Genomic DNA, 72,089 nt, shown 5'->3' on the forward strand with positions numbered 1-72,089 from the left:
ACTTATTATATTCTAGGTGCTGATTTAAGCATTAAAAATTCTTTTTTTTTTAAGGTTTTATTTTTAAGTAATCCCCACACCCAATGCAAGGCTTGAACTCACAACCATGAGATCAAGAGTCTCATGCTCCACCAGCTGAACCAGCCAGGGGCCCCTGCACGGAGGATTCAATGGAGAAATCCTCTCACTCTTGAAACTTCCATTCTAGGGGATCCCTGGGTGGCGCAGCGGTTTGGCGCCTGCCTTTGGCCCAGGGCGCGATCCTGGAGACCTGGGATCGAATCCCACGTCGGGCTCCCGGTGCATGGAGCCTGCTTCTCCCTCTGCCTATGTCTCTGCCTCTCTCTCTCTCTCTGTGTGACTATCATAAATAAATAAAAATTTTTAAAAAAAGAAACTTCCATTCTAGTGGGGAAAGACAGACAGTAATAAAACAAATAAACATAAAAATAAAATATACCGTATAGTAATAAGAATTAAAAATATGTGCTATAGTAATTAAGTACTATCAGAAAAAAGAAAGCAAGAGAGGGAAAAAAGGAGGGGGAGTTGTAGCTTCTGTACCAGTTATCAAGGTCTAGACGATAATCAGCTGTGTCCATTGCTGTATTGTGCGCATCATGATCTGTTTTCCAATGCTACCCAACAAACTCCAGAGTTGCTAAGGCTTCCTCTCGTACCCCTGTAGGCTCTATACTCATTCTTGCTTTCATGTCCTTTTATCATTAATTAATTTATTTTTAATGTTTATTTATTTAATTTTTAGTAATCTCTATACCCCAACATGAGGCTCAAACTCACAACCCCTGAGATCAAGAGTCACATGCTCTTCCAACTGAACCAATCAGGTGCCTTGGCTTTCATGCCTTTTTATTTTTTTATTTTTTAAAAGATTTTATCTATTTATTCACGAGAGACAGGCAGAGGCAGAGACATAGGCAGAGGAAGAAGCAGGCTTCTCCATGCTGGACTCTGATGTGATGCGGGACTCCGATATCATGCCCTGAGCCAAAGGCAGACGCTCAACCACTGAACCACCCAGGTGTCCCACTTTCATGTCCTTTTAAAAGACTGATCTTCATGGCTTCCCCACGAAGGCTTCTTTGACAATTTAGCCTCCATTAACCTTTCTGTCTTCTGGGGACCTGAGGGGACTACCCCCCTCCAAAATAAAAAGTTCCAAAACAAAACACGACTTACCCATCTTTTTTGTTTTCTTTGTTATTAGTTGATTCTTGTTTCCTTTGTTGTTTTGTTGTGCACCCTTCCCCTTTCCCAATAGAATTTCAGGTTTTTGAGTTTGGTATATTTTTACACCAAAACTCAATGTGTGAGTATGTACGGAGCATGCAAGCAAAACTTCTTGATGGTACCTTCATTGGAAGAAATATAAAAGATAAAAAATATGAGATACCTGGGTGGCTCAGCAGTTGAGCGTTTGCCTTCAGCTCAGGGTGTGATCCTGGGGTCCTGGGATTGAGTCCTGCATCGGGCTCCCTGCATGGAGCCTGTTTCTTTCTCTGCCTATGTCTCTGCCTCTCTTTCTCTGTGTCTCTCATTAATATATAAATAAAATCTTAAAAAAAAAAAGATAAAAGATATGATGCTTGTCTTTGCAGAATTTAATACATATTTGGAGAGAGAAAATGCTCACCCTGAAGTGAGAAGCCCATGGAAAGACAGCCCCATATCAATCAAGTATTTCATGGTATGGTATGGCAAGTAGCTTCCAGATATTTTTGGCTTGTGACCACAATGAGAATATATATATATATATATATATATATATATATATATATATACACACACACACACACACACACAGCTTTATATAGAAAGCTTAATACAGATATATATATAAAGCTTTCAATTCTTCAGTCTCAGTTATGTAGAGGTGAGAGGCAGCTGGTGTGAATATTTGTCTGCAGGGTACATACATACATATTCTAATCTCTGAAATTTATTTCAGAGCGCATGGGTTGATCAGGGAAATTAAAGAAAGAGAAGCCAAATGTGGCATGACAGCAATGTGCTTATTCAAGAAAATAGTTATCTCAATTTTCATATATATACATATATATGTGTGTGTGTAAACCAAATTTTACAAAAATAATATATTTTTACAAAAAATACTTAATTTCTATACGGAATGAATTCTGATGTTTTCTCCTCTGTGTCAGTTTTCAAAAAAATGCTGGTGGAAACCCTTTGAACTGATCTCACAATCTGCTAAGAGAATATGATCCATAGTTTGGAAAACATTGGAATAGCCAGGTGGTGAGCACACAGAGGTATAAAGTAAAAGAATATTGAATAATATGAACCCAGAGATATCTGTCCTGGAAAAGATAATTTATATATCTTTTGAAAGGAGTGTCCTATTTAGATTATTGGGGTCCATGACAGCGTCGATGCTGAGTTGAGACAACAATATGAGCAAAGAAGGCACAGAGATTAGAGTAAGCAGTAGGTTCAGGGGTCGCTGAGAACAGAATTCTGATCTTTTATATGATTGCTTTTGTAGATTACGGAAACAATATAAAAGTCAAACTAAGGGCCTGAAAACAGATTTTGAGGCTACATATTTGAGAAAAATATTAATAACGATAATTGGGAATAGTTTAATAGGACAGCAGACCTATGGCATTTAAAAATTCATATCATTATTTGCATTACTATTTCCTTTTGTCAGAATTCTTTATAATCACAATTATTACTATTCCTCAAAGTAAACCTCTGGGCATAGGAGACGCTATTTCTAGAAGAAGAAACTGGTGTATAGAGATAATAGGCATTGCTCAAGTTATATTTACTTGAAGTGACTTCAGCAGATCAAGCTATTTCTAGCTCAAAGGACTTAGTTGACCCCCGGAGTTTAGAAGACCAGGTACAAATGTCAAGCAAAAACACAAACAGAACAAGAACATTCAACCAATGACCACTTATTCTGATCAGCCTTGAAGATTAGGTTGTCCCTTTTCAAGGGTATAAATTGTTTACCTATGATGATCTGGATTGTTGTTGTGTTTGCTGCCCAGTTTGGCAAAGACCTGATAGGGAGTGCATGATGAAGTTTGGGGGAAGGAAACCTTCAGTACCGAAATACTTTTTCTGAAATTTATTTCAGAGCGCATGGGTTGATCAGGGAAATTAAAGAAAGAGAAGCCAAATGTGGACGTACAGAGCATAGTGGCTTCCATGGTTTCCTAGAGCTCTTCATATTTCCTTCTGGAAGCATCTGAGGGGGGTGGCTTTGTGTTACCATCCACCTTTTGTACTTTAGACAAGTTTTCTTTCTCCCTTTCTCTCTCTGTCAGATGTGTGAAAAGGGAAAGAAAAAAGAGTTAGCATTCCAGGGAAATTCCACATGTTGTATGGAAGTAGGAAATGGAGATTCTTAACCTTATCTAAATTTTGTTTCTAATATCTTGATTTTAGTACTTTTCTTCAGAAATAAAATTTTAACCATTGCCTCTGCATCCAATTTGCTTAAGGCTAAAAATAGATGAGCAAGGTTAAGCATGGAAGCAGTGGCCCAGCTTCTCTTTCCTCCTTTTGATTGTTTTATTTTGAATGAGAAGGAGGTGGCTTACACAATGAACAAGAACAGCAACCGGCTGGATGACTGTGTGCTTTGAGCCAATTATGATATTTTTGTGGGAAAGCTTCCAATTCTTCAGTCTCAGTTATGTAGAGGTGGGAGGCAGCTGGTGTGAATATCTGTCTGCAGGGTACATACATACTCTGATCCAATATGGCATGACAGCACTGTGCTTATTCAAGAAAACAGTTATCTCAATTTTCTTGTATCCTAACACAAGACTTTATTTTCACCATTCAAAAAAGAAAGAAAGAAAGAAAGAAAGAGAGAGAAAGGTCAAAGCCAAGGTCACCAAAATATTGTGAGATCTCTCAGCCGCCTCTAGTGAAGGATCCCAGTAACAAAATTAAGGTAAGTCTGAATGGGTCACATTAACTCATTATCTTCAGCTCCTCCATTCTCTACCTGAAGTTTTCACTTAATCAACCACTGGCAAAATTCCCTCCAGTTTTCAGAATATTTTGACTTCACGGGCCCAGGTGGTGACCAAATCCTCCTGCAAATACCTTCAAAGCATTTGTCCATTCATTTATTCATGCACTGGTCATGCATTTATTAAATACTTACTGTGTACCACGCACCGTGCTAGACATCAAGGATGACGAAGACAGACACAGCTTCTGCCATCACAGGGCTGGCAGTCCAGTAGGGGCCCAGACAAAAGACAAGTAAACAGGCATTTTCAATACCTTGTGTGCAAGCTGTGTTGGTCGGGAAGTTATAGGGAGAACCTGGCAGCAAATCTAACGTTGGGCTGTCGTTGGGAGATATCCTAGAGAATTGATGATTTAGTTGAGACTTCAAGGTTCAGAAAGATGTAGCCAGAAGAAAAGTGCATTAGACATTCTCCATTCAACAGATTTTTATTGACCCCTTTACTGTGGATCAGGCTTTCTGCTAGACTTTGCAGAGTTAGGTAGAAAGACAGACTCACTCCCTGCTCCTCTAAGTGCTTAGAGGAAGTCAGAGTGGGGGAAAAATAGATGTGATAATATAGGCACAAAATATCTAATGTAACCATCAATGTATACTAGGGAATTAAAAGGTTCATCATTTTCCTGTGGGAAAGTCCAACTGGCAATTGCTTCTGGGTATCCAGTGCTCCTCCCAGTAGCTCTGAGCTCTGCTGTGGACTCTGCTCCCAATCAGAACCCCTCCAGAAGTTGAGCATGGGGAGGGTTCTCTTCCCTGGACTTCCCTGCCTGTCTCTCTATGCTTTACCACAGAGCCCCTGAGCCTTTACTGAAGAGCTGGGTTAATTAAAGAAGATTGCACTACAGGAGGGGAAAACTATAAATTGTCAGCTAAAATAGTTTTCCTCCATAGTTCATGGGAAAAAGAATCTCATTTATATACTCAGTAAATATAAGCTAGCTGTTGTTCCCTGAGGTGCCCACGACTGATAAAATCTATTACCTCTGGAGCTTTCATGTGAGTGAGAAGGAGACAGATAGGAATAAGTAAACATGTACATTGACAACTTAATGAGAGATGGATGAGAAAAATAAACAGTGATACTTGTGATAGCTCCTCCGGGAAGGTGTTTCTGTGACAACATTCTGAAGGAGGGGTGTGTTTGATCTGGGACCTGAGGTTTGGGAAGAAGCTGGTCTGTGAAAAGGCAGAATAAAGTTGCAGTAACGGGAGCCCATGGAAAACCCTCCCCAGGGGCTGTCTCCTGCCCTCACGCCACCACCTGTCTTCACAGGTGTCATGTTCTAACCTTAGGCTGCTCGCAACGCAGCCATCTCTCCTTCAGGACACTTCAGCCCTATCCGTGGCGGCTGTGGGTCCCCGTTCCCCACCCCCCCACCCCCCCCACCAGGCAAGGCCTGCTTCTTGGTCACAGGCAACGTTTAGTGTTAGCCCTGGCTGGTGGGTCCTTTCACCCCAGTGCTGTGCCGGCTTCGCATTCATGACCCTGCTGTGCATTCCCCTTGTCTGGGAACTCAATCTTATTTCTGTAGTCACTGAGCCTAAGGTTGTTCTTGCAGGGTAAAGTGTTTTGATGGATTATGAATCCGAAATCCTTTGTTTTCACTTCTTGTTCCAGACAGCCGCCTGTTTTTCCGGATCATATTGTTCTAAGCCTCAATTACACGGAGGTCAGGAGGCCACCCAATAACTACTTGAGATGCCACCGGATTGGCTTAGGCGCCACCGGACGAAGCCCGCTTCGCCGAGGCCCGGGAGCCCCGCGGACCCCGGGTGAGGGCGTCGGGATGACGTCACTCGAAAGCGGCCGGCTCAGCGCGGGCGTGACGTCACGCGGCCGGTCCGCTCCGCCGTGAGGTCACCTGGTGGGCGCGGCCAGGCCGAATCCCCAGTGTCGTCACGGGCGGGGGCGGGGCCAGAGCGTGTCAGCGGAGCCGAATCAAAACAAGCCGGAGACCCGCCTTTTCCCTCCGGCTCGGGAGCTCCTAGCTCGCGTCCCGAGCCCGCGGCGCTCGCGCGGCTGCGAGCCTCTGGTGGCCGCGCGCCGGCTCCAGGAAGCCGGGGAGGGCGCGGCGGCCGGGATGGCGCGGCGCGGGCCGCGCGGCTAGACGGGCTTCCGAGGAGCCGCCGGCCCGCGCCCTCCATTCTCTGCCCCCCGGCGCCGGCTCCGCGCGGGCCGGGAGCGGCCGTGCGGCGGGGAGCCGCCTTCCCTGACGCCGGGCACCTGGACGCTCGCGAGATGCCCAACCCCAAAAACAGCAAAGGCGGCCGCAAAAACAAGCGCGCCAACAGCAGCGGCGACGAGCAGGAAAATGGAGCCGGGGCCCTGGCAGCGGCGGGCGCGGCGGGCGCGGCGGCCGGGGGGGGCCTGGCGGCGGCGGCGGCCGGCTGCGGGGCGGCGGCGGCGGGCGCGCCGGGCACCGGGGGCGCGGCGGGCGCCGGAGGCGCGGGGACTGGCGCCGCCAACGCCGCGGCCGCCGCGGGGGCTGCAGCGGCGGGCGACGCCAGGAACGGTAAGACGGGGCTGGCGGGGCGAGCGCCAACTTCCTCCCCGACGGGGACGGCGGGGCGCGGGGCGCGGGGCGCGGGGCGCGGGCGGGCGGGCGCGGGCGGGGCGCGGACAATGCGAGAGTCAGGAAGTGCTCACCCCGCCTCTCCGCCCCGCGGCGGCTGCCCCTGCCCGGGGTCTGCGCGGCGCCCGGGGTGCGCGCCGCGGGGTGCAGAGCGCCTGGGACCCCGGGCGGCGCCCCTCGGGCCCTGCGGGTGCTGCGCGGGCCGAGTGCGTGCGCCCCGGGCCGTGGGGGCAGGGGGGCAGGGAGGGGGAGAGCTGCCCAAGTTGCGGAGATGACCCGGTCGGCAGCTCCGACACCCGCCCCGTCTGCCCCGCGGCCCGGTGCCCCCGTCCTTCCTCCCGGCGGCGGTCCCACAGGTGAGGAGGCCCCGAGACCTTCCTGCTCCGGGGCGTGTGCGTGCTTGTGCTTGTGCGCGCGCGCGCTCTTCGATTCTCCTGCTCGCTCGAGGAAGGAAGAGAATCTGAACTTGACTTCCGTTCTCAGGCCGGAGTTCAAAAAAAAAAAAAAAAAGATCATCCTCTATATGATTCTGTTTTACAGCTGTGGAAGGAAGCCTGCTGGTCGCAGGCAGAGCCTGGAAGCACCTTCCGAGGGGCGCTCAGGGCATAGGAAGGTGTGGCCGGACCGCCCTGGTCACTCCAGAGACGTGGCTTCCGCCACAGGGTGCCTGCAGGGCAGGGACTTCTTTCTTGCTAGGACAGTTCTTTGAATTCCTGTAGTCAGGCAGTTTTTCAGGGAAGGGAATAGAGGTGTATTTTAATGAAGGGGGGTTAGGATCTTTATATCTGGCTTTTACCTTGTAGCTTTTCAGCTTTTGAAGCCATTCTTTATGCAGATCAGTCACTTTTTAAACGGACCCCTGTGCTTCTTAGAACCCCACAGTGCTCTGGACATAGAAGGTTGAAGTGTAGCCTGCCAAGAACAGAGGCATAGGCCCCACTGACTGTGTCTCTGCAATATTGAAATAGGAACGTTTTTCTTTTTTCCAGGAACAGGCATCCTGGTTTTTTGTTTTTGTTTTTGTTTTTGGAATCCTGGTTTTGACTGTTTGGTAGTACAGTGTTTGGCCAGGCAGTCTTCTCCATGTTCTCTGGTTTTGCAAGCTCTCAACTTTGTTTTGGTCTTGATGTGGCAGAGGGGAAGGAAGACAAACTTGTGGCTCAGCCCCCTTAGAGCTCTGCCTTCTTGGCAAACTTGATTTCTCAGACTTGATTTCCTCGCCTTTAAAGTGGGAAAAAAAAAAAAAATCTGTATTTATTACATTGGTTCCCTCATAGGGTTATTGTGAGGCTCAGAGTGTCACTTTCCTGCCCAGTTCGAAGTTTGTTTTAAAGTCTTGTTACATTTCTACCATGCTTAGCAAAGTTCCTCAAGAGAAGTGATCTGTGAACGATAGCTGTTATTCACTCCTTCAAAAAATAGTAAGCACTTAGTGTTACCAGTACTATGCTAAGTATTAAAGGGTACAGTGGTAATCAAGGGAAGACATCCTGATCCTCATGGGGCTTGCATTCCAGTCCTGGTGGTCTGGTTTACCTTTTTATTTTTTGTTTGTACGGAATCTTCAAGTTGGCTATTTCCTTTTTTCTCCGAAAGATTAGACCACTTTAAGGCAGTGTGAGGAAATTTTTTATTAGGCTGGTGATACCTCTTCCTTTGTAAACTTCAAGCTGATTATGGCGTTCCTATTATTACTTTCCTCTGAAATGGCAAACTCAGGTATATTTAGCAGTTATGTATATACCTGTGTGAAGCTGTGTATTTCTTATTTGCAGCTTGTTTTATGAAATGAATGGGGAAAAAGGGAAGAAATGGGCCAAACATTGCCATAGTCAGGGTTAGAGAAGGCACAAACTTTGACCAGTGAGCTGTATTTTACGATGCCCCACTTGGCTCTGACATGATGAAGTCTCCGTGAATGATCCACCTTAATTTGAAGAACCTCTCACTGCAGTTGATGACTGAACATGGATGCTAAGGCATCTGCGTGCAAAATTGACAGCAAGGAAATTACAAATGCATCTTAGATTCTAGAAATATCTTTGTGTAGGAATATTACTGGAAATGCACTAGCTGGACAGTGAGGGAAGCAGGATTGAGCAGAGGGAGGAGTTGAACTGCCACACAGTTAGAACAGGGAGCTCTTTAGTGGGGAAGGTCCTGAGGAATTCTTTCACCTTGAAGCATGGAGGCGGGGCCTTTAAACTTGCTCTCCTTCGTTGACCATTTGGACATGGGCTGCCCCCAGAAAGAGGGTATGACTTGGGGAGTGGCATCTCTTAGCTGGAGAGCCCTCTGTGGAGAGGGGCTCAGCTGAAAGGTTTATTTATTCCCCTATATCTGTTTCTTCTCTTAGACCACTAGTGCCATTCACCTAAGACACAGTTTTTGGATAAATAGTTCTCACTACCCTTTATGGATCAGGCTGGGAGTTCACTACCAGCGTGACATTGTTTTGATGGGAAATACTTCTTTACAAATGGGTTTTTGGGACTCCCACCTGTTCCTATAAGCAAGATTTGTGCTTTTCTCTGTACTTAGACCAGTGAACACATTTTTTTTTATAACCCTAGGTTTATAGTACATTTTAAATAGTTTCTCTTTTTAGGTGTTTACTTGAATTCTTACTACATTTAAATTATCTATATTCATCAGAAAAAAAAGAGTGCTGTTTATTTTCAAATCAAGGAATATTTATTGCAGGTCTATGGTATGTCGAGTACGATTGTCATCTCGGAATATATTTTTTTTTTTTTTATTTAGAAGTTAATTTTGTCAGGTCTTTAAAAATATCTGCTACTTTTGGATCTTGTCTTTTGAAATTCACCTTTGTAATGAGGATTGGTAGAAAATATTGCCTCATCCATCAAAGATCTATTTTGTGTGTTTTTAAGAAGACTATCCTTTGCTCTGCGGATGGAGTTTTGTGCAGTCTTTACTCTTTATTTGTTAGAGGACCTGAGTTTAAATTCTAGGAACTAAACCTTCAATGTCAGCTTTCCTGTAAGTCCAAGAATATATATCATTCCGTAGAGAATTTTTTTTTAAAAGATTTATTTATTTATTCATTCAGAAAGAGCGAAGAGAGAGGCAGAGACAGGCAGAAGGAGAAGCAGGCTCCATGCAGGAAGCCTGATGTGGGACTCGATCCTGGGTCTCTAGGATCACACCCCGGCCTGCAGGCAGCGCTAAACCACTGCGCCACTGGGGCTGCCCATTCCATAGAGAATTGAAAACAGGATATAAAACTAGGAAGTCTCTTGCAGCTTAATCCTCCTATGAATTTACTCCAGGCTTAGCTGTGAACAATTTAAAAAACTTGAAGGCATCAAAAGGAAAACTTTAGGAAGAGAAAAATCTGTTCTGATCGATTTTGTTCACCAGCTCTTTGGCATTAAAAATATATATATATTTAATTAATTTATTTGAGAGAGAGCGAGCACGAGTTGGGGGGAGGAGCAGAGAAAGAGGAAGAAGCAGACTCCCCACTGAGCAGGGAGCCCAACTCCAGGACGCTGGGATCATGACCTGAGCCAGAGGCAGATGCTTAACCAACTGAGCCACCCAGGAGCCCTTCTCTTAGGCATTTTTAAGGGATTGATATAATTACAAATGTTGTTATTTCGTTATTTTACCAGTAATAAAATGACCACTGTGGGAAAAGAATTAAAAAAAAAATAAAGAAAATAGGCAAAGTTCTGTTTTACTTTCTAGTCTAACACATAAGCATACTGCATAGATCACCACTGTTAACATTTGATGCATACTCTTGTACACTTTTAATTTTTTCTCTTACAAATTTTTAAAAGTACATATATAGTTTTCAAAAAAAGAGTATAGTATATTTTATAATCTGCATTTTACATATGCAGTATTTTGTGGACATTTTAGCAGGGTGGTAAATACGCAGGTGCATCACCATTTTCATGACTGCATAACAGGCCGTCCTATGTCCACATCTTGGATACTTTGATCATTCTACTGTCTGATCTTTAGGTCCTTATTTAGACATCTGTAGGCATTATCCAGTTACTTATGATAAACTTTTACTTGTGGACCTTCTGTGTTAAAGGATATACATTTAAAAAAATTATTACTTAATACATGCTGACAGATGGTCCTGTAAAAAAGTTGTAGCAGTTTGACCCTGCTGTGGTCAGAGTGCCCTTTCCCCATAGCCTTACTAGTCTCTAGTTCTTGTTTTAAAGGTATGCTGGGAGAATTGCTGGTATACCTGAATGTCTCAGCAATAAGAGGGCCCCAGTGGGATTGGGAGCCTGGAGCAGATGCTACCACACTTAAGGGGACTGCATTTATTTCTTTCGGGGACTTCTGTGCTCTTTAGTGATTTGGTGGTTAACAAGGATTCAACAAGATACCTGATAATGGTGAATGGCATTTTGGTAGTTGGTAATAATGAAGATGAAAGCATAAGCTCTTCAAATTCTGTCTGCACCACTATTCTAATCTTAAGAAATAAGGTCTAAAAATTTTAAAGTTTTAGTCAACAGGCACGCAATCTGAAGAGGCGTGGGTACAAACCTAGGTGCCCTGGTTTACTAGCAAAGTGACTTTGGGGCAAGTTATGTAATCTTTCTCAGACTCCATTTTCTAAATACAACCCTTTAGTGAGTTTTTGAAAATGAAGAAAAACCGTACTAAAGATTTGGCTCAGGTCCTGGCACATATGGGCTCTATCAGTAATAGCTTTATAAGCTTTCTGATTTGTTCAACTTTATTCAATTACAAGACTTTTTCAACTATTCTGAATTGAGAATAGATACCAAGAAACAATAAGATGGTGGTGAAAGGTCTGTGAATATTAATATAGGAAAAGATGGATATCATACAGGTTTTTATTCAAGCACTGATTTGATTACAAATGATCTATTCTTCCTTTATCATCTCTGATTATAGTTTACCTGGAAAGATCAGATGATTTAGCAGAAAAGAAACAGAAAAGAAAAAAGTAGAATGTGAAAACGGTTACATCTTCCTTTCTTCATTTATTTATTCATCTCATATATTTATTCATCAGGCACTGTGTTAGGCTCTGGGATTACAGGGACAGAAGAATTGGGCCCAAGGGGCTTATGGTCTACTTGGGAGCCTGTATAGAAACAAGTACAAGTAGGTTATTACATGCAGTACACAAGTGCAGCTTAGAAATAAAGACCAGGGCTTCTGAGGTGGTAAAAAGTTGAATTAAAAGATTGGGATTATTATGGGGGGCCTGAGTGGCTCAGGTTAAGCCTCCGACTCTTCGACTTTTGGTTTTGGCTCAGGTCATGATCTTGTGGGTCATGAGCTCCATGTTGGACTCTGCGTTCAGCAGGGAGTCTACTGGAGATTCTCTCTCCCTCTCTGCCCCTCCCTTCCACCTCTCTCTATCTCTCTCAAATGAATAAGTACATCTTTTTTTTTTTTTTAAGATTTTTATTTATTTATTCATGAGAAACAGAGAGAGAGAGAGAGGAGGGCAGAGACACACAGGTAGAGAGAAGCAGGGAGCACACCCTGGGCTGAAGGCGGTGCTAAACTGCTGGGCCACCGGGGCTGCCCCATTCAAAAACAGAATGAGAAACCAAGAAAATTAATCGTTTTTATTATCATTGGATCAGTTTTAAAACAAACTCTGGTTGAGGTTGGCTCTCATTGTTTTGTACAAAGTAACTTTGTGTATGTGTGTGTATCTTAATTCTGTATATTTTATTTATTCTTTAAGATTTTATTTATGTATTCATCACAGACACACAGAGCGAGAGAGAGAGGCAGAGACACAGGCAGAGGGAGAAGCAGGCTCCATGCAGGGAGCCTGACGATCCCGGGTCTCTGGGATCACACCCTGGGCCGAAGGCGGTGCTAAACTGCTGGGCCACCGGGGCTGCCCCATTCTGTATTTTAGAAAGCTTCCAGTTCTCAGTGGTTGCTGAAATAGCTACTTGATTTATTTAATCAACAAGATGTTTCAGTTTGATTGTACTAGAGAGTTTTTATAAAACTGCAAAGAGTAATATTGCTTCTAATGCTTAATTATGTCCTAATTTATTAGAAGTACAAAAGGGGAACAAATTCTTTTTGCTAAATTATACTTAGGAGGATAATACTTGAAAACAATCTAAGAGTTAGAAACAAAGATTAAGAGGAAGTTTAAAATAAGGTAAGAGGAAGACTTAAAGAGGAAGTGTTATGTTAATCATAATTGCATTGACGGTAATTAATAAAAAAGCATGATTCTCATACACACTCACATAATGTATTTTGTAGGTTTAATTTGTCAGGAGGAAGAGATTTTCCTCTATCTTCTTATGTGTAAGAATTGGAGTCTGCAAATTAAGCTGACAAAAGACAGACTAACAAGAGAAAAGACTGATTTAATCACAGAAAAAGCGACTCAAAGTAGGGAGCTAGAATTTGTGGCTTCTATACCAACTTAAGAGAAGGGGAGGAGAGAGATCACTTATGGAGAGAACAGAGGACTTCTTAATAAGAGAAGTGGAGAAGAAAAAGGCACCTATGGGAAAAATATCTTTCTGGAAAAGAAATGTGCCGTTAGAGAATAGATGAGAGAGATGATGGTTAGTGACAGTGGCTGCTTAGGTTTGGTGTCAAGACTTCTGTCTGGTGATAAGAGTCAGTCTTCCCTGATTGCTCCCAGGAAGGAGACTTAAATCAGTTCCTTTGAGAGGCTCTGCTTTTAGTCAGATAAGGGTTTTTAGGAACTCTGATGCCTTCAGCTGAAACTAATTTTTAGGCTATAGTGGCACATTGATCTCTTCAAAATATTTTGCAGTTCAGATTACATTACCCCTGTAATAACAATTGCAGGTGGTCAGATAGCAAAAGACTGTCATAATTCAGGATTTCTATTTTTAATTTTGTTGGAAATTTATTAGAAATAGATGGTCTTAAAGCATATGCCTTTATAAAACCAATGAAAAGGATAAGTTTAGGCAAAAGTTAACAGGGTATCAAATTACACATATAACTAAGGAAGCTGTTTAAAAAAGTATGTTTTCCCTAGGAATAAGCATAAGTTTGATGATACTTCAGATCATGTCCTTTCAAGTTATAAATGCATCTCAGAAGAGTCTTTTGACACTAATGTTGAAACTCAATTACAAACTCTTTTAGGTTTCTAAATGAGCATTCCTGAATGTGGTTATTTCAGTATAATATTTAGTAGAACTATTATAATACAGCTTCTTATTAAAGTGACATATTATTTGTTATGTTTCAGTGCCTGACGAAGCTCAGTGTCTGGGCAGAAATGGAAACAGGGATGTACAGAATCAAGTTCTGGCTATTTTTGATTGGCAGCATGTGCAGTTTGTAATCTGAGAGGCTGAGCCGAGGATGGTTGGTGATGGTTGTTACTGAACACACACATTGCTGCCAGAAGCCATGGAGAGAGCCTGGTATTGAGAAATACGAAGTGTCCTTTTCTGGTAGAGGCAGAAATGTGTACATCTAACATACGGGGCAGCTCCAAAACTATTCCAAATGGTTTCCAGCTCCTCAGATCTGTTCTTATTGGGCAGTGCTTACGTGTTGCAGTACTGTTAGCTCTGTAATGAATGATATGGTTTCACTATATTAGGCATTTTATTTATTTATTCATGAGAGACGGGGAGAGAGAGAGAGAGACAGAGGCATAGGCAGAGAGAGAAGCAGGCTCCCTAGAGGGAGCCTGATGCAGGACTCAATTCCTGGACTCTGGGATCACGCCCTAAGCCAAAGGCAGATGCTTAACCACTGAGCCACCCAGGCATCCCTAGACATTTATTTTTATTTTTTATTTTATTTTATTTATTTATTTATTTTTGACATTTAGTTTTAGATGTGTAGATAATGTCTGGCTTCCAGAGCAAATTGGGTAAGGTTGCTGGGTGGTAAGTGTGTTGGGGCTGCAGAACCCATAGAATCCACAGAAAGGAGAAGCAGCTGCTTCTAGCAGTCAGAACCATGATGATACCACAAGTGCCCTTTGTTAAGTGCTTTCTAGGAGCCAGATACAAAACCCTGCAGTCGGCAGTCTGGACTTAAAGATGAGGTCCCTGAGTTACGTATGACCTCTTTCCTTTTTTGTAGAAAAGGCATGTTTGGTTACAGAAATGTGCCTGACCCTGAAGCCACAGTTTGATTCTGTGTGGCATTAGGTCCATCTTGACTGACACACATACATGTGCATAAATGAGTGAGTTTTTTTTTTTAAAAGATTTTATTTATTCATAGACAAAGAGAGAGGCAGAGAGACAGGCAGAGGGAGAAGCAGGCTCCATGCAGGGAGCCCGATGTGGGACTCGATTCCGGGTCCCCAGGATCATACCCCAGGCTGCAGGCGGCGCCAAACCGCTGCGCCACCAGGGCTGCCCAATGAGTGAATTTTTAAGTTGAGGACTTAAATGCAGTATATAAACATCAAGGAAGCAATGGGGCTGTTTAAATTACCTTTAAAAGGCCTTATGCTCACCATTTGGGTACTTGAAACCAAGATCAAGTTTGTGAAGCAAAACACTTGACGAAGGAAGCACTTCGCTCATACATTTTCCATTCATGTTGATCTGATTCCTTCTCATTATGATGGAAGGATTTCCTGGTCTTGGAATTGTGAAGGTTGTGAAACATTTGAACTGACGCTTCCTGTTCTTAATGGACCACTGTTTGTAACTAGGATGTGATTATCTTCTTTAGGGTAAAGTCCTAGGTGTGGGATCACTGGTCACAAGGCATATGGTTTTTAAGGCTTCAAGTCAAATTGCCAAACTGCCCCCTGGAAAGGGTTTAGCTGTTTGTGTGACCGCTGACCTCCATGGGGTATGCCTTTCTTCATAGTCCTCAGCATGTTTTTTTTTTTTTTTAATTTTTTTTTTAAGATTTATTTATTTTATTCAGAGAGAGAGAGAGAGAGACTGAGAGGCAGAGAGACAGGCAGAGGGAGAAGCAGGCTCCATGCAGGGAGCCCGATGTGGGACTCGATCCCGGGTCCCCAGGATCACACCCCAGCCTGCAGGCGGCGCCAAACCGCTGCGCCACCAGGGCTGCCCCTCAGCATGGGTTTTGAGGATCATTTTCATCTTCACCAATCAGATAGTTTGAAAAATTACAAGTCATTGTTATTTTTATTTGCATTTGTTGGATTGTCAGTGAGTGAGTACCTTTCTGTGTGTTGTTTTCCTGTTTGTGCTTTTTCGTCATTTTACAAATGGGTCATTTGTGTTCTTACTGATTGACACAAGGGTTTTGTATATTTAGGATACTTTTTTCATATACATTTCCCCTGGCTTATTTTTTTCATCTTTTGCCTTATTTCAGGTGTCCTTCCTGGTTAGAAATGTTACGGTTTTTGTATGATCAGAGAACATCCACATAGAGAGAGGACTTGAGAGAAAGGTAGGGAGTATGAGGAAAGTAGCCTGTGTGACGATGGTACCGGCAGGAAAAGGAGTGAGAGCATGGCGTAAGCTTAATGACTGAGCTCACTGGGATATCAGTGCACAGCAGTGCTCTTACATTAGGTTCTGTTTCCTTTTTGTATTTAATTTTCGAGGCTCTGTTTTCATAGAATGCGTTGCAGTTCCTGCTGGCTTCTCTGACCCTCCACTTCCCTGACCGCTATTGTCCATCCAGTTGGCAGCTGAGCTGCAGTGCTCAACACCTGTCACTTCTTGCACACTGCTAAAGTCCCTTGCACTTTCTATTCCAGCTACAGAGGACTTGGAAACTTGTAGGTAAAGGTCCATTAGTTACTTACCACCTCTTCTCAAGAATAAAGATGCAAACTGAGTCCTCTTAAGGCTAAAATTGCCCATAACTTCTTTGTGATAACACACTAAATGCCAAGCACAAGAAAGTTCTCATTTTTCTTGTTACAACTTGGATTGAAATTACATTTGTATGTTAGTAAAATGAAGGTATAGCACTCAACTGAACTAAAATTTATTCGCATCTCCATCATGCTGATCCAGTCAGCCCTTGTGCTTCTCAAATGTCTGTGATTTGGAAGAGGTTCCCAAACTCACTGCTTGTTCTAAAGAGTGTGAGATTTGACAGACATGGGTCATAACTTAAGATCTGGCATTTTGCAAGACCAATGAACTTTTCTCAGTCCAAATGCTCTTTTTTCCCCTTATTTTTAAAAAAGATTTCATTTATGTATTTATTTACTTATGTGAGAAAGAGTGTGTATTGGGGGTGGGGGCGGTGAGGGCAGGGGAAAGAGCAGAGGGAGAAGGACAAACAGACTCTGTCCTGAGCTTGGAGCTCCATGTGGGGCTCAATCTCAGGACCCTGAGATCATGACCTGAGCTGAAATCAAGAGTTAGACACTCAACTGATTGAGCCACTCAGGCGTCCCTCAGCCCAAATGTTCTAATCTGTAGAAAATAAAGATGATAATGATACATCGTTTGTGACCAATTCTTTGCAAACAAAATATAGAGCTATTTGAAAAAGCAGATTGTTGGGTCATGATTTGGGAGTTTTAGGGTTTACTAGGTGAATTGTTGGTCCTTAATTACTTGTATGGTAGTGTGGTTGCTTCCCGCTGTGTTGATTGCATACTCTAATTTTTCGAAGAACCCAGGGCAGGCCTTGGCTTTGCCTCCTTAAGTTCGCAGTGAATGTTATTCCAAAATCCTTATTGGGGAAGCCTTTAGTTTCTCTCCACATTCAGGTCTAGGAGCTCTGCTGTGCAGATTTTCCAGGAGAATCTGCAGTGCTTGCCTGCAGTTCTCAGGGCAAGTCCAGCTCCTTGAGGGAGCTCTTAGGAGTTTCTGCAAGGGCTTTCTGACCCTGCCATGAGGAATGACTGTGGTGAAGCATTGGGTAAGGTTCTTTCAGCAGAGTGAGGGTGGCTAACTTGGGGATTGTTCTGTTGTGATCTGTGAATCATCTTGTAACCAGGTTTCATCAGTAACAGCAACTTCCACTGTGATTTTAACCATTTTATTAACAGAGCCTTGCTTTTGGCTATTGTACTCATGATTTACATGTATTTGCCTGTATCTGTAATCTTGCCTCACTTAGTTTGTACCTTGATTCACTCAGGCCTTTCTACTTTTTGCTCTTTACCTGCCTCTAGGGTCCTATGGAGTAGGAGTTTGTGTTACTGTAAAAAACATTTGAAATGCTTATATGTGGCTTTCATTTGTTTCCTTAACTCCCTTTTAGATTTTGCATTTTAAATTACATTGAAGAATTTTGGATATACCAAACTATATTATAGATTTTATCAAAGTATCTTCTATAGGCATATGTTGCTTGGTTACATGTAAGTTTTAATGTATGCATAAATATATCAATATATCTATATAGAATGATTGTTTTTCTTGAGATTTGATTGATTAAAAACACTTTGTAAGCTTCATCCTTGAGATATTCAGATTTGAAATTTGACTTTGGACTAAATCAGTTTTCCTCATAACTTTTTTTTTTTTAAGATTTTATTTATTTATTCATGAGAGACACAGAGAGAGAGAGAGAAGCAGAGACACCGGCAGAGGGAGAAGCAGGCTCCACGCAGGGAGTCCGATGTGGGACTCTATCCCGGGACTCCAGGATCGTGCCCTGGGCCAAAGGCAGGCGCTAAACCGCCGAGCCACCCAGGGATCCCTCCTCATAACTTTTTAATGTTACAATTTTATTTATTTACTTATTTATTTAGTAAGTATTTTATTTATTCATTCATGAGAGAGAGGCAGAAACAGAGAGAGAGAGGCAGAAACAGGCAGAGGGGAAGGTAGGCTTCCTGGGGGGAGCCCAATGTTGGACTCGATCCTGGGACCCTGGGATGAGGCCCTGAGCCGGAGGCAGATGCTCAACCGCTGAGCCACCCAGGCATTCCTAATGTTCCAATTTAAAAAAATTAATTGGAACTGTTTTTCTCTTGACAGATTTGGAAATACTATTTAGAATTCATTTAACATATAACCATATACATTATATATATTTCAGTAGAATTATATTTACTGTGACATATTCTCCTATAGCAAAAAGAAATTTCTAGATATATTTGGTAACTTTATAAATGGCATACATTATTTTTTCCCTCTAGTGTAGAAATGAATAGTTTTGAGTCTTTGACAGTGGCCGTACTATAAAATTATATCTTTGTTCCACAGAAGTAGTTGAGAAAAGAACGAATGTCTGGCTAGAATGACATCACTGGCTTAATATCTCAGTGGCAGTCTATAACTGAGTTTCCTTAGCAGTAGAAAATCTTATGAAATATATATTGAAAACAGGTCATATAACAGCAGGTTGTGTTGAGTGTGAATATGTGGTAAACTGTTGGATCAGGAGACATGACTGATTCTTGAGTCTAGTTTTTATTCTTACTAAGGTGTGTATAAGACTTAGACATGCTCTCTTCTTTGACAAGTCTTTTCTTGTTGCAATAGATTCTGTAACTTGCTTGTTGGTTGCTGATGCAGCATTTCAGAAATAGACCAGTGCAGCCCCCAGGCAAAAGCTTTGTCTTTTCTCCTTGGATCTCAGCAGAGTGACTGCCAGGCTGGGAGGGATTGCTATGAAGCATTTTCCCAGCTTTATTTTGAAGGGAAGGCAAGGGAGCAGAAAGTATTTTTCAGGGAGCTGAACAGGGCAGAAAAGGCATATGGAAAACAAGAGTATAAGGTTTTAGTTTAGTTTGGGGGATGGATAGGGTAGGGAAATGAACTTAGTTACGGTGTATTACGATTTTATTGATTTAAATACACTAGTCTTAAATAGTCTGGAGAGTTGGTATATTGACCCAGTCTGTTGACTCAAACAGGGTTCAGGCAAGACAGGCTGAGCTTCTGTTTCTCAACATCTGCTTTTTTTGCTGTGTAGTTCACTAGTCTCCATACCAAAAGAATGGTATGTTTCTTTACATTCTTTTCAAGGAAAATTGCTTTATTCTCATTAATGACTATGTAAACCTTTGTTCATGACTTTTTTTTTTTTCCTGAGTTTAGCAGTTCTGTTAGCTAGAGTAGATTTATCACATCGTCTTTTTTTTTTTTTTTTTTTTTTAAGATGTAATTATCTTTGAGCACTTGTGTGTGGGGAGGGGCAGAGGAGAAGGGAGAGCGAATCCTTAAGTAGACTTCCTATGAAGTGTGAAGAGCCTGGCCTGGGGCTTGATTCCAGGATCCTGAGATCATGACCTCAGCTGAAATCAAGAGTCTGATGCTCAACTGACTGAGCCACTGTGGTGCCCCTCTCTGTGTTTTTAAGAAGTACAAAGATGGGGTCAGGAAATCTTTATATCATAATTGAGTTTAAGCAATTGCTTCCTTAACTTGGGTTTCCTTCTTTATACCTAGTTTTAAGGTAAGTCTGAGGAGTAATATGGGTATTGAACATTTTGAATAAGCTTTTGGGTAATCACATCACAGTAAGTAGTGCTACAATTTTGAATAAGACACCATTCCAGGGCAGCCCCAGTGACTCAGTGGTTTAGCACTGCCTTCAGCCCAGGGCGGGATCCTGGAGACCTGGGATGGAGTCCCATGTCGGGCCCCCTGCATGGAGCCTGCTTCTCCCTCTGCCTGTCTCTCTCTCTCTCTCTCTCTCTCTCTCTGTTTCTCTCATGAATAAATAAATAAAATCTTAAAAAAAAAAAAGAGACACCATTCCAAATTATAGAACCGCTTATTTTGATCTGGTTTCGCAAAGCTTGTTGGTCACTGCCTCTTTTTATAAGGTGACTTTATGCTCTTTATTGATCTGTGTGCAGATGGGTATGAGTGGAAGAAGGAATGCCTCTTACCAACTGAGTGACCTTGGGCAAATCACTAAAGGTTACTGGGGGTTCAGGAAATGTTTGTAGAATGTGAATGAAGACATTGTCTTATTTCTGTTCTGTGGAACTTCGGTATTTTATTTTTTTTAAGATTTTATTTATTCATGGGAAGCATAGAGAGAAAGGCAGAGAAAGAAGCAGGCTCCCTGTGGGGAGCCTGATGCGGGACTCAGTACCAGGACCCTAGGATCAAGACCTGAACCGAAGGCAGAGGTCAACCACTGAGCCACCCAGGTGCCCTGAACTTCAGTATTTTAAAGAAACATTCTGGAAAACTATGGAACCATTATCTTCATTCTGATATTCAGCCTAAACCAGGCATATTTGGGTCTCTGTCCTTTGGGATCTTGACATGGCCTCTGTTAAGAAAAGGAAAAATGACTTTTCTATTTTATAGTCATAATTGATACAGATTTCTTTTAAAGATTTTACTTATTTATTCATGAGAGACACACAGAGAGAGGCAGAGACATAGGTAGAGTGAGAAGCAGGCTCCCTGAAGGGAGCCTGATGTTGGACTTGATCCCAAGACCCCAGGATCAAGACCTGAGCCAAAGGCAAACGCTCAACCACTGAGCCACCCAGGCATCCCTGATACCGATTTTTTTTAACCGATAACAGAATGATAAAGCCAGAATAGAAATAAAAAACAGGTATAATAGAAGCCTGTAGCTTTCGATTTAGTTTGAACTTGAGGCTAGATAGGTTGTGGGTTTTAAATGAAAGTAAGGAAAGCATAGGTCACAGAGAAGAAACAATATATTGAGAGAATGTTAAAAACCCAAGTTGTTAAATATAGTTGAGGAGCTCTTTTTTTTAATGTAAAACTTCCATGTTTATTTGTATAGAGTGGCTTGTCTGAGTAAAAGCATATGTTTAAACCCCATTCAAAGCATTAAAAACATGTTTAATAGAATGTAATCACTGTGTACTGGATTTGCTACCCACTTTGGAGCAGTCTCAGATACTAAAATAACATAAGGGAGGATAATCTAAATCAGAGGTTAAGACAGATGTGCTTAAGTGAGCTTATTTGTAGCTCCTGTACTAATTAAAACAAGTTGACAAAATATTTTTGTATTAGCTTTCTTTTATGTATAAAACTTAGTGTCTTTTTTTTTTTATGTAATAGAGAAAAGGTCTTAAATATCTGAGAAAGTTAAGAAAACTTTTTAGTTTTCACTTAAAAAAATACCAGTTCATCAAGAAATGATATGCCAACACCTAGTCAATTTGAGGTGTGGTGTGGGGCAGCGGTGGGCTGCAGTTAGCCTTCTACAGGCTGTATCCGTCCCTTCCCCTCTAATCTGCTTTCTGTGCAGGCTGCGACCACAGCCAGAGATCATGGCTAAAGCACAGGCTTCGCTTTTGGGCCTGGTGGGTTATCTGGTGAGAAAGGCCAGTCTAGGGCCTAATCGTGGAGCTACTTGAACATACTCAGAGGACTTGGGGACTTGGGGCTTTAGTCTGGGAGTTTCTGAGTTTCCTGAATGTGTATATGATATAATCATAGGGTAATTTTTAGAAGGCTGATTTCAAAGTGGTTGTCCAGCGCTTTTGCTTTTGTGACCCCTAAAAGAAATAAAAAACACAGAGTTTCTCTTGCACATTTAATATTACACCCAGTTTTTAAAGCTTTAAATAAATGCAGAGGTTACCATTTCCAGTGTACTGTAAAATATCATTTAAATATATTTAAAGAGAATGCCAATATCATAGTAACTTGATGACCATTTATTAGCTATTTAAAAAATAATACTCAGAAATTTTACATTTTTTCTTTATTTTTATTCAATTCTTACCCATAATTTGATTCTAAGACCAAATATTGCCCTGCTTGGTGGGACGCCTGGGTGGCTCAGCGGTTAAGCATAGCCTTCAGCCCAAGGTGTGATCCCGGAGTCCTGGGATCGAGTCCCATGTCGGGCTCCCTGCATGGAGCCTGCTTCTGCCTCTGCCTATGTCTCTGCCTCTCTCTCTCTCTCTCTCTCTCTCTCTCTCTGTCTCTCATGAATAAATAAATAAATAACCTTTAAAAAACAAACAAACAAATATTGCCCTGCTTGGAAGTCTTTTACTGATTATTCTATCATATTTTTCTGTAACAAAATATGTATATAAACTTAAGTTTATTTTGCTTATTTTTAAAAATTTTTTTTTAAATTTTTTATTTATGATAGTCACAGGGGGAGAGAGAGAGAGAGAGAGAGAGAGAGAGAGGTAGAGACACAGGCAGAGGGAGAAGCAGGCTCCATGCACCGGGAGCCTGACGTGGGATTCGATCCCGGGTCTCCAGGATCGCGCCCTGGGCCAAAGGCAGGCACTAAACCGCTGCGCCACCCAGGGATCCCATTTTGCTTATTTTTAAACATTTTATTTATTTGACAGGGAGAGAGCACGCGCACTTGAGCATAAGCAGGGGGAGTGGCAGAGGGAGAGGGAGAAACAGGCTCCCAGCTGAGCAGAGAGTGGGATGTGGGTCTCAATCTCAGAACCCTGGGGTCATGGACCAGAACCGGAGACAGACACCTGACCGGCTGAGCCACCCAGGCATCCTAAACTTAATTTTGTATTAAGAAGCACTTCTGGAATGGCAGAGTAAGGACCTCTAGAGATCTGCATCGCCATAAAATCAAAGAGAGCAAAGGCAACAATAAAATCAACTTTTCAGAACTCTGGAAATTAACCATAGGCTTGCAGTACTCCTAGGAGTCTTTATTCAGGGAAAAGGATTCAATCATTGTAAGAACACTGAATATTGTTGTGTTTTAACTTGCTCTATTCCCACTCCCTCTCCCTGGCTCCGGGGTAGCTTTAAACAAGTAGCCTAGTAGTCATTGGAGGGGAAAAAACAAGTTTGGAGCTTCCCCAAAAGCCCTAGCCCCCGAGAATTGTCACTATTGACTTTCCTGGAAGCTCCCTGGTAAAAGCTCATACATAGGGCTTGTCTTTATTTAACCTGGCTCAAAAATTGCCCCGTGGTAAAGTCCTATTCTTAGGATTTCTTTTGAAAACAGTCAGCAGCAGTTGTTAAACATCACAACTGCCTGTGGCAGTGATAGCAGTTGGAGCAAACAAGAGGTTGGCCAAATAACTGAGAAAAGAAAATCTTGGGAATGAGCTGTCCATAGAGGGCATATGAAAAGCTCTGATGTATTTCCGGTGCTCTAGAAGCCTATGCCCATGGGGAGGGATGCATGCATGCCCAGGAAATACTTGAGAAGGTCCTCCTTCTTACCTCTGGCCTTGAGGCTCTGCACTATCAGCAAGTAGAGGCTGAAACAGTTGTGAACTATTGAAGCATTGAAAGCATGTCCCAGCACACATACAGCTCCTGGCTGAAGAGTGGGAGACTTACCAGTTCAAGGCATTTAAGGCAATCTCTGTTCAGTTATTAGCTCAGTTATCACTAAGTCAGCTGAGCAGGAATTTTGGTGGCTGCATATGACAAAAAACAAAACCCCCAAAAAACCCAAAACCCCAGACTTTACAGAATTAGCCCAAGAAAATCACTAAACCAATAAACAGCAATAGCAACAGCAGAATGTCCCATGAGGAGAAGGAATCTGGTTTTCAGAGTTGCCACTTTATATTTTTTAAAGTGTTCAGTTTTCAACAAAAGTATAAGATACTCAAGGAATTAGTGAAGTATGGCTTATGATCTTATTCAGCACTTGCATCTCCTGTGCTAAACTCTGCACTGGCTACATAATAGGTATTCAAAAACATTATTTGAACTGATGTGCAAGTAGTTGTAATTAGCTGATTTTGAGAGCCCCTATGTATTTTCTTTCTTCCGAAATAAGTGTTTAACCCCAAGACAAACCCTGGCATTTTTATTATGTCTCCTAGAACAGGGTCCTTGTTAAATGACATTTTAAAAAGTCATACATTTGCCCAACTGTGTGATGATTGAGTATCCTGGAAAATTTGAAAGCTCTTTCTTTAGGCAATTATATACAGTAACATGATAAGAAAACTGACTTATTTAGAGACCAGATCATTTTGAAATGTTTCCTATATGAAATTTATCTTTATAGTTTGAATTTTTAAAGGATTTTGTGAATATAATTATTATACTTTGTTTTCAGATGTCCAGATCTCTAGTGACCTATAGTCAGGTACTCATATTATATTGTATTTGACTTCTTCATTTAATGATTCAGAGGATTTTGGTTTTATTTATTTATTTAAATTAAATTTAATTTATTTGATTCAGAGGATTTTGGTGTGTCAGACCCAGTGAATTAAGACTGCTTAACAGCACATGCTGATTTAAAAAAATCTGGCCTCAACTCAAATCCGTAGTATTTGTAGATGGCAGACTTTTACCATTTTCATGATCAGTTGTGATGATGGAATATATTCAGGGTTGTCATGTACCATATTGATGTTCCCTGATTCATTCCAGGAGCAGACAAAAGGAAACTGGAAACACTGAAGTCATCACATCTGTGCACAGTGTTATCAATATTTCCTGTTTCCAAATACTCATTTGTGTATATTTTTCATCCTTCTCTTTTTACTCTAGTGTCTGATAAAAGATGAAGTAAATCTACTAGACTGACAAGCTTCAAACTCCTACGTCACTGCAAGGGGAAGATGTGGATTGAATTTGCATTGATGCCAGCCAGGGAGGCAGAGGCTGATGAGGGTCTTGGAGAATGTGGTCAGCATTCTGAATGGTGATGACAGATGTCTGTTGTGGCTAATGCTGTGCTGGTCATTGTCCAGAGTGACACAGGAAAGGGGACCCATAAACAGTTGTTTACTGGCAGTTGTAAACAAGGCCAGAAATGACTGGGGTTCATGAAGTGATCCTGAAGTTAAAACTTAATTGTTAAGGAACTTGCTTAGCAAAACCATAATTCCCTTTCAAGGACTAGTTTGGGTTCATAATAAGTTGAAGGCCCTTTCTTTGTAGTTTTTGTTTCACAATTTTCTGTTTGTAAATGTATAAGAACATATAATAAGTAATTTTCTTGTGAAAGAGCATTTTGGGTTTTCTTTCCTTTTTTTTTTTTAAAGACTTTTATTTGAGAGAGAGAGTGAGAGAAAGCACAAGCAGGGGCGAGGGGCAGAGAGAGAGAGGGAGAAGCAGACTCTCCGCTGAGCAGGGAGCTTGATGCGGGGCTCCATCCCAGGGCCTTGAGATCCTGACCTGAGCTGAAGGCAGACACTTACCTGGCTGAGCCACCTAGGCACCCCACAGTTTGGGTTTTCTGTACTAGAGTACGTAAAAATAAAATGCAAGGTTTTTTTGGTTTGTTTTTCACTATGGAAATGGTATTGTCTATGGATAGATGTGTGCATATGCGTGTGTATGCATGTACGTATATATAAGCTTACATGGATAAGGTTGTATCTAGTTTTTTATAGATACACTGATGAACATATGGGTGTGCCATATTTCAGTTGACATCTGTTATAAATTTATAACTATTATATATGAGTATATGTATCTGTGATTACCAATGGATATGACTTTTTCTTATTAAAACAAATTGCCATTATAATTGCTAGTGCCACTGATGAAGACTAGATAACTTCAATAATCTATTATTTTCCCTACTAAGTTACTACATTGACGTTTCTTTTTTTTTTTTTAAAAGATTTATTTTATATATAGAGAGAGCACACATGTGTACTGTGAGTGTGATGGGAGGGGTGGGTGAGAGGAAGAAGGAGAGGAGCAGACTCCTCACTGAGGGTGGGGACTGATGTGGGGCTTGATCTCACCAACCCAAGACCACTACTTGAGCTGAAATTAAAAGAGTGGGATGCTCAGCTGACTGAGCTATCCAGGTACCCCTAGATTGACCTTTCTTTTAAAAATTTTTTTAAAGGGGGAGGGGCATAGGGACAGGGAGAGCGAGAATCTTAGGCAGACTCTATGCTGAATGTAGAGCCCAACACAGGGCTCAATCTGATGACCCTGAAATCATGACCTGAGCTGAAATTAAGAGTCAGACAATGAACTGAGCCACCCAGGTGCCCCTACGCTGATATTTCTTGAGTAGCCATCCTAAGATGGTGGAATTTGTTGGTCTCCCATAATTGTCAGTGGTGATGACAGGTGTACATTCAAATTATGTGGCCATTTGTTTATCACTTGTCATTTCTCAGTTCATCCCATAGATACAGTCTTTGAGGTAAATGTGAGACTCTCCTTTTCGTATTTGTGGAATATGAATTCCCAGGTTTGATAGGTGAGGGAGGAGAATGGGTACAAAGGATATAAAGATAATGGTGTTGAGAAGAGCGAAGCAAAGACAAGACTGGGCCCACATGAGGATGATAAGTACCCCAAAAAGTCTGACTTTTGTGGGTTGGAACCAAGGGGGGATCTCTTGACAGAAGACAAGGCAGGGTAGAGTTGGGAGCAACTTGAGCCCATTACACTATTGTCTCAGTTTCACCAGTCGGTCTGGGAGCAGGTCGGGGGTGGGGGGCAGGGAGAGGCACCTGTGTGGATAGGGTGGACTGAGGGCTGAGTTGGCTGGCAGAGTAGAGTGACAGGAACAGCCCAGCTGAGTCTGAGAGAAGAGAAATGCTGAGAAATAAACCAGGTGAGAGAGCAATAGGTGGAGACCTGGGTATGAATAGCAGAGTCTGAGGTGGAGGGAGCTGAGCCAAGGGGAAGGAGAGGAGAGGTGTGCAATGGATGAGGTGAGTGGTTCAAGGATGGAGAGTACTTGGCTTGTCCACATGTTTCTCTGAGGATGAGAGCCCAGGGCATGGCAGAAAGAGTGGCCTTCCTGAAAGGTGCTATGTTTCTGGGACCTCGGGGGTCAGTGGGTCACCCTGGCCTCTCCTTTTCCTTTGCACTCTATTCTGGTTGATTTTGAAAAGTGAGGAGGGGTGGGGGTGCCTTGGCACCAGTCAAGTATAGATTTTAATATCTAGTAGGCAAGACTGACTGTAAAGTTGGAGAGAGGTGGCAAATGGATTTTTTTCTTTTTCATCTTTTATACTCTCCTTCCTAAAATGGTGTTTAAAAAAATACATTTAATACCATAAGATAAATAATAAATGAGAATATTAGTACTAGGAGCAGTACTATTAGGAAAAATAATGGATGTCCTGAGTCATTTTAAGAGGTAGGTCACAAATTTGGCTTTCATATTTCTAACAAAAGGAAGAGGCAAACAGAAGCGGTGTATACTTTACAGTATCCATCAGATAAAAAACAAAAACAAGGTGATTGGGTGGCTTAGTTGGTTAAGTGTCTGCCTTCAACTCAGGTCGTGATCCCAGGGCCAGGCTCCCTGCTCAGCAGGGAGTCTGCTTCTCCCTCTCTCTTTCTTCTCCTCTCCCTCTCTGCTGCTCATGTGCATGTACCCCCTCTCGCTCTCTCTCAAATAAATCTTAAAAAACAAAAACAGTCACTTAGCCGTTTATAAGGCATTGTAAAATACTAAGCAATGTCCATGACAGTATCCTTTTATAAATATAAGAATTTTATTAGGTTTGCTTGCATCATTAAAAGCAGTCTGTTCAGAGAATGAAATAATGTGGTCTAAGTAACCAGTTGTGTGACACGTAGCTTAGATGAAGGATAGCTTTTATTTAGCAAAGGAGTCCTACACCCAAATGCCTCCAGAGCCCTGGCATGAATAAGTGTGAATGGGGCTAGAATGGAAGCTTGGATGACCGACCTGGAAAGTACGAGATGCACCCCAATAGGCATTTGGGTTTTATTTCATTACAAAAAAACAAACAAAAAAAAAACTTGTACTGGTCTAAGAAGTCACACTGCAGGCCAACACACCCCACTGGAACTCTGATCTAGATTATGTGGATATCACCTATGAAATCTTTCTTAAAAATTGTTTCTCTCAAAAAAAAAAAGTGTTTCTCTCAGTTGAGCTTTTGGAAAATATTGAACAGCAATGAGTTACGGATTGTATTCTCTGATAGGTACCTGGTCTGCAGATGACCCATGTTGCCAGTTAATCATGCAGCCATATGTTTTACCTGTTGGACAGACTAGGGAGGAGTTAAAGCCATTTGTCTTTTCAACTGAGGCCACTGGAAATTGTAGGGGAGGAAAACTTTTTCCTTCTTCCCTTTTAGGTTCTTTGGTTGGCCTAAAATTAATTTGACATAAGACAGATTAACAGGAGCAAAACAAATTTAATAGACAAATGAGAGGCTGACAGACAATTGAAGTTTATATGCCACCAGGAGCTAAAGAGAGGTAGGTAAAGGAATTTGGGACATCAGAGAGGGGGAAGACTATTTACAGGAAGATGGGAAGAGCAAATGTTTGGTAAGCAAGTGTTTACCCTACAGAGAGGTCTTTCTTATGTTAAAAAAAAAGGTTATCTTTGGTAATAGCTCTCTTCCTGGTACAGACTCCTAGTCAAAATTGTTTTAGATAAGTGGGGAGGTAAAAAGCTCTTCTTGAGTCTGTTGTACCTTGGTTATCTTAAGCTCAAAATAATTTGCATGCCAGAGTGGCACATTATGGGGTGACCTGCCTTGAACTGCATCAGAATCTAGAGGTAAGGGGAGAGGGCAAATTCTATCAGGATCGAGAGTTAAGGGGAGAAGGCCGATTCCACTTTTTGGTCTCCAGGCATCATTTTGGGCCCACCAAGAGAGAAGAGGTGAGCCATCATTTTGGGGATGTTGTGCTATAACTTAGATGGTAAATGGGTATCACATACAAAAGAAATGTAGGAGTTTTGATTATGGCCACATTCTGAATATTTGTGCCAGCAAAGGAGAGGACATTGACAAAGATAATCATGTTCTGTGGTGTTTCAGAAGAGCAAGGAAAATGCTTTAAAAATTGGAATATAAACTGTTGATATCCAGTATATAAAGAATTAAAAAAAAAGAATTTTTACAAGTCAACACCAAAAAAACAATCTGATTAAAAAATGTACAGAGGACCTGAATAGACATTTTCCCAAAGAAGACCTACAGGTGGCCAACAGACACATGAAAAGATGCTCAACATCACTAATCATCAGGGAAATGCAAACTAAAACCACAATGAGAATATCACTGCACACTATCAGAATGGCTAGAGTCAGAAAGATGATAAACCACAAGCGTGGACAAGAACATGGAGAAAAGGGAGCTCTCCTACGCTGTTGGTGAGAATGTAAATTGGTGCAGCTACTGTGGAAAACAGTACAGAGGTCCTTCAAATAATTAAAAATAGAACTACCGTATGATCCATTAATTCCACTACTGGGTATTTACCTAAAGAAAATTGAAAATAGTAGTTCAAAAAGATAGATGCACACCTACGTTCATTGAAGCATTATTTACAATAGCTAGGAGATGGAAGCACTCCAAGCATCTGTACGTAGAAGGATGGAGAAGATGTGGCAAATATATACAGTGGAATATTAGTCCTAAAAAAGGGTAAGCTCTTCCCATTTGCAACAACATGGATGGATCTAGTGTATTCCAAGTAAAATAAGCCAGTCAGGAAAAGACAAATCCCATATGATTTCATTTATATGTGGAATTTAAAAAATAAACAGACTCTTCAATATGGAGAACAAACTGGTTAAATATGGGAGATGGGTGAAGGGATGAATATGATAGATGAAGGGATGAGTATGATAGGTGAATGGAAGCTATGAACTTCCAGTTCTAAAATAAGTCCTGGAGATGAAAAGTACAGGATAGACAGTAATATTGTAGTATCGTATGGTGACAGATGGTCACAGATTCACATTGTTGAATCACTATGTTGTGCGCTTGAAACTAATAAAAACCTTGCATGTCAATTATACCTCAATAATAAAAGAAATGGGATAGTTTAACAATTGTCTGGACAGTTTCTCTGCAGTTACATACAAATGCACATACACTCCTGCATGTACACACATACTTAATCTGGAGTTGTGTTTCCATTTTATGATAATGTGATTTGGTTCTGAGAGCTCCTGAACCTACCTTTCCTTCAGGGTGAGTGCAGGCGATACATGTAATGCTAGGGTGCTGTGTGGTTCTCTGTGATCCAGCATCCTTAGGATCAAAAAATTTAAGCAGAAGAAAAGGCAGCCTGCTAAAAGATTTCCTGGTACAGTGATCCCATTGTATGCAAATTTCAACTAATGTCACAAATACTATTAATAAAAGCTTCATATGATGTGCAAAATTTCAGTGGTTACTTTTCAAATTGTGTATCAAGCTATGTCATATTTTCAAAGTTAGGTCCATTGAATTACAAAGATACTTTGATACCCAGTGGCATCACCTTTTCTTATAAAGAGAAATATATTCTAACCCTTGGCAGTATTATGTGAACTTTTTGTTTATAGAACTTCTTCAAGGATTTTAGTGACCTTTGTGTTATTTTTAAATTAATTATTACAAAGTAAGTATTTATCTTGCAAAATACCCAGGTGTGCTAATGCTGGTGCTGAAAAATATCCTGAAAATCAGTAACTTTTGAACAGAAATGTGATAAAAACACTGATATGCCATGCTGTCAGTTTATGAGCTAAAACTGAGAAATATTAGCGATAATGCTAATATTAAAAAGCAGCAGTAAAGAAAAATACAACACAATGGCTGCAGATTTATGTGTTCTGAGGATGCATTCCCCTGCCCTGCCCCCAGACTTTGGGATAATCAGTTTTGAATTATGTGAGTTCTTCAGGGACACATCCCATGAATCTGATGCAGCCATGCTTTAGGTTTTTGTTGTTGTTGTTTGTGTTGTATATTTGCAGCCCTGCTTTATGAAACCTTGTTGCCCAGACTGGAAAATATTTCTTAGGTTGAAAAATATACATATAGCAAGGTACTTATTTGTCTTGACACAGAGTAGAATATCTTTAAGGGGTTAGAAGGAGAAAATTTTGCATCTATTCCCTTAAAACTTGTCAGTAAATAGTCAATTATTTTATGCATGCCACCCTCTGAAAGGAGGATGGTCACTTCCTGCTTGTAGATTTGCATTAAATGCTTTTAAAGTTCTTTAGTTTTTACATCAAGTAATATAAAGTGATAGGGCTTTTAATAATAATTGCTTATATTTAAATGGTGGTTATTATGTGCCAGGCACAGTGTGAACTGCTTTAATAACTCCTTTAATCCTCATGGCAACCCTTTGAGATGATAGGTTCTGTTATTTCTTCTCCCAGTCTACACGTTAAGACAGAAGCACAGGGAGGTTAAGTGACTTGCTAAAGATCCAAAAACTATTAAGTTGCAGAGCCAGAGTCAAATCCAGGCAGGCTGGCTCCAGTCTCTATATGCTCATTGACCAATCTCTGTGGCCTTTCAGGAATCTGGAGTTGAGGATTCTCTAGTCAGCAACTTTGTACCCTGAAGAGAATTTGCTCTAAAAACAAGGGGCTATGTTCCCACGTAAGAGAATTACTGTATGGAAAAGATAATTGTAATAAAATAGCGGCTCAGAAACCGCACGGTTTGCGTTTGGTAACTGCATACAGAAGGAGGATAGAATAGATTTTGGTAAGTTTGGGGGTGATGAGGGCCAGGCTGTGCTCTGAAATTGGTGGGAGTCCTGGGGCTGAGTATGGAAGACCTGTTGAGAACAGTGTTCCTCAGGGATTCACCTTTCCTCCCTTCTCTATCCTTCAGCACTTCAGTCCCTGTATTTTCCTTCAATAAGACATTCACTCAACACTTGATAGGATTTTTACAGTAGTGGGCTTACAAGGCTGAATATGACCAAGTGCCTACCTTAGATTTCACCTAGGAAACCTTCTGTGACTTCAGAAGACACTCCTCACCCCACCACCCTGCTGAACTCTCCACCTGCTTGTGATGCAACTATTTTAAGAGGGGTGAAAACATTTAATTTTACAGTTAAGCTGACAGTGGCAATGTCTGCCTGGTTTATAGGGCTCCTGTTGGTGTGAATGGGTGTGTCAAAGGGTTTGGGTTTTGTTGGGCAGCCAGTGTAAATGACTACTGTCAGATCCCTCCTTTTTAATAGGTGTGGGAGGCAGGATTCAGGATGAGAAGGCTGGGAGGAGTGACTGCCTAAGTGATGTCAGCGTACCTATCTTATTGTCCAGACTTGAAACTACATGAGATTTTTGCCTGGAATGAGGTGATCCCTAATTATTTATACTTGGGCAGGGAGAAATAGAAGCTGAGTACTGAATATCTGACAGTGAAGCTGTACAAACACAGTGGAGAGTTTCTATACATTTGTAAAGCAGTGCTGACTGCATAAAGGAACATTTTCTCATACTGCTTGTTAGTTCAACCATCACAGCTTTGACGAATGTCCTAAGGGGTGTACATGACACAAACCCTCACTGGATGTGGGATTCCTTTCTCATCTCTCTCCCAGAGGTTTTGTTGTATTGATCAGTCTATATTATATTTATACCTTTACTTTTGTGGGACTGCAGTTGTTAAGAGCTAGGAATTTTATAAGTTTAGAGACCACTTTCAGGAAGTAATCAAATGTATTTCTGTAATACTGCTTGTTTGTGGGGCACCTGGGTGGCTCAGTCCGTTAAGTGTCTTCCTTCAGCTCAGGTCATGATCCTGGAGTCCCAGGATTGAGCCCCACATTGGTCTCCCTGCTCAGTGGGGAGTCTGCCTCTCCCTCTCCCTCTGCCCCTCTCCTCCCTATTCATGCCCCCACACCTCTCTCAAATAAATCTTAAAAAAAAAAAAAAATAAAAAGACTGCTCATTTGTTATAGGTGTGATCTGAAGGGATCTTGTGCTGCTTTTTAGAGTTTCAAAATCTTTCCTGTATGTTTTAGTCAACTATAAGACTTAGGAAATTGAAGAAGAGGCATAGCCTGTTACTTACTGAACCCCTTTTGTATGTCTAAAACATTAGATAGAAAAAGTAGGAAATCTGTTGGAGCAGTTTGCATTTAGTTGTGGAGCCAGATACATGGATATCAAGCTACAGAAGACATAGCTTTGGAGAGTTGTGAGGAAACTTGATAGAGCGCTTCCACATATACATTTGAGGTGAATGAAGGCAAGCATTTTTGTCCTCACTCTACAGATGAGGAAGCAGGAAACTGCTCCATGTCAAACAACTAGTCACCCAAACCCCTCTTGCACTATTCCAGCTGCCTTTCCAGTGTGGACAGTGGGAGGGAGAGGCCAAGTTTGGACTAAGCCACAAAGGTAATCATGTCTGAGTTCAGAGGCCAGCCCATTGTGGCCTCATCAGAAGGCTGCATGAAATATAAAAGCATGTCAGCAGCCCTTGTGTGGTACCCAAGGCTCCCCCTGTTTCGCCCCATTCCTTGGAGCCTCACCCTTGGGCTGGAGGTATGTAACAGGGTCAGGTATCTGTTACACATAGTATTTGGTCTTAAGACCTTGTCTTTGTTTTTGAGGCCTAGCCACAAAGACCACATCAGAGTGGCTGAGATGTCAACAAGCAGGCTGGCAGGTTGGAGTGGGAGCTCTTCATTGCAGAGCTGTGGAGGGGGGTGGAGTGCAGGTGAGGACGGCTGTGGTGAGGATGGGCAATGCTAGAGAGACAGGGACCTGGAGTAGTGCTGCCTCCTCTTTGATTCCCACAAATATTTCTGTTAGAGCCCCTAGCACCATTTGCTGATTCTTCAGCTCCAAAGACCTGGTGCACAGGAAGTGCTCAGTATTGGTTAAATGATACATTTGCAGCTTTTTGAGAAAGATATAAAAAGGACTTTTCCCCTCTTAGTCTACCTTCTTTAATATGAAAAGACATTAAAAAAAATCAGGCTGATCTCAGCATTTAAAATTTTAGATCTTGGATGTTGTAAATGCAAAGATATAGTTAGGCCATTCTTCAATTTGATTTCATTATTCCTGGGTTAATAGTACTTTGGTTACTGTCATTACATTTCAGAGACACTTCTCCAAGGCTGTTTCTCTGAAGAATTGAAGATAAAAGCAACTGAACTTTGTTTAATTGACTAATTAACATTTTAAAGGACACAAAAGGTCACAGCCCAGGTGACTACGGTTAATTTACTCAGTTTACAGACCATTTTTCTACTTTTTTTCTGCATGGTTCAGTACATGTAGGTCTCTCTCTCTGTCTAGGATTTTAGCTTGCTCTCTTCTTCTGCCGTGTTTGTCATGTTTGGTTTCATGTGCCAGTGTCGTTTTAATGCAGCTTTATTCAGCATGAGATGTGTGTCAGGCCTAAGCTCAGTGGTGCAGGGACACAAAGATGAATCCTATTTGGAGTCACCACCCTGGTAGGACCACAGTGGAGACTCAAGTAAGGTTCACACCAGATCGAGCTGGGGAAGGGGTGGTTCTGGTGAAATCAGTGTCTAGAGTTGGGCCTGGAAGGATGGGAGGAAGGGGAGAAGGCTTACTGTGTGCTAGGCCCTGCTCTGAGGCGCCACCTGGGTATTGGTAGGTTTTATCCTTACAACAACCATATAAAGTACATTCATTTGTTATCTACATTCTGTACAGGAAATTAAGATTAAAGGAAGTAGCTTGTCCAAGAGCACACAGCTCAACAATGGTACTGCCAGGATTCTAGCAGGCAGTCTGGTTGGGAGTCCATGTTGTGAGTCACTGCACTAGATGAGCGGGATTTGGACAAATGAAGACTCCCAGGCAATAGATGGAGGAGCCACAATGATCAAAGGAATGGAGGCAGACAAGTTGGTTAGGGCCTTTTGATGCCCTGGAGTCCCACACTGAAGGGGATGATTGTAACACAAGAGCAAGTGTCATAGGCTTTAGAGGCTTTAGGGGATCCCATCACCTGTGCGAGTGGAATGTTGTATTTGTAATTCAGTGGGCAGTGGTGAAGTTGTGAAGGTCCCTGAGGACTGGAATTGTAGGGCCCCTTGCCTCCTCCTCTTCAAGCTGTCCTGAATTTCTGGCATTCATTTCTGGAGTGGGTGAACATGTGTAGGGCTCAGCCCTTGCTGGCCTCTTCCCCTTGTTTTTCCTTCCCTTCCTTGTACTTCTGGGAAGCATTTTCTGGAAGATCATCCAAACTGCTGCTACTTTTTTATCTTACTGTACGCTCTTCACCATCCATGTCTGATCTGTCCTTTGTCACTCCACAGGAACTGTTCTTACTAAGGTGTCACTGACTGGCTTACTGCTTCTTCTGGTGAGGACCTTTTGGTTTTTAACTGCCCCAGTAGTTTCCAACCAGGGGCAGTTTTGCTGCTTCTTCCCTTGGGATATCTGGCAATATCTGGAGATATTTTTGGATGTCACAGTTGTTCTGAGTCAGTCCTCTGTTTTTATAACTTTGCAACTGTCTTGATATAATTCTCTCCTGCCTTGTGGTGAATCCTTAGTTCATTACTGACCAGCCTCTGTGGAGGACTCCTCTAGCCTTTTTATTGTTGCTTCTCCGGATTCTTTTCCTCTCCCATTCTTCTTGGGCTAGCTCCTCAGTCCAGGGACTTAACTTCCCTGGGTGTGTGGCCACACATCTGTATTTCGTCTCCAGCTCTTTTGACTCTTTTGTCTTGTCTTTCTCTACCTCAGTGGTACACAGGCACTTTCAATTCAGCAAGTCCAAAATAAGGCCAGCCCAAAGTTGTCATGGTGCAAACCATGTTTGCTGTCCTTCAGCATTTGCTCACCCCCAACATTGAATGCCATTTTACTCTGCTGCTACTGTAGCTCAGGCACGCATCTCTCATCAGCCTCATGTCCCATACTGCCAACCAGGGGGAGCTTTCTAAGAACTCTGAGCGTTCTCAGCTACAACAGATAAAGTCTAAACTGAGCTTGGCATGTGGAACCTTCTAGATCAAGCCCAGTGGTTCCCAACTAGGAGTACTAACTGCTGTCCAAAAGAACCTTTTGAAAATGTTATGGATGTTGGAGTAACTGGAATCTAGTGGAATTCCAATCTCAGAAATGGGTTCTGCTTTGTACCACCAAGTTTTCTCTCCTTTTGGGGAAACTGATTGGCTTTTCAGATGTCCAGAGCGGCATGTGGCTAAATAGGGTAGAAATATCTTGGTGTTTCTGTCTTCTTCCTTTCTGTCCTGATGGCTTTAGGAGAATTCTGTTTTTTTTTCCTTCCATGTCCTAGCAGTGTAATTATTCTGTGTAGACCAACAATTAATTGGACCAAACATTCCTGCCATCAGGTATCAGACCATTCTAGAAGAGAAGAGGGGACGAGGTAATTCTGTTTTCTAGCTTCTCTGTGGTATTGAGGATAACCTAAAGCTTGTGATAAAGGGCTTTGAGGGTCCTTTTGGAGCTGGTTGATTAAGTGGCTTCATCATAGTATTTCCTAGTTCACTGAAGTGATTCCTTTTTAAAAGAACCTTGGAACTGCCTGTCATTACGCCCACATCTTTGGGAAAAACTTCATGCTACACTATACTGTTGCAAGTACTGACATACGGCTAATTGTACTATGAAGGATTTGGACTTTTTGAAGCTTACTGGTATGTTTTTCAGGCGATAACAAATATTTGAAAATCAAATCCCTTGGCACAACCTAATACCAGGAGAAAGTAGTAAATGTTTTTTAATCCCATCTGGTGTTATTCCAGTGGTGGAAATGTTAACACCAGAACAGCGTGCATGGGCTAGCGTGAGGATGGTGGCTTTGGTCTCTGACTCGGTGCCAGCTGGAACCCTGGCCCCCTGCGTGCTGAACCTCTCTCTCTGTGTCTCTTCCCAGAAGCCCCTTGTGCCACACCCCTGATCTGCAGCTTCGGGAGGCCTGTGGACCTAGACAAGGATGACTACCAGAAAGTGGTGTGTAACAACGAGCACTGCCCCTACAGCACCTGGATGCACCTGCAGTGTTTCTACGAGTGGGAGAGCAGCATCCTGGTCCAGTTTAACTGCATTGGCCGCGCCCGCAGCTGGAACGAGAAGCAGTGCCGCCAAAACATGTGGACAAAGAAGGGCTACGACCTGGCCTTCCGCTTCTGCTCTTGCCGTTGTGGACAGGGCCACTTAAAAAAGGACACAGACTGGTACCAGGTGAAGCGGATGCAGGATGAGAAAAAGAAGAAGGCTGGGTCAGAGAAGAACACGGGGAGGCCCTCCGGCGAAGCAGGGGAGGAGGCCAAGAAGTGCAGGCCGCCGAACAAGCCCCAGAAAGGCCTGAGCCACGACCTCCCCCGGCGGCACTCCATGGACCGGCAGAACTCGCAGGAGAAGGCGGTGGGCACAGCGGCCTACGGGGCGCGCTCGCCCTGCGGCTCCCCGGGCCAGTCGCCGCCCACCGGCTACTCCATCCTCTCCCCCGCCCACTTCAGCGGCCCCCGCTCCTCCAGGTACCTCGGGGAATTCCTCAAGAATGCCATCCATTTGGAGCCTCACAAGAAGGCCATGGCGGGGGGCCACGTGTTCCGAAACACCCACTTTGACTACAGTCCGGCTGGGATATCCGTGCACAGGGGGGGCCACTTCGACGCACCGGTGCAGTTCCTGCGGCGCCTGGACCTGTCCGAGCTGCTCACTCACATCCCCAGGCATAAGTTGAACACTTTCCACGTGCGGATGGAAGACGATGCCCAAATGGGCCAGGGCGAGGATCTGCGGAAGTTCATTCTTGCAGCCCTCAGCGCCAGCCACAGGAACGTGGTAAACTGTGCCCTGTGCCACCGGGCGCTCCCGGTGTTCGAACAGTTCCCTTTGGTGGACGGAACTCTGTTCTTGAGCCCATCGAGACACGATGAGATCGAATATGATGTTCCGTGTCATCTTCAAGGTACAGGTGTTCATTCACCTTGCCTGCTTTGTTAAAAAATGGAAAAGCAAGATGGAATTTACTCTGTTCTGCCTTAGTTTTTACTGATGGTACTTTTTAGTTCTAGTCAGATGCCAGGCAATGTTTGAATATTTCAGCTTTGCCCATTGAGGTGGTGGAGGTAGTTGGCGTTGGCTCTTTTTTTCTCTATTCTGCTGTCACTGTACGAAATACAGTTTTTCTGGTGGGTAATTTTATGTTTTTTTTCTGCTGTAATTTGAAGGGGGGATGCCTCGTGTATAGCTTTCTATAATTGGGAGGGAATTTAGACTAGGAATTGCATAATTACGTCATGGTGTAAAATAGTTGCCTTTTAAACCTGTAGTAATGTGCCCTGTATGCTGTGTATTATCTTTTGATCATTGTAAACATAACAGAGTAAGGAAAAAGGAATATCAGAGAGGACTAAAGTGTTTTTATTTTTTTTTATTTTTATTTATGATAGTCACACACAGAGAGATGAGAGAGAGGCAGAGACACAGGAGGAGGGAGAAGCAGGCTCTATGCACCGGGAGCAATCGCGCCCTGGGCCAAAGGCAGGCGCTAAACCGCTGCGCCACCCAGGGATCCCAGCTAAAGTGTTTTTAGATTAGTTGGATTAATCTTGAAGTTTATGGAAGATCAGGCTTTCTTGATAGTGGCAAAAGGAAAGTGGGTGGTTAGTGAAAGCTGAGACATCACCCTGGTGGCCAAGGCAGGGGTGGGGAACTTCATGCTGTGGCTGACATTTAAGAATGTAGGGATAACTTCAGCCACAACTTGAATGATGGGGATTGGTTAGTATAAATGAGAAATCTGTCAATTCATGTAAAATTATTGTATTTACATAAAGGTGAGATACATGATGTATATAACCTGTTTGTAACTTTAAAAATATGCTTAAAAAACCTGTGCTAGAAACAGTATATCCATACCTATCTTCTTCTCACCAGCTCCTGCTGTCTCAGTTCCCAGGGATGAGCACTTTTCAATTATAATCGATTCTCAGGTTCTTACCATCATAATTTGAAAACCGCTATCTTTATATCCAATTTTTAAAAAGATTTTATTTATTTATTCATGAAAGACAGAAAGAGAGAGAGAGAGAGAGGGGCAGACACAGGTGGGGGGTGGGGTGGGGAGAGGCAGAAACATAGGCAGAGGGAGAAACCGGCTCCATGCCGGAAGCCTGACGCGGAACTCGATCCCGGGTCCCCAGGATCACACCCTGGACTGAAGGCGGCACTAAACTGCTGAGCCACCCGGGCTGCCCTTCATATCCAATTTTTGATATTGTCTGTTGACTGACTCTTAAGGTGGATGACTGTGCTTTCTTAAATCTCCTTTCTCTCAGGATAACATATCACCATTCTTGGTGAAATGCTTAATGTTTTTGCTGTTAGGATTATGTAAATATTTAGTGCTGAGCAAGATGTATAGGTGTATTTCTTATATAGAATACAGTATATTTTAGGACATCTTTTGTTTTGTTATTACAGCTAATATTTGTTTCACAATTTCATTTGCTTAGTCTTTTTGGAAACATTGTCTGGTTGTTCCCACTCTCCAGCAGCTCCCACAGAGCTTTCAGAGGCATTTGCACTACCTATCACCCATTTAATGAATTACTTTTTGTAGAAATTCCCTTCAATGAGCCTTTCCTCTTCCTGTTCCCATCTGTCGGGCTGCACTCATTACCTGCTATACTACATGGCTGCCCTTCTACTTGCTTTTCTGTTTTTTATCTTCTGTTTCCTAGATCTCATGTTTTCTTTTTTCTTGGTTTATTTCCTCAGTTTGTTAAGAAACATCCCCAGGAGCTTTCTGAGAAAGGAAGCATGGGAATAGGTATTTTCAGACTTTGAAAATCTGGTAATATCTTGATTCTGTCTTCACACTTGATTGCTGTTTGGCTGGGTATAGTTTTCCAAGTTATAAATATTCTCCCCGTAGGATTTGAAGTCATTGATTTCTTTACTGTCTCTGGTCTTCCAGTGTCACTGTTGGGAAGTCAGATTTATTCCTGTCTTTTTGTTCTCCCCTCCCATCCCCTGAAGGTTTTAAGATTCTTTTTTTTTTTTTTTAAGATTTTATTTATTTATCATAAATAAATGTCTGTCATGAGAGACAGAGAGAGAGAGGCAAAGACATAGGCAGAGGGAGAAGCAGGCTCCATGCAAGGAGCCCGATGTGGGATTCGATCCCGGGACTCTAGGATCATGCCCTGGGCTGAAGGGAGGTGCTTAAGCACTGAGCCACCCAGGCGTCCCAGGATTTTCTCTTTATACGGAGTGTTCTGAAGTTTCACTGTGACATAGATCTTCCCCTCTACCCCCATTCATTGTGCAGCACCCTTCTTGGATTTTTGGCTGTATAAATGTATGGCCTAGTTTGGGGACATTTTCCTCTGATTTATTTCTCTGATGATTTCCTCTTTCATTTTTAAAAACAACCGTGAAACTATTGGTTAGATATTAGACCTCTTTTTAAAAAAATATTTTATTTATTTATTCATGAGAGACACAGAGAAAGTGGCAGAGACATAGGCAGAGGGAGAGAGAGGAGCAGACTCCCTGCAGGAGGCCCGATGCAGGACTCGATCCCAGGACCCCAGGATCACGACCTGAGCCAAAGGCAGATGCTCAACCACTGAGCCACCCAGGCACCCAATATTGGACCTCTTAAACTGATTGAGATGGAGAGAGCTCTTATATATCCTCTTGTTTATCTCTATCCTTATCCTGCCTTCTGGAAGATTTCTTTGATTTCATATCCGAGTATTTTTACTGAGCTTCAGATTTTCTGTTCTGTAAATATATAAATGATAATTTAGAATTTCCAAGAGCTCTTTTTAATAGCATCTTGTTCTTGTTACATGGATGCAATTTCTTGTCTTAACTTTCTCAGTAGGGAAGAGGAAGTGAAGTTACAGGGAATGGCCTCATTCCTTTCTAGAGTTTCACCTAATCCTTTATATCTTTTAGCCTTGGTTAAAGGCAAACAGCTACAAAACTCAGTGTTTTAAAAGAGTGATGATTTATGATTTTTCATGGTTTTATGAGTTGGTTAGGATGGCCTCTTACATGCATGTCTGATGGTTGGCAGACTGGTTGGCCTGGCAGAGAGCCTCAGCTGGAATGAATGGCTCATGACTGTTCTGTGTGATCTTTTATCTTCCAATAGGCTAGACTGTTTTTTTTTTCCTGCATTCAGGGTGGTGAGTATGGGGGCTGCATTCTCTCTCGAGAGGTGTAAGCTTGGAACTGAGTATCATCACTTCCATCACATTGTGTTTTTCAAAATAAGGCTAGCCCAGATTTACGGGATGATCAAATAGATTCTACTTCTTGATGGAAAAAGTTGCATAGAATGTATGGTTACTTGTCTACCACACTCTTTCCCTTTTGGCACCTTGTCTCACTCTCCACTCTGTTTGCTGTCCAGTTTCAGAGCTAAGCAATTTAAAATTCCTTCATCTGATGTCTGACCTCCTATTTTGATTCAGGTTTGCAGATATCTCCTAGTTTCCTGGAAGATGGAGTTTGTGTTTTATTTCTTGTTCTTGATCTTGGTTGGGGATAATTTTAGAGGGAAGTAGGTGGAAACTACATTCACTTCATTTTAAGGCTGGAAATATTTTCTGTGAAGATGAGAGTACAGGGGTTCAGTTCAGCATACAAGAGAGGAGTGTTGTTCTTTTTCTATTTGTGATGGACAGATTCTTTTCACTTAACCCATTCATCAGTGAATCAAATTTAATGAATTTCATACATGTGTTGAGTACTCTGTCATTGCCTTTCATCAGTTTATAATCTTAGGATATAAGAGTCTTATAGAAAAGTGTAACTAACTTCGCCAGGCCTAAGGCTCTAGTACCCCCTGTGGAATTAATAAAACTTGGATAATGATGTACTTTAAGCATCCTATAATTTCACTTTGGCCTGGGTAGTTAAAGGAGGCGGTGTGAAGGCAGATATCAGAAGGGGGGCTAGATTTTGATAAGCAGAGGGTCTGGCCACATCAGGCCTTAGTTGATAAGGACAGGAAGCAATGCGAGCAAAGGAATGGTAGTTAAAAAAAAGTCGAGACTAAGAGAACTGGAGAGAACAGACTGGTGAGAGTAGAGGTTCTCCAGTGGAAAACAAGTAGGATACATAGGGAGAACAGATTGTGGATGTCCTTTCAAGCCATAATAAGAGTTTTGCTATGTTCTTTAAGAACTGAAGAAGTTCATTTTTTCTCTTCAAAGCAGATGAACTCTTGGGGGAAAAGTTGTTTGAAAGGGGTGAAACCTATCTCCAGAGAGGTGGAACTTAAATCTTCAACCTAGATGGCAGGAGATGAGAGACTGCTGGGTGCTAAGAGTGGGAACTGAAAGGAATAGCTACAAAATATTATTTTAAATAAAAAATTATGGTATTGGGGACAACTTGCCTGTAGAGGATGAAGATGCATCCTGGTTGGCTCCCTTTGGCTCTAGAGCAGATAAATGATGCTGCAATGGACAGGAGCCTCTGCTCCTGGGAAGGGGGACCTGTCTTAGGGGAAGGAAGATGGGGGCATTGGTATGTGTTGGATTTGAAGGGGTGTTAGACTTTGGGCAAGGGAAGAGTATGTGACAAAGCCCAGGACTACATCTGAAGGGTACCTGTCGTGGAATTGATGGAGAAAGATGAAAATGAGATAGGCCTGGGAAGTGTCTGTATGGATGTGTGAAAACATGGTTCCTATCCTCAAGGAGGAAGAGGGAGCTTTGTAAGCAAATGCAACAAAAAGCTATGCTGTAAGTACCGTATACCTTTCCAGTGGGTAAGGAGCAGGCTGGTCCTAACCATTGAAAGGTGAAGACCCATGATCTGGCTGCTGGCAAGGAGCAGCACATCCTGAAGGGCTACGTGTTCTCCTGAGCATAGTTTTCAGCATGGTGGAGCTACCTGGTCTCTACGTAGAGAGTAGCAGTGTTGCTGTTATACACTGTTGAGGTGGATCCTGGACATGACCAGTCTTTCCTAATGATTTGAATCTTAACCCTTCCATGTAAACAAGGGTGACATCTTTTCCGTCACAAGCATTAGATGTTAAACAAATGATGGAGGAATGGGGTTGTATCTCTTAAGAGCCCAGTAAATACTAAGACATTGAACTTTTAAATAACTACTTAAAAATAGCATATGATTCTGGTTCCTAAATTAAATATGGTGATGGCTGAGAAATTTTGGAGACAGGGACACTCAACACAGTAATTGTGGCTATGGTATAATTCTGGGCCACCAATACCAAGACAGACGTTTGAATTTTTTATGACGGGACTTGTCAGTGGATGAAAGCTCGTGACTGCAGACCAGCATTGTTGGATGGTCTCTGTGCCACACATGGACTTCTGTGCAGAGAGTCCTTCATGATTGCTAGCTGGTTTTTAGCACTTAGGGCTTGGTCATTTGAATTTGGATGTCCATGTTATAAACCTGGCAGTATGCCTTTTAGAAAAGTGAATTGAAGCAGTATTTAATATGATAGAAATTTTAAGTATATGTCCCATTGACAGTAGTTAGTAATTCATTATTATTCTAAAAGGACAGCATGGAGATATGTGATAAATATGACCTATTTTGCTTCTTATTTTATCTGGATCATAACATGTCTGCTTATAATCAGTAGATAAGCCACTTGTTAGCCCCATGACAGCCACTCTTCAGCATTGTGTCTTTTGTGCACAGGGAGACTCATGCACCTATATGCGGTGTGTGTAGACTGCCTGGAAGGGGTTCACAAGATCATCTGCATCAAGTGTAAGTCGCGATGGGATGGCAGCTGGCACCAGCTGGGCACCATGTACACCTACGACATCCTAGCCGCCTCTCCGTGCTGTCAGGTTGGTATGGACCCCACAGGGCGAGCAGCGGATGATCTCAGGCTTCTGTCTCCTGGTGAATGTAGTTAAATAGGGAGAGGGTGAGGAAGGTAGTGAGCAGTCCTAAATCTCACACAAAGTCCAGGACTGACGGCTGACCTAGCACAGTGTGATGAAGCAATTGCTGGAATACTGTGCAGCCATTAAGAGGAGACATTGTAGAATCATGTACAATTAATGGGAAATATTTTTAGTGTATTAAGTGAAAAAGGTAATTTATAAAATAGCCTAATAGTATGAAAAGTGACTATGGAAAGGGATCTAGTAACCTGTAACCCAAAGGTTGTCTCTGGATGGTGGGATGCTAAGTGGTTCCTTTTTTGCTTGTAATTTTTTATGGTTTGTATGATTAACACATACCTCGGTTCTAGTAAGAAAAAGTTATTATTTAAAAGGAAGAAGGAGGTTTTACTTTCTTTAATAGACATGATTTTCTTTTTGTTCCCTTTCTGTGGGATAGCACAGTTACCCAAGAACTGCCTGCCTGCGTGGTATTGGAGGTTGAAAGATCTGTAATCCTTAAAGTACTGCTAAGAGGAAGCATTTTCCAAAACTTAGGGGTCACCAGAAAAAAAGGGAAGTAATAGCCTGTAAAAACACATTAAATAAGTCCATGGAAACACCAGAGACAAAACAAAATCCTTGAAAGTACATTGGGTTCATTTAGGGAAAGAGAAAGGGAAGAGAAAGCCTTGTCATTCCTTAATATTCACAGATAGGAAAGAATTTTCCTTTGCTCTTTGGTCACCGAGTTGGCTTTTAATAGAAATAACTGATAAACACCTTTATTAATTACTACATAGCTTTGTATCTTTAGACTATGGTTTGATTTTTTTAAGAAGAATATCCTGTGAAAAACTGTCGGCTGAGTGAAAAGTTTGGTGGAGTGAGTATTTCAACTCTACTTTGTCTCTACTAGTGTTCTCAAAGAGACGTATGGCCATGAGAGACCCAAATGGCCATCCATAGCCTTTCATTTGACTCCAGATAGGACTGACTACTTTTCTGCTATTCTAATATATTGACCACATTTCCATTTTAAAATTCCATCAGCCTTGGAAATGGATCTCAGTCATTTAGTATGTGCTGTAGGATTTTGTAATGCTCACTGCTGCAGTGCCAGGTCTTGAGATGAGAGAAACAGAAGGAAGTGGTTCCTCTCTCTTTACACACACAAGAGAGGGTTCTCTTTTAAAAGAACTAAGGAAGTGAAAGAATTTGGGGCCATTTGTTGGTGCTAGAAAGGACCTGGGAGAGCTAGTTCAGCCTCCTTGTTTTCCACACATAGTGGAGGTCTTTTTACCCAAGTCTTTACAAATGTGTCACAGCCATGCTAAAACCTATAGTTCCCAGTCTACTGTTCTTTATACTATACCACTGAAAGGCAGCGAGTTTATTTCCTTATCTTTAAGGAGGAAAGTAGAATGGCATCCTGCCATAGCTAACCTGTTGGTACTCATGTATTTCTTCCTTAAAACAATGTAAGCCCAGGCCTTTGTTTTTGGGCCTCCAATTAAAATGGAAAACATGTTTAATTACTCTTTGGCTTTTAGAAAAATGTCAGTCAACTACAGTTCGCTCTTGAACAACATGGGGGTTAGGGGCCCTGTCCCCCATGCAGTCGAAAATCTGCATATAACTTTTGACTCCTTAACACTTGACACTTAACTACTAGTAGCCTACTATTGACCAGAAGGCTTACGATAACATAGTTGATTAATCTATTTTGTTAATACTGTATTCTTACAATAAAGTAAGGTAGAGGAAAGAAAACATTATTAAGAAAATAGTAAGGAAAATAAATTTGTAGTATTGTATTACTGTATTTATTTAAAAAAAAAAATGCTTATAAGTGGACCCATGCAGTGCAACCCATGTTGTTCAAGGGTCAGCTTGAACAGCTGAACCATATTGTTCAACCCGCTATGAAGGTACAAGTGTTAGATGCTACTAAGGAATCAAGAGAAGTCTTCTAATAAGACTTTTAGCCAAAAATAAGCTAATGGTTAATTATTTGAAAGGAATAACAGACTGAAGAGAGAGGTTGGCCCAGAATCCCGCTTTTGTTGTTCAAAGCGATTAGTCAGCTAAAAGGGAATTTATCTTAGCTCCAGAAAGGTCGTCCATGTCATGGCTAAGAATGTAGACCTTGGAATAGCTACTTTGGTTCAATTCTCAGCCTTTCTGCTTCCTATCTACATGGTCTTGGCCATCTATCACTATGTGCCTGTTTCTTCATCAAAAATTCATCTACTACCACATACCACCCATGAGTGTATTGAGGACAAAACGAGATTATAATTTTTATTACGTTATTACAATGAATTCTAAATTGAGAGTCTGTTGTATTTATCATTTCTGATTATTCATTTAAGTTCTTGGAACCTTTTGAATGTACTCTTAGAGACCCAGGCATGAATGAAGATCTGGTGTGTGGTGGTTTCCAGAAGCCTCAGGATAGACAGAGCACTTCTTCGTGGATTGTTAATTTTGCTGGAGTATTTTCAGGAAATTTTATTTTTACATCAAAGAAAAGTGTAGTAAGGAGTGGAATGAGAAATATATATGAATTTTTAAAATAAATTCAACACATTCCATGAAGTTTCATGAGGCTTTGAATGAGGGAAGTCAGCATCAGCCACTCCTTATAACCCCACAGGGAAAGGGTGTCCTATTGTTAGGGGAACTTCAGTGGAGAAGTTCAGGCAGTGCGAGTTTAGAATTTTCTTCCTACCAGTAGATGCAACTGCTAACAGGGCTGCCTATCCAGAGAGAAATCAGGAGTCAATCTGTCAGATTGATGGTGAATATTTGAATATACATATCTTTTGCTCTGCATACCTTGCCTTCCATCATAAGAGGGATGCTTCGCCAAACTCTTGGTGGGCTTCTCAGGCATAATAGTGTTGCACTTTGGCTTAGGTGACCTTGACAGTGTCTTGAGGCAGGAGGGCATGGTGGCTCACGCATCTGTGTTTTCCCCCTCCCCCCAGGCCCGCCTGAACTGTAAGCACTGCGGGAAGCCTGTGATAGACGTGCGGATTGGGATGCAGTACTTCTCCGAGTACAGCAACGTCCAGCAGTGTCCGCACTGTGGGAACCTGGACTACCATTTCGTGAAGCCATTTTCCTCCTTCAAAGTTCTTGAAGCTTATTGATGAAAGCTTTGCTTTAGTAATAGCTATTTTATTGACTTTATTTCTTTATTACATATCTTTTATAGGGAAACATTCTGTGACATTACCTTCTTTTCTAATTTAAAGGAGGGTTCCTTTGCGTATGTGTGCCACTAACATGGGGTTGGCCCCTTGCCCTCTCTCAACTCCTGAGTGTTAGTCTGTGGTCCCTATGAGAGCCCAAACAGATGGTTCTGGGGTAGCGGTTCACTGTCATTAGGTGTGGTGGGGAGGATAGGGTGAACTTAACTAGCAAAGGGATTCTGTGGTTAGGAACTAAAAGCATAGTAGGAGTTGGAAGGAAAGTCTTATTAAAATGTTAACTGTCCAAAGACCCACTTTCAGATCTTCTCTGGGCCCTGGGAAAACCCCGTGACGTGTGAATGTAAGTCTGTGCCTGGGGATCTGACAGCGTAGTAGTCGCCTGGGTTCTGTGTTCAGCTGTGCACACTGACTCACAGATCGTTCAAAGTGGACATGAGTGCTCCTTCTATCACTGTTGTGATTTAGCAGGCAGTTTTCCTACTGAAAATATATCCAAATCATAAGACATAAGAAAACCAATGGTGTTAACGGATATTTGTAGGTAAAGTGACCTGTAACAGAGAGAATATGCTAAATGAATTTGGAAGTGATGCATACTGACTCCAGGGGCCAAGAACACGCAGAATCCTGTCCTTGGAATTGTGTCCTTGAAGTTGGTCAAATGAGCTCATAAGGAGAATCCACGAATGACCTGGTTTGGGTAGTATGGTTGTATGTCGGCTGCGCTGTCGAAGTGCTGTTTGATGTCACATCCTTCTCACAGGTCAGTCCCACAGCCATAGACCCTAACTGGTGGTTTCAGAACCATCATTACCATGCTTTGTCTTCCACAAAATTGTTATGGCCACATTTTACCCATTTGATGCTGTTTTCCAAATCATAGGTTTGACTTTAAGAAAGAAAGGAAAAAATTGCTTGTGAGGATGTGAGGAAGATGATAATTTTAATATTTTACTTTAAAGTGTGTTTCATTTTTCAAAACCACTGATTGTAATGTGTTAACGTTATGTTTGAAAATAGATCGTTCTGAAGCTCTCCATGATACTTAACCAGTAGTGAAAAAAGATGATAATTTAAATAACTTGATTAATCAGAGCATTGGGCTTTCCAAAAACCAGCCTTTTGTTAATTAGAGCTTGAGGATTTAAATAGACTGACATCCCATATCGTCATAGAATTGGAATTGGAATATGACTTCTTATAAGTGCATTTGATAATTTCAAGTCTTACACACATATGCTAGTAAAATGCTGAAAATACAGTCTTTTATGGATAGCCAAATTTGGGGTTATATGAACAGTTTGTATGACTCATTTGGTTTATGCCATTTTTTTTTCCCTCAGAAAAACAGCTGTTTTTCCTCTCAGAAGTGTTTAGGTATTACTGCAAGCAAGTTTCAGTTCTACTGTATGAAATATTTGATGTTTTGTTTGAAACGAGAGCATTGAAGAATCAGTATATCGACTAATTCTTATCTTTCAGTTTGGATGATTATACTTCGGTTTACTGCATCTAGTTTGGTGTTTGATGGTCTGAAAAATATTTCACAGTGGGGCGAAATGCTCAATGCCTCTGCGAAGCCACAAATCGATATTGCTCTGACAGTATTCAATGCAACTGCAAAGATCTGTAGGACATAGCCCTTGCAAATTTGTCCTTAATACACAAAGCTGCATTTGTGAATTAACTGGTTCCCCATTGATTCTCTCATGTACCAAGTATAAAAATTGGTAAGTTTCTCATGTCCTGAGAGTAATATTTGGATTTCAGTTCTGAATTTCCAACGGATAGTAAAATATTTCTAATGCTATTTCTTAATCCACTTAAGATTTTATCCCTATTATTGCTTATTATTGATGTTCTGGATCTTAGAGTTTATGTATAGATCCCATTCACAAGCCCCTTGGCCTAAAACTGCTGTGAATGTGTTATCTGATGCATACTGTATTTTCTCCTCCTTTTGGTTTCTACTCTCTGAAAAATAAGGAGGAGAAGATTTATCCTGTAATTAGATAAAGTTTGCTTTTGGCCTTTCTTTGGACAAGAAAGTTAGGATTCTGTGGATGCTGTAGTTCTGTAAAAGGAGAGGCAGAGTTATCATCTGAGGGTATTGTTTGCCTTTAAAGCATCACATGCTCAGCTAAAGTAGAAAATCTGGCTTATTTGAGAATAAAATATAATGAATATGCAATAGTGTGGAGAATAAATCTTAGTTTGGAAATCTGCTGACCTGAGTATTTTCACCACACTTTATCAAAGTACCTTGCTCTGAAGACCTTGGTGGAAATTGGAGCATGTCAAAAAAAAAATGACTACTTTTATTATGGTTTGGATATTAAAGGATATCATCACCCAAGAGATCCATTTTCTGTGTTTCTGATAAATAGTGTTCAATAAAATGAACCACTCAGAAGTGTTTAATAATTTCAAAGTGATTTTTCATCTGTTCTAACTTTTTTTTTCCTATCATTTATTTTTAAGAGTTCTGTACCTGGAACAAATAAAGTTTTACCTGCTTGAGTTCAGTGAGAAACCATTTCTGATGGCTTTATCATTTCCTCTTCAGGCTGACTCAGTTCTCTACTCTCTTCTTGTTGCATCTGAAGCAAGTGATACACCGAGTTTATCAACTGCTTGAATAAAAGATAGACGTTGGCCGTGAAATTGAGGAGTGGAGTGTATTATTCTAAGTGAGAAAGAGCTCTCCCTAGTCCTAATTTCCAGTTTTTGCAAAGGAAATTTATTTTCAGAGTAAAAAGTATTTTCATATCTTTTGAGGGGACGTTAGCTCATCAGGAAAGAATATTATTAGGTGTTTAAATACTAACATTTAGGGTGATGCATAACTTATTAGACCCTGAAAACTAATTTGCTGAAATCTGTTTTGTCCTGTAAGACCAACCCTTAACCTACAGTCTGTTTTTCTGTGCTCAGGTCAGGACCTCCACTTGGCTTTTCCTCTTTGGTCTCCCGTTTGCAGCTCTTAAACAGTGTTAGTTGGACTTTTGAGGAGGACTTGAGGAGAAAGTGCATCTGTTCAGTGTTTTGGTTCCTTTAATAGGATGCTGCCTAACCCAGCTCATTTCTATGTCCTGTTGACTTTGTTATTCTTGCAGGTAATTGAAAGAAAATGTCATGGATGGGCGTCATTAAAACCAGCTCAAAAATATATTCCTGTCCTAAAGATTTCTTGTCAAGATGTCTTGGATTGCACTTTTGTTGAGGGAAGACAGTGTAAATAGTTAAAGAATGTTGATAAAACTGAAACATTTGGTTATGGAATTGTGTGTGGTGTTTGAAGGTTTCTGTTTGTGAAATGTATGTATTAAAAATAATAAAATTTCAGAAACTAATATTGTACTCTCTTCAGTGTGTCACTTAATTTTTTGTTTGAGCTTCAAGGTTTCAGAGCTTGGGGTTGTTTGATCAGAAAAGACAGGGAAGACTTTCTGGGGTTTGATCACTGCTCAAGGTCACAGTCACTACTGCAGTTCACAAGAACTGTGGACGTTATATGCTGTTTGATGGTGGTGTGTTGCATGCAGCCTACCTTCACAATAAAATAAGTGTTGCTGTACTAGTAGATTGGTCCCATATGGATAGTCCAAAATTATTGTTCTGGTTATAGAGAATTCTATTGAATGGGTAAATGGTCCTATTCTACAGATTTTTCTGTGGTTCTGAGGCCTGTAACAATTTTCATAATGAAAAGACTTGATCATATGCTTCTTCATTGTAAGAAATGAAAACTGAGTTGTAATTAAACCTATTGTGACTTTATGCACTGTGGTCAGGTATGTTTTATCTTTTAAATCTCGTTGTTCCTTTCATTTCAAATATCATTCTCAGCTAGTGGATTGAAATCCACAAAAAACATTAGAATAGGATAAGATGTGGAAATGTGAGTGAGGGAAGTGTCTCTAGTCTACCAGTGGATTCAAAGGCCTGACTTCCCACTTACTTACTACAGACATCTTATGCATAAATTTATTTTATTTAAAGGCTTAAGGACATGGGATATTGTGGGTTCTGCTGATGTAATATTTGTCAACAAAATTCCTTTGCAGTTGTAAGAAAAATACACTTCTTACTGTGACAGAGCTGAAAGAAGAAACAAAGTTAAGCAGTGATTGATAAGAATTAAGTTTAATGGGAGAAGAATCTTGTTTGTAGTGGTTTCCAGTTTCTTTAAATCTGGCTTATATTGTTTTCACTCAAATTTAGCAGCAGTTAGATTGCTAATTATGCAGGCTATTTCTCTAGTAAAGAGTTAGATTTTGGAAGAAAAAAGCTGGCTTTGAGCTTGTATTCTTTTCATGTTTCGTTAGCTGGCCATAGTTGGGATAAGTCCTATTTAATGAATATGAAATATCTTTGAAGATAGTTACAAATTATTTTAAGTAGTTTTTTTTTTGTTTTGTTTTTTTTGTTTTTAGGGAATATTTTTCTTCTAATGATGGCCTCTAGTTTTGTGGTAATGACTTCATACAAGCTCAATCTGGTATTGCTATGCCTCAGGGACAGCAAAATGAAAATTAACAAAGCACTTTGTTTTATGGAGTTCAGTAGAACGACACTGTTTACATTTGTTGGTGTTCAGCAAATGGAATTGGCCACCATTGCATCATTTCCTGGTGATGGATACCATGCCAAGTGGTTCTGATACACGTGATTGATAGTTTAGGTCATATCTTAAAATCAAGTTTAGAACTATCTAGCTAAATTTCTCACAAACCTAAAAGTAAAGAACTCATAAACATAAAAGTCTAGAATTTAGAGATACCAGAATTTAGAGCAAGGGCTATGTTTTCAGTTGTATTCACAGTAGTGCATGTTAAATTGCATTGACTGTTGTATTTATTTTAGAGAGAAACAGAGACCCTGAGAATTTAAATCTATATAATAAATTGACATGGTTAATAGCTGAGAGTAGTAAGCCTGGGTTTCCTCTCAATCCTCCAGATAAGATCAACAAATGGGTATTTTGTTTTCAGGTGAGAGATAACTTTGGGTTTGCTTTCTTCATTGTAAGAAGGCAGATTTAAAAGGTATAGTAGCCCTTGCTTTGGCTGCACAGGTTCAAAAATGGAAATAATTCTGAGAAGCTCCACTGATTCCTGTATAAGGGTGACAAGTACATTTTTTTTTAATTTTTATTTATTTATGATAGTCACACACAGAGAGAGATTGGCAGAGACATAGGCAGAGGGAGAAGCAGGCTCCATGCACCGAGAGCCCGACGTGGGATTCGATCCCGGGTCTCCAGGATCGCGCCCTGGGCCAAAGGCAGGCGCTAAACCGCTGCGCCACCCAGGGATCCCCGGGTGACAAGTACATTTGAAAGCATCCCCTATTTTTAGAAGAAAAAAAATAAGCAGGAACATTTTTATAAAAGGGAAAAACAGTATTTGAAATCAGTAATTGTGTCTTTCCTCATTTTTCATGCATTAATTTATTGACATTTGTTCCCTTTTGTTCAGCATTGCTTGAGAGAGGAAGGTGACACTTCAATAGTCTACACTAAGAATCCATCATTTTATTCGCTTTGTGAGCTGATTTTCAGTTATGTTTTGATTCAAACATCCCCTGCTGTTGGATTTGGTAGCCTTGGTCTCTGCAATTTGGGCAGGGTTTTCCTCTTTTCTAAATTTTCAGTTTGTCTTGCTGTGTTTCATTTTCAGCTTCTCACTATTTTGTCTGAAGCTCTGATATCTCAGACTTTTCTGAGTTGCTAAACCTGAGCACTTTATTTGTATTCCACACAGCCTTAGGGGTTAGAAATGCTGGTTATATATTTGTTTCAGAGACTTAAGATTTTTGATGGTATAGGGGCTATATCTTGAAGTAGTAATTAGCAATACTCCAAATTACTGTAAAACCATGTGTGGGCAATCGGTGCCTTCCTTATACTTGTTTTCATCACATTAACTTCACACATTTTTCTTTTTTTCAAATCACACATTTTTCTGAAGCTCTGTTGTGGTTGATAAAAAAGTAAAGCTAAAGTGAAGCCCCTAGGCTAGAGTTTGAGGCTCCAGAACCCCCTGGCTCTAAAAAAGAGTGGGCAAAGGAGCAAAATGGTGGCAGTTCTGGGGACTACTGTGAATATTTCAAAAAGCTTAATGGGGATGTAACATGGCCCAACCAAGAGATTGCACAGAATATCTCAAAGATCAATTTATTTTTGGCAGGACTTGTTGCAACCTTGGTTATCTCATCAGAAACACTGGCAGTAGCATATGTCTCTGATGAATAATATATGAGAAAACAAATGAATTACTACCTATTAAGTGCTGTTTATTTTACAGACATAATCTTTCAGAACAGGATAAGGTCAAGTTAGGTGGGGGTGGTCTTTGGCGATGGCAGAGTTTGGAAAATGACGTTTTTTAGAAGTGTCTACTTTTTCTAATCTTTTTCTTCCCCTCTGCTGTGATACTTTTGCCTTATCTTTTTCATACCTGTCCATCTGTCTTTTCTAACTTGTCCTTTCTCCTGCCTGTCCTGTTGTATCAAGTTTCTTAACCACTGGAATAATGGTAAAAGCTCCCTGACCAACCCAGACATGAATTAGTTAACACATTTGAAAAGTTAGTTTAAAAAAGAGGTCCCGGGATCCCTGGGTGGCGCAGCGGTTTGGCGCCTGCCTTTGGCTCGGGGCGCGATCCTGAAGACCCAGGATCGAATCCCACGTCGGGCTCCCGGTGCATGGAGCCTGCTTCTCCCTCTGCCTGTGTCTCTGCCTCTCTCTCTCTGTGTGACTATCATAAATAAATAAAAATTTATAAAAAAAAAAAAAAAGAGATCCCTACAATTGGCGTAGGGATAGACAAGTTAGTTGATCACTAGAGGAATACAGTAGACCCATACTTACATATGTGGCCAATTGATTTTTAATAAAGGTGTAAAGAGAATTTGGTGAAGAAAGGGCAGTGAAACACATGATGCTGGAACAATTTGCTATCCATATGCAAAAAACAACTAAACCTGGATCTATACTCACACTATATTTAAAAAAAAACTCAGAGTGGATAATAGATCTAAGTGTAAAATCTGTAAAAAGCTTCTGCACAGCGAAGGAAAAAATAAGGCTAAAAGGCAGCATATGGAATGGGAGAGGATATTTGCAAATGACATATCTGATAAAGGGCTAATATCCAAAGCATAAAGAACTGATACAACTTAACACCCCAAAACCAAATAACCCAATTAAAAAATGGGCAGAAGACATGAATGGACATTTCTCCAAAAAAGACTTACAGATGACCAGCACATACATGAAAAAGTGTTCAACATCAGTCATCAGGGAAATGCAAACCAAAACTACAATGAGATATCACTTCATACCTGTCAGAATTGCTAAAATCAACACAAACAACAAATGTTGGCAAGGATATGGAGAAAAAGGAACCTTCATGCACTGTTGGTGGGAATGCAAACTAGTACAACCACTGGAAAACAGTATGGGGGTTCTTCAAAAAATAAAAATAGAACTGACCTATGATCCAGTAATTGCACTACTATTTATCCCCAAAATACAAAAGCACTAATTGAGAGTGATGCATGCACCCCTATGTTTATTGTAGCATTATTTATAATAGCCAGACTATGGAGGCAGCCCAAGTGTCCATCAAAAGATGAGTGGATAAAGATACAGTGTGTGTGTATACACACACACAAAACGGCATATTATTCAGCCATAAAAATAGATCTTGCCATTTGCAACAACATGGGTAGACCTAAGAGTATAATGCTAAGTGAAATAAGTTAGAGAAAGGCAAATACCACATGATTTCACGCCAATGTAGGATTTAAGAAACCGGACAAGCAAACAGACCAAGAAACAGACTTTTTTTCTTTTTTTAAGATTTTATTTATTTGTTCATGAGAGACACAGAGGCAGAGACAGGGCAAGAGGGAGAAACAGGCTCCCTGCGGGGAGCCCAATGTGGGAAGCCCAATGTGGGACTCGATCCCAGGAAGCTGGGATCATACCCCAAGCCAAAGGCAGATGATCAACCACGGACCCACCCAGGCATCCCCAAGAAACAGATTTTTAACTGCAGATAACAAACTCATGGTTCAGAGAGGAGGTGGGTGGGGAGATGGGTGAAATGGGTGATAGGGATAAAGAGTACAGTTATGATGAAAAGAAAATCTAAAAATCTGAAGATGAATGAGTAGGATTTTAGTAAAATTAAGAACTTCTCAAAGTTACTGGTGAGAATGAAGATGAACCATAGACCGGAAGAAAAGGACTTGTGTCCAGAATCTATGAAGAACTCCCAAAATATAGTAAAACAAATAAACAACAAAAAAAAGGCAAAATAATTGAACACTTTGCTAAAAAAATAAGAATGGTAAATGAACACATAATAAGACATTCAACATAATCATTAGGGTAATGCCAATTAAAACCACAATGAAATATCACTACGCACCCATTGGAATGACTATGATTATAGACAGAATACCAATTGCGGCCAAGTTGTGAGGTATCAAACTCACATTTGCTGCTGATGGTGAACCATCTGGCAGTTTCCTAAAAAGTTAATTGTGCTTATTCTGTGTCCCCGCCATTCTACTCTGTGGATATACCCAAGAGAAATGAAAGCATGTCCATAGGAAGACTCGTTCTTGAGTGTTTATAGCAGCTTTATTTGTAATAGCCACAAAACAGAAACAAACCAAATGTCCATCAGCAGGAGACTGGGTGAACAAAATGTGGGATATGTATACAATAGAATATAACTCGGCAGTAAAAAGGAGCAAACTATTGATAATATGCAACAACATGGGTGAATCTCAGATTACACTGAAGGGAAGAAACCAGAGGAAAACAAGAGTACATACCTTATGATTCCATTTATATAAAACTTGCTAAAATGCAAATAAATCTATAGTGTGCTGTCAGTAGTTGCCTGGGGCTGGGCAGAGAGTTATTATTGGAGAGGAGAGAGAGAAAATGGTGACAAAGGGGTGGGAGGAAACCTTTGGGGGCTACTGATAAGTACATAATCTTGATTGTGATGATGATTTCATAGGTGTATACATTTGTTAAAACTTGTGTACTTTAAATGTGTGCATTATTTTATGTTAATTATACCTTCATAAAGCAGAGAGATTCCCCCCCCACCAAGGGATGCCCTATACCATAAACATTTTATTTAAATTAAAATCAGGAATACTCATTCATGACAGATTCTGTTCTTTTGTTTTAGTGTGTGGTTCCTGCACAATGGTGCAGTTGTGGCATCTTGCTGCCTTTGCTGCAATATCTTTTGTGGTGCATTCTCTAAGAGTACTTCCTGTTGAGTTTTCTTTAAAATGGAACAAGAACTTAAAGACACAGGAGAAACCATAAATATAATAACTCTTGACCCTTTTGGGATTTCTGTCCTCTAATATTTAAGTGTTTTATTCTGACATTTAGTTCAACAATATTTTTGTGTATGTGTGTGAGAGAATTGCCTTATTTCCAAACATCCTACTGAGTTATTGAAACAGTATTTTCTTTTTATAATTATGCGTGATTGGTAGGTATTTGTATTAAATTACATTATTGCAGTGACAAATATAACTGGCATGAACAAGTTCGGGAACAAACATGGACTAACCCTTGGTTAGCACACAACTGTGTAGTGGGGAGGGAAACTGTAGGCAGAGAGCCTACCAGCCACAAGCGTTCATCACAGTGCAGCTTTATGACATGAGTTAGAGTGATGTAGAGTCATGCATTTGTTGGATTGACTAAGCAAATGTCCGTTGAGAGCTGAAGCTCTCGATGCTTACTTTCTTCACCTGTAAATATTAAGAGTCCCTACCTGAAACAAGGGTATTACTAAGAGTTAAGTGAAACAGTGTAAATAAAGGGCTCTCTGCAATCCCTGGCATGTAGTAAGTGCTGAAAATGTGCCTTATTATGGTTATGTGTGTTATTTCAGAAAGCATTCTTATAATGGCAGGGCAGGAAAGACTCAGAGATTATCTGACTCACTCTGTTTATTTTATAGGTGAAGAACGTGGTTCAACACATCAGCATACAGGGCTGAAGGTCTTGGTGTGTCACCAAAAGTGGGTAACCCTAAAGAAGGCTCTCTGGAGGCTTCTTACAGAGGGGTTCTTGAAAACCTAGGGTGTTCTCTGATACTATGGAGGAATTGCAGACCTTATGTCACTCCTAAAAGAGCTTCGAGAGCAGTCTTCCTAGTTCAGAAGGATGGTCGCTTTCAATAGCTGTGAACATTTTAAAATCAGTGGGCGTGTGAAGCAAGGCAGCAAGGTAAGAAGGCAGTTGAGAAGGTTGTGGGATGAATAAACATGAAATCTGATTTAGGAAGGTGGGTTAGAAATTTTGTGAAAGCCGTATTTGTTTTTCTCCACTTGGGTTTAGCTTCAAACTGAGACCTACGCTCCAAAACCTACTTCTTGGGCTGGAAAACAGTTCATTTCTTCCCCTTGGTGGTGAAAACAAAGAGCTGGCCATCTGTTTTGTTATAGTGATAATATCTTCACTTGAAGCATGCCCATGAAGGATGGCATCCACACTCATGACTTAGTGCAGTGAATGCCACTTGCAAATGATAACACTTGCTTGGAATGTGATAGAAACAGATTATGATCATTCTTTGCTAGTCAGGACAATGCCCTTTGGTGTTGGAGGTTTGCTTCTACTGGCCCCATCCAGCTTGGGTGTTCTATCTAGGTTGCAAGATATGTCTGTTGAAATGCTGGAGGGTCATTAACCCCCCAGTGGGCATCTGAACTTGCTCAGCCAACAGGGCCGTGCCTGGCAGCAGTGCTACTGGTTTCAGAGGCAGGAGGCTCCGGTTTATATTGTGCCTCTTACACTCAGGCAAATCACTTAATCTTTCTGTTACAGCATGCTTTAACATCTGCTTTCTGTTATAGCATGAAAATACAAATACCAAGGCAGCTGGGTGGCTCAGTGGTTGAGCATCAGCCTTTGGCTCAGGGCTTGAGCCTGAGGTCCTGGGATCGAGTCTCACATTGGGCTCCCTTCAGGGAGCCTGCTTCTCCCCCTGCCTATGTCTCTGCCTCTCTTTGTCTCTCATGAATATATAAATAAAATCTTTAAAGCAAATACAAATACCAACTTTCTAATGTTCTTAGAGTGAGATTTAATGAATTAATAGGCTAAATTAATTTATAAGCTCTTCAATGAGAAATAGACATGAGACATTATTAAAATGAGCAAGTCAGTGATATTCCATTTAATTCTACTTTGAAGATGTTTATTTGCGTATTTATTTGAGAAAGCACATGAGAGAGCGCAAACAGGGGGCTAGGGGTGGGAGGAGCAGAGGAAGAGGGGCAGGCAGATTCTGGTGTAGGGCTTGATCTTGCAACCCTGAGACCATGACCTGAGCCAAAATCAAGAGTTGGATGCTTAACTGACTGAGCCACCCAGGTGCCCAATTCTACTTTAAAACAGTAGCATCTATCCCAGATGCCTTTGATCCCTGGTTTTAAATAGCTGTGACTGTGTTACTTTCACCTGTCAACCTTGACATGCTAAATGCTATCTAATTCAACTTTTATTGAGATACACTGTTTACTGAGCACGTACTATGTGCACATGCTTCTGCTATTCTTCAATAGCTGTGAAAATCTTTTTTTTTTTTTAATTTTTATTTATTTATGATAGTCACAGAGAGAGAGAGAGGCAGAGACATAGGCAGAGGGAGAAGCAGGCTCCATGCACCAGGAGCCCGACGTGGGATTCGATCCCGGTTCTCCAGGATCGCGCCCTGGGCCAAAGGCAGGCGCTAAACCGCTGCGCCACTCAGGGATCCCTAGCTGTGAAAATCTTTTAAAAACTCTTACTGAATTCTACTTTTGAAGTGTCATCATTCCATGAGAGAGGACAAGCTCCTTGAGGTTATGTACACCTAAAATAGTTCTTGCTGAGAATGACTGCTCATTGGTGATATTACCCTAACATTGAAATGAAAGCTTAAATGTAGATCCTTTTTAAAAGAACTAATTGAAATTCTAACAGAGCATTTGACTTATAAGATTTGCGTTTTTAGGTTAAGATTTTTATTAGACTGAAAAAAGTCTGAAAGGAATTTCACTCCTGGCATATCTGTCATTTACATTTTTGTCAGGTTTATTAATGCATATGCAGCATGTTGTGTGCAGAGAAGCAAGAGCTTCTTGAAGAATTGTGTTGGAATCTCAATCATTTTCCAGATGCCTTTAATCTGGTATCTGGGTAGGCAGGATATGGGCTGTTCTTATTCTTTTAGAATTGGGATTTTTTTTTTTAAACATTAAGCATTTATATGATGCCTAGTGTAAGAAGTACTAATGCTTTATTATAGCTTTTGGGGTAAAAATATTGCAGAAGAGGTGACAGGCATATTCTGTTTCTGTTGCTAAAAACTTTATATGATTTCTCTTAAAGTTGATGTGCATATTTAAATTTGCATTAGTTGAAAGTTTTAAGAAAATATCTCTAGCAAATTATTTAAGCTATGTGAGAAAGCTTATTCAAAATTGCTAAGTTTTAAAATTCAAAAGAGATGATTTTATCTAAGAAGAAGAATGTTTCTTCTTAAAATGATCAAGTTGAAATTTTTTGTCATTAGGACCGCTTCTATTTTGAGGTTGGAACAAGTACTTTAGTACTTTTAGTTTTCTTGGTTTACACATAATTTCAGTTAACAAGATACTAAATATGAGTCTGAAGATTTCAAAATTTATTATTATACCCCAAAGAAAGGAAGTCTGAAAGGTCATGAAGTAAATGGAGTTCATGGCTCATGGAGATGTGCTCATTTTGAATATATACACTCCCAGGTCACATTTCTAATATGGGTCAAGGAAGAAAGCTTTCAGCTCTTCAAAGGCAATAGTGTCTTTGCAGCTGGTGGTGGGGTGGTGTAGGAGTGTGGTGAGGAGGGCAGGGCCAGATGAAAACAGCTTTGACCAATTGCAATGTTAGCATTTACCAAGGATGATGTGTTGGCATGAAGTTGCTCCATCGTGGGGGTACAGAGAACTTGGTAAGGCTGTTGTGCTGTAGTAACTATATGATGGAATTCCATATCGAGTCATTGATTTTGCTCTCCTATGTTCTTGACATCTTGTATTTATAATGTCAGTACAGGGTCTTACCCACTAGCTGTCTGTTAAATGTTAAGTGAATATACTGGCAATTCTACATGTCAGGGACATAAATGAGCTACCTGTGGGAGAATTCAGACAATTTTTCTTTTCACCTAGTATACTATGCATTATATCATGTTTTGTATTTTTGATGTCTGCTCCTTTGGGGATTCCTTTTGGAAAATCAAATATCAAAATTTTAAAAGTAAAGAAACTATCTCGATCATAAGAAATTACTTCTGTTCTGGGCCATTGGTAAAAGTCCCTTCATCCTTTACACATTTAGGAAAAAGGTGATCATGTTTAAGATTAGGTAGTTAGGGTTAAAAAATTAGAAGTAGGAATGTCAGTGGTAGAAGGCACCTTAAAACTCCTTTCTGGAAAGAAAGGGAAACAGTAGAAAGACTGCTTAGAATCAAGACCTCTAGAACAGTGTCATCCAGTCCAGTAGCCACTTAGCCACAGGTGGCCATTCAAATCAAATGAACAAATTTTTAAGTTAAAAATCCACTTCCTAAGTTGCATTAGCCATATCTCAAGTTCTCAATAGCCACATGACTAGTGGCTACAATACTGGACAGCACCAATTATAAAACATTTCCATCACTAGAGAAAGTTTCTTGGATCGTGCTCGGACTAGACTTTTTCATCAAAGCTCTTTTTTCTCCACTTAAAACCTTAAAGAGTGTCTAATGATGGGCCCCTCACTTACTATATATTCCAATAAGTGATTTAAAACTGGATACAATGTGTGGAATGATTTTGTTACTTGTTATTCATTTTTGCTTATCCTTGGAAAGAGGTGTATCAGGAGCTTATGGAGTGAGTGTAGGGTTCATTCAAACAGCCTGAGGAGAACAGTCATAGAACCAAGAAGGAGCAGAAAAGGCCTTATTTGGCCCTTGTCTGCCTCATGTGACACAAGATTAATTCAGCCCAGGTGGCTCAGCGGTTTAGTGCAGCCTTCAGCCCAGGGCGTGATCCTGGAGACCTGGGATCGAGTCCCACATCAGGCTCCCTGCTTGGCGCCTGCTTCTCCCTCTGCCTGTGTCTCTGCCGTTCTCTCTCTCTCTCTCTCTCTCTCATTCTGTCTCTCATGAATAAATAAATAAAATCTTAAAAAAAAAGATTAATTTGGCCCTTGTCTGTGTCAAGTCTGGCGCTCTTAACATCCCCGCTCAGTTTAGTCTCTTCTATGAGCCTCTAAACATATACTTAATTTAGTTTTAAATAATCTAATAGTGATGGATTTTTGTTCTTGGTAATGCTCTATGAACCTCTGTCAGGCTTAATAGGAAATAATTTTTCTCTGGTGTTTCTGATAGAGCACAGTACTAATTGGATTATTTTAATGGTAACAGCAAAAGAAGTGAAGATTGAATCTTGGCTTTTTACCCTTGGTTAATTTATTCAACTAATTACATTTTAGATAGACTTTAGAGTCACTCACAGGTCTTGTACATGTACTCGATTACTTAATGCCAGCTGAGGGCTGTAAACAGGGCATGGAAAGTAAAATCCTGAGAAAGTCTTGGATCAGAGAATCCGCTCTTTAAAGCTATAAATCAAATGTCACCTTCTTTATGAAGCCTACCCTGACCACCTTATTTAAATTGCAACCCCTCAGGAATTCCTGATATTTTCCTTTCCTGCACTATTTTTTAAATAGCATTTATCACCTTCTGAGTCATTTATTATGCTTCTTGTTTATGTGTCTCTCTCTCCACTAAAATCTAATCCTCTTGAGGGCACAGGGTTGGTTTTGTTTTATTTTGTTTTGTTTTGTTTTGATTTTGAAGGGAGAGAAGTGGGGAGGGTGTGTGTATGTTTCATTGGTATATACCAAATATCTAGAATAGTGCTTGTCACATAGTAGATGCTCAAGAAATAGTTATTGAATGCATAGGTGACTATGATCACAAAGAGTGATGTTTCCATTTGATTGTTCCATTAAAACTATTGAGAAGTTCACAGTGACCTCCACCTGCTAAAACTATCATCTCTCAGTCCTCATCATACTTAAATTGTTAATAGTATTTAATATAGTGATCATTCCCGGTTCCAGGACACAGCATGTTACAGTTTTTCCTCCTATCTTGCCGCTAGCTCCTTCTCAATCCCTATTTAGTGGGTTCTTCTTCATTTCCCCAGTCTCTCCCTTTTAAAAAAGATTTTATTTATTTATTTGACAGACAGACAGCATAAGCAGGGGGAGCAACAGAGGGAGAGGGAGAAGGAGGGAGAAGTAGGCTCCCCATTGAACAGGGAGCCTGACGCAGGACTCAGTCCAAGGATTCCGGCATCATGACCTGAGCCAAAGGCAGATGCTTAACTGACAGAGCTGCCCAGGTGCCCTTTCATCTCCCTAATCTCTTAACAATGGAGTACCCCAGTGTGCAGCCTGTGACCCTCTTCTTCTTTTTTTAAATTTTATTTTTTTATTCATGAGACATAGAGGGAGAGGCAGAGACATAGGCAGAGGAAGAAGCAGGCTCCCTGTAAGGAGCCTGATGTGGGACTCAATCCTTGGACCCAGGATCATGCCCTGAGCCAAAGGCAGACGCTCAACCACTGAGCCACCCAGGTGCCCCTTGACCCTCTTCTTAATTCCATCTCTACTCATAATCTTGGTGATCTCATCCTGTCTCATGGCTTTGTATGTATATATTAACCTAGATTTCTCCGTTAAACTCTAGACTGCATTAGTTTAAAAGAACATAACCCCCAAATTTCAGTGGCTTACACTGACAAACATTTATTTCTTGTTCATGGATTTGCAGTTCAGCTACATCTCAGCTCCAGGCTATGTGTTAGGTCCAGATTTTCTTTGTTCCACAGATGAATCTTCTCTCCTTATCTTCTCATTCTCAGACCCCTAAACTGGCGAAAGGTATTACCTATATCTGACTTGAACTATTTTCTTGTAGCAGAGGGTAGGAACAAGAGGGCAGGTGGAAATTTTTGATGCCTTTAAACATAGCATATGTCACATGTGCTTATATTCTATTGGCCAAAGCAAGTCATGTGGTCAAGACCAAAGTCAATGTGACAAGGAAGTGTACTCTGTCAACTGAAAAGGGAGTGAATTATTTTGAACACTAACATAATGCAGCAGAATGTGTAGTAGACATTTTAGGCTTAACATATCCAACACTGAGTTCCTGATCTTCCTTCCACACCTATTCTTCTTTCATTCCTGCCCATTTCAATTGCTGGCAACTCTAGCTGCGTAGACAAAAATGCTTGGAATCATGCCTAACTCTTATTTTTCATATTCTATATCCAGTGTTTTAGAAAATCTTGTCAACTCAGCCATCAAAATACGTTTAGAATCCAATCATTTCACACAGCCCAGTGCTACTGTGTGGAGGAAGTCATTGAGTCTTGCTCAGCTTACTGGGATAGCTTTCTAACCCATCTTACTGCATCTGCCCTGCCTTCTCAGTGTATTTTCAATGTAACAGCCCTGCTGGAAACTATGTAATGTTTCCCTTCTCCTCTTTGGAATGGGAGTCAACATCCTTAAAATGGCCAAGAAGAAATGACATGATCTGGCCCCCAATTATTTCTCTAGGGGCAAGTATTCCACTCCTTCCCTTGTCCACTCTGTTTCAGTGATGTTTCCTTGCTAGTCCACTAACTTTCTGATGTGTTTCCATGTGTGTTGGTTTCATGTGTGATACAACACAATTTTAGTATCTTATAGTTCTGTTTGTCTGAAGCCTGACATAGGTCTTGCTCAGTGAAAATCAAGGAGTTGGCTGGGCTGCATTCCTTTCTGGGGGTTCCAGAGGAGAACCTGATTTCCTTGCCCTTCCAGCTTCTAGAGGCTGTCCACTTTCCCCAGCATGTGGCCCCCTTCCTTCATTTTCAAAGCCCACAATGGTGAGCTGAGTTCTTCTCACATTGTATCCATCAGATATAATTTTCCAGCTCTTCCACTTTTTTTTTTTTTAAAAAGCTTTTATTTATTAATTCATGAGAGACTAGAGAGAGAGGTAGAGGGAGAAGCAGGCTCCTATGGGGAGCCTGATGTAGGACTCAATCCCAGGACCCTGGGATCACACCCTAAGCCAAAGGCAGATGCCCCACCAGTGAGCCACCCAGGCGTCCCCCAACTTTTCCACTTTTAAGGACATTGGGCTCACCCAAGAATCCAGAATAATCTCCCTATTTTAAAGTCTGATAACTAGCAACTTTGCCATCTAACATTGTCACAGGTTCTGAGGATTAGGACTTGGACATCTTTGGGGGAACTATTATTCTGCCTACTATATCCGTTCCCTAGGAAACTTTCTTTTTCTTTCTTTCTTTCTTTCTTTCTTTCTTTCTTTCTTTCTTTCTTTCTTTCTTTCTTTCTTCTTCTTCTTCTTCTTTCTTTCTTTCTTTCTTTCTTTCTTTCTTTCTTTCTTTCTTCTTTTCTTCTTTCTTTCTTTTCTTCTTTCTTTCTTTCTTTCTTTCTTTCTTTCTTTCTTTCTTTTCTTCTTTCTTTCTTTCTTTCTTTCTTTCTTTCTTTCTTTCTTTCTTTCTTCTTTCCTTCTTTCTCTTTCTAGATTTTATTTATTTGAGTGAAAGACAGAACACAGCAGGAGGAAGGGGCAGAGGGAGCAGGAGACACAGGCTTCCCGCTGAGCAGGGAGCCCAATATGGGGCTCGATCCCAGGACCCCAGGATTATGACCTGAGCCACAGGAAGATGCTCAAGCGACTAAGCCACCCAAGTACCCCAGGGAGCTACCTCTTCTACCTGTTGCTATTGTCTGCCTGAGTTACTTTCCTTTCAGTTACCTGCAAATCATGCCCTCTTGTAGGGTAGTGCTTATATGTTGTCTTCATAAGTCTTTTGGACTGCAGAAAATCACAACTCTTATCTAACACTCCTTTTCCCTTTGAAGCTTTATTTTCCTTCAAGTGAACCAACTGACATGTATCTATGCATATTTAAAGTCTGCGAAGTTCCATGAAGACAGATTTTTTTTTTCCTATTTCGTTCACTGCTGTATCTCAGCATCTAGAATGGTACTTAGCACATAGTAGGCACACAATATGTATTGAGCAAATGAAGGAAGAATTTTCATCTTTCATCAGCTGGAAGTATGATTCATTACCATCAACTGAGAAAATCAGCCAATCACTAATTGACAGATATTCCTTGAGAACTATGTGAGTAAGAAGATGTAAAGCAAATGGTCTCTGTGGTTTAGAAAGATTATGAATCACAGGAACCTGTGGAAACCTAAATAGATATTAGGTCATAAAGTTGTTATATGAGGCAAAAAAAAGTTTTTCCCTTCTGAAAACTCATATCATCTTTCAGGAAGTCCATCTCTGGCAATGTTTCTTCAATCATTGTTTAAAGGAAGGTCTACTTAGTATTCATTCTACCTTTTCTTTACTAAAGCCCCTGATTTTTTTCTGGGAATAACATGCCCAGCCAAAGTACTGCATACCTCTTCCAGGCTCCCTTGCAGCTATGGGGAGTGAATGAGCTATCTGTGGAGGTCTTGGGCTGGCTACTAGAGAATCCCTACTCAACTGGAAAGTCTCTTTCAGCCTTCTCTCTTTTCTCCTTCTTCCTTCCTGGAATGAGAATGGTTATCAGAAGCACCAGAAACCATCTTGACCATGATATGACTGTAAGGAAGGAAGCCAATTGTTAAAGACAATTGATCAGAAAGTTAGAAGGAGTCTGGGTGGCTGAAGACCATGGAGCTGGCATCTTGGTCATGGGGCACCTACATCAGGATCTGCTGTAATTTGAGATCAATAAGCTGTTGTATTGCTTATTCTCCATTTGCATCCCTTTCCCCCAGATCCATTCTTCACTTTTGACTTCCATGATCTGTACCCTAAGACGCCCCCTTGCCCGCTGGCTTCTGTTTGGGTTTGGCCAATTGAGGCACTTGGCAGATCAATGAGGAGAAGAAAACGATGATTTTTTTCTGTTACCACCCTGCTTGCATTGTTTCAGTTCTAGCAGAGGCTCGTTCCTCTGTGGCTAGAGCTCCTGCCCAGTGGCCTCTTCTCCCTGGCTCCAGCTCCTGATGGGCTCCAGTAACACTATTGCTCCACTGTCCCTTCAGCCTAGAGGTGGTAATGGCTTCTCACTCTTGCTAACCTCAGGGAGCTCCCTCACCCATTCCTTTTTGGTTTCCTTCATCCTGCCATACCTCTGTAATAGTGCCTTCCTTAAATTTTGTTCTGGTTAAACCCTTTTGGATGTGCCATCTATTTGATGGATCCCTAGGATCCCTGATGGATAGAGCTTCATATTTAGGTTCCCTGCTATATACAGATAAATTTAATCCTGACTGAGAACAGCCTTCAGGTGCCATGTTGTTTGAAAGATACTTATAGTTATATCCTAGATTCACACTCAGTTCAGCAAAATGCTCACATTGTTAGTATGATCTTGGCCTTAATTTTCCTTTACAGAATAAACCTATTTGACTTTCTCTTCTAATCCTGCTTTAGGCTGCTTGCTAATTTTTTTCCCTAAACCTTCACCGTGGCTGGCACTGTAGGACTGTGATTTTCCTGATCTTGCTAGCAGCCACCTTCTACATGATCTTCTTTTACTGAGCTGCCTGTCAAGATGGATTATTGCATATCTCTTGAGCATCAGCCATATATTGGCCCTGGGGTCCAGTGGTGAGTGAGAGATGGGTCCAGCTGTCATGCAGCTACCTCCTCTGGCAGCAAAGTCAGACACTAGACAGATGCTTAATCATCTGACCTATTCTATATCAGAGAACTAACCATCTCAGGAGCACATCACGAGGCACATAATCCAGTCTGAGGGATAGTGGCAGGGGAGTTGAGGAGATGGTATTTAAATGAGGACAAGAGTAAAGGCTGAGTAAAGAACATAGATAAGCCAAGGTGGGGGTGGGATCAGAATGAGCTTTCTCCATAAGGGATACAGAATGTATAAAGCCTTGAGGAAGAGTAGTGTGTTGTGTTCCTGGATTTGAGAGAAGTCTGATATAGCTGGAGCAGAAAAAACAGGGCTGGGTAAGGCTGGAGTGGTGAGTGAAGGTCAGATTTTATAGGGCCTGTGAAACTTTATTAAGGATTTGAGAATTTAGCTAAACAGGAGGCCTGAAAGGCCATCTTCAGCCCAATGACTCCCCTGCAGCATGCTACACCTTCCTGAGCCTGCATAGAGATCTGAGCATTCCACCCACCCTGCGCCCCCTCTGTCCTTCCCTGGACGTCTGACTGCATTCTGGCCCCCTAGTTCTCCTATCTTCCTCTGTCCCTTAATTTTCTCTCAGAAGCATTTTCCCTGATAACATTCTTGTATGTTTAGTCCCATGCTCTCTAGGATTTGTGCAGCACATTTGAGAGGACACTTACTAACTGAGGCATGTCAGGTTAGAGGGTTTGTAGCGGAGAGAAAGAAAACCATCTTGTAGGCTGTGTGGTTGCAGTACCTTGATCTTTAGCTAAGATCCTGTCTCACACACCACTAATGAAGTCTGAGCAGGCAAAAGCAAAGTAAGTTTAGGGGTTTCTTTTTGTTTTGTTTTGTCTTTACAGTTCAGAAGTTTTTGTTGGTTTTGTTTTGAACACTTACTATGCCTCATAAATTCATAGGGAATGGTTCCAACTGCTTAGGGTCCTTTCTTTTGGTTCACATAAAGTGTGCTTCCCTGGATGGAGCAGGCTGGTGCTTCAGTTGAATCCAAGTAGATTTCTTTTTGGCTTTTTTCTTTTTCTGAACACTTCTCATCATGTATGTCAGGAAGCTATCTTGGCTCTTTGAGGGCTCTGTATGCTCACCATGCACATTCATTCTCTTGGCCAGAATCTTGCCCTTAACTTGCTTGTTTACAACAATGCCAACAGCATGCTGGGTAACACTGTAGATTTCCGTTTGCCATACTAACATTTGTGGGGCATTGCCTTTTGAATAGTACCCATTTCCCCTTGATGTCAATCATCTTTCTTGTAGATTTGCATGTATGTGGCCAAAGGAACAACTCCATGCTTTTGAAAGGCCCAGAGAACAATTAGCAGTGCCTTTGCTCTTCCCCTTTGAGTTGGTCATTTTGTCCTATTACTGGAAGATAGCGAGTTGAAAAGGAAAGTTTAGGTGTTTAAGAAAAAGATTTCTCATTGCTGTGATCAATGGTGGATGTGAGAAATGCTGATGGTGGATGCTGATGACTGTGTGGTGAGATCATGGAAGTGGAGAGAATGCAGGGATATTTACAACATAGAGTCAGTAGGGTGGGGCAATTACGTTTGGTGGGAAGAGGGCTAACTATTAGGTTTCTAGTTTTCTTCTCTCTCTGTGAACAAGAATTTATGGAGTGACAGGTACTCCGATCCAGCCTAGTCTTCATGGCCCAGTGCTTCAATTGCTGTCTTGCTAACATTCTCCTAGTTACTCCTTATATCCTGGCTGGCATTTGTATCCTGGAGCACCTCTGAGCCTCACATGGCCTGGGCAGCTGTTGGAGAGCCCCCCAAACCTATGCATTCGGGGGCATTTCACCTTCCTGGTCTCTGTCCAGGTCTCAACAGCTCTACAATCTTTTCATTAGTTCCCCTGTCATGTATCCCATGGCAGGTTTTATTTATTTATTTCTTAAATCTCCTCTCTATTTTCTTCAAACACCTCCCACTACACCTCCAGCTCTCCATTCACAGGTGTCAACCTTGCCTTTGACTTCATGTTGATATTCAAGTCAACAAATGAAAAATCCTTCAACTTCTTGCCACCAACTTCCCAAGCATCTGTAACTTTATTCCTTCTTTCTTATCTTTAAACAGTGGGCTCTTCTCCTCTCTAATGCAAGTATCTGTTACCTGTTTTCTTCCTCTGCCTCAGAGATGCTGGATCCTGATTCTCCCACATCTCCTTGTCTATTGACTTTTCAAGGTTTGGTTTATTTATTTGTTTGGCCCTGTGAAAGCAGGAATAGAAACTGGAAAGCATGACCCTGTTCTCAAACTGGCTAACTGAAATGCTTTGGGATAAACACTGGACAGCCACACTGGAGAGAGGCCTTAGACCAGCCCCAGAGCTTAAAGCACCAGACAAAATCAAATGCTTCCCACTTAGCCAGAGTTAACTTTTCTTGTGTGCTCTGACCCCACTCCTCCTGCAGGACCCACACCATCACACACTGCTTCTTCTCCCAACAGTGATGCATATTCTTTCATTATTCTTATTTTATTTATTTTTAAGTAATCTACATCCAATGTGGGGCTCAAACTTTCAACCCCGAGATCAAGAGTCATACACTCTAACCCTAACTCTTGGGCATCCCTGGTGGTGCAGGGGTTTAGCTCTGCCTGCAGCCTAGGGTGTGATCCTGGAGACCCTGGATTGAGTCCCACGTCTGGCTCCCTGCATGGTCCCTGCTTCTCTCTGCCTCTCTCTCTCTCTCTCTCTCTGTCTCTATGAATAAATAAATAATCTTAAAAAAAAAAAAGAGTCATACACTCCACAGACTGAGCCAGCTAGGTGCCCCCTAGTGATAGGTATTCTTAATTTCATTATTTTCTTTTGGTTGAAATGACACTATATAAAATTTCCATTTAAAAGGTTCTTAGTCCTATCTAGTTACACAGCACAGTTTAGAAACCTGAGACTTTATGAATAACCTATGGAAAGATCATATCCATGTGTGTATGCGGTTATAACATTTTATTTTACTGGGCTCACCCGGGACCATTTCACAGGTGCAAATTGTTTAGCTGAAACAATCCGGGGTTTCTCAGAAAACTTTATAAAGTCTTCCACAGGGCAGCCCTGGTGGCGCAGCGGTTTAGCGCTGCCTGTGGCCCAGGGGGTGATCTGGAGACCCTGGATCGAGTCACACGTCAGGCTCTCTGCGTGGAGCCTGCTTCTCCCTCTGCCTGTGTCTCTGCATCTCTATGAATAAATAAATAAAATCTTTAAAAAAAAATCTTCCACAAGTTGCATAAATTGGACATTTCAGGAATTTCAAACTTTGAGTGATCCTTTAGTTCCTTTTCTATTTCATTTTTATTTTGGTTAATGCAGCAGAACTTAAACAAATGAACTTTGACCCTTGTTTTAAAGATTACTAAAACATTTAGGTGTACATACATACAGCTCTCTTCAAGGCTCATCACTTTCCCTGCACTCCAGGGTGGGATCTCCATGGAGTACATATAAAACTGCAGATTGATTTCTCTGGAATGCTTTATACTGATAATTTAAAATGTTAAACATTCTTCCCTGGAATTTACATTTACTTTCACTGATCAGTCTTTCTTTCTATCCCATTTCACAGCCTAATTCAAAAAATTGTCTGGACTTCCTGTCACTAGCACGTTACTTACTGTGATCTCACTTCCACTCTTACCATTCTGGGGAAATTGCTCTAATCAAGGAAGCCAGTGTTCCATTTGCTAAATATGAGCAATGCCTTCACTTCTTAGCTTAACATCTCAATAGCACTCAGCTCACTCCCCTTTTTCCCTGAAACTGTTTCTTTCCTCAGTTTCCATGACAATATACTCTTCTGATTTTCTTTCTGCCTCTTCAGATGCTTCACAGAGTCTCTACCCATCTCTAATGTCCTCTACTACCACCTCTGATAGATAGGAGAGAGATGGCACAGCAGTCTGACAACTGCCAAGACATCCTCACCCACCAATGTGTCGTTTCTTTATCATTCTGATTTTCTTAAATATAGACTACAGGCAACTGGCAGATTGCTGATGGTGATTTGAGGCCATCCTAAGAAAGTTCTGCAAAGACAGTCCAGATTCAAGATTATGGAGTCCTTTATCACTTGTACTCCATCTTGGGGCTTTAGTTGAAATTGGGGCAACAGGCAAAAAATCTCAATGTCCTATTAGACATATGTTCATTTAAAAAATGTTCTCTTTGGGAGCACCTGAGTGGCTCAGCCAGTTAAGTGTCTGGCTCTTGGTTTTGGTTCAGGCTATGATCTCAGGACCCTGGAATTGAGGCCCACATTGGGCTAGATCTATGCTCAGCAGGGGGTCTGCTTGAGGATTCTCTCTCCCTCTGCCTCTCTCTCTGCTCTCTCAAATAAATAAATCTTTAAAATGAAACGTTCTCCTTGAAGTCTTGCTTTTTATTGCGAACTGGTTTTTTTCTCTAAACTTTAAATCCATTTCTCTATTGCTGTTTGACAAGCTAGACAGCTGAAACAAAATTTTCATTAATGTCTCAGGTTTTAAATTCTTCTTCATGGATATGGGAACATGTCCTTGACTGAGTGAGTTACTAAATGAGGAATGACCATTAAATAGTTCCCAGAGTCAAGATGAGTTTAAGAAAAAAATCAAGGTAGATTGAACTCATTATATTTCTTAATAGGTTGTTATGGAGTTCAGGGCAGTGTTTACAGATTGTGAATACGTGCTTTAACAAGAGATTTGACAAGAACTCTCATGAAATTCATGGAAATATTATAAAATCATAGTCTTGGAAGCAAGGATAATTGTGATTGAGTGACAATGTTCAGTATGTGGAAGGGCTTTTCTCGTGTTCTGCGTGTGTGTGTGTGTGTGTGTGTGTGTGCGTGCGCGCATGTCCGCGCCCATATATGTGAATGTGCCTCATCGCAGAAAGCAGTCTAGTCAGGTGAGTGTGGGCAGTGGATCCAGTCAGTCCTGAGTGTCCATGAGGATATGTATATAGAGTGCTGGAGTGCATAGCACAGCTCTTAGCACATAGAGAGCTCTCAGTAAGTGTTAGTTACATTGGTTACTCACACACCATTAGCTGTGTTTCCTAAAGATGTAGCAAGTATGCT

At 41.2% G+C, this 72,089-nt stretch overlaps 1 protein-coding gene across 4 annotated transcripts; it reads left to right on the forward strand.

Annotated features, from left to right (window-relative positions):
- Positions 1 to 6,013: 6,013 nt before the first annotated feature.
- HECA (hdc homolog, cell cycle regulator) lies at positions 6,014 to 57,493 on the forward strand. 4 transcript variants are annotated; one of them, XM_035700626.2, is made up of 5 exons: positions 6,022 to 6,549; positions 36,995 to 38,035; positions 43,771 to 43,925; positions 46,958 to 47,138; positions 47,727 to 50,538. In XM_035700626.2, the coding sequence occupies exons 1-4, from the start codon at positions 6,276 to 6,278 to the stop codon at positions 47,120 to 47,122; spliced, it is 1,635 nt and encodes a 544-aa protein (XP_035556519.1). In that variant the 5' UTR covers positions 6,022 to 6,275; the 3' UTR covers positions 47,123 to 47,138; positions 47,727 to 50,538. The 4 variants fall into 4 exon arrangements, 3 of the variants coding, with proteins under 3 accessions (XP_048969149.1, XP_048969147.1, XP_035556519.1); XR_004806058.2 differs by having other exon boundaries at positions 6,025 to 6,549; positions 46,958 to 47,948; positions 48,668 to 50,538; XM_049113192.1 differs by lacking the exons at positions 46,958 to 47,138; positions 47,727 to 50,538 and adding an exon at positions 57,199 to 57,493 and having other exon boundaries at positions 6,014 to 6,549.
- Positions 57,494 to 72,089: the final 14,596 nt, after the last annotated feature.

Source organism: Canis lupus, chromosome 1, assembly GCF_003254725.2.
Source record: "Canis lupus dingo isolate Sandy chromosome 1, ASM325472v2, whole genome shotgun sequence".
Lineage (NCBI taxonomy): Eukaryota > Metazoa > Chordata > Mammalia > Carnivora > Canidae > Canis > Canis lupus.

Bases quoted from the DNA above. Each gene is read 5' to 3' on its own strand.
- HECA (XM_035700626.2), top strand. From the start codon at position 6,276: ATGCCCAACCCCAAAAACAGCAAAGGCGGCCGCAAAAACAAGCGCGCC. The intron at 6,550-36,994 runs GTAAGACGGGGC...GTCTCTTCCCAG, and splicing joins GGCGGGCGACGCCAGGAACG to AAGCCCCTTGTGCCACACCC. The intron at 38,036-43,770 runs GTACAGGTGTTC...TTTTGTGCACAG, and splicing joins TGTTCCGTGTCATCTTCAAG to GGAGACTCATGCACCTATAT.